A 72,089-nucleotide genomic window follows, 5' to 3' on the forward strand; every position below is an offset into this window, starting at 1 on the left:
ACATTTATTCATTTATTTGTTTTCCAAGTCAGATCTTTCATTATACTCTTATACAGTAGCATAAGCTGCAGCAGGGAATTCTGGCTGTTTAGTTTATTTTCTTTTCACAACATTAATAAGCAGTGCATTAAAGAACAGGACAGCTTCTTTTCTGCAGTCCAGATTCTTGCTACTGTTAAGTGTAAATTGGCAGAAAGGATGCCTGCATTTGCTGGAAAAAATAAACAAAGCTGATAGCATGTTCCACCTCTGCAGCTTCATATTTGCTTAGAATTTGTTCAACTATTACTTTCAATGGGTACTTGAATATCAGAGCTATTTATACAGGGATTTTCATTGAAAAGGTATGAATTCTGTAGTTCACCATTTGCTTCATTTGTAGAGCTGCTTCAGTCCAAATCATTTCATAGAGACATCTGTTCCTCCTGCCCCCCTGCCCCAATTCCTCTGTGAGATGTAACGTATGCTTGCAGAGGTATAAACATTTCACATTCTATCAGCAAAGCCCCTTATCCCATATTTGTACAGGAGACACAGAGCAGGGCCTTGTTAAGATGATTATCTGAGATCTACAGAATTTGCTTCAGGGGGTGAGATAAACTAACAAAAGGGGAATTTTAGAAAATGCACTTGCACAACTCTTCATATCTCATCTGAGAGACATACAACACAGAAATGATAATCCTTTGAACATAGATCAATTTTCTCTCTCTCTCTTCTGTGAAGGGCCCCTCAGCTGTAGAAGCAATGATGCTTTATAGCTCTGTGTTCTGTGTTAATGGTGGGGAACAGAATAATTTGGGACAGAGCAGAATAAAGCTAAAAGAGTCGCTGTTGGGGGGTTGGTTGATTTTTGGGGGACAGGGGGGCTATTTGTTGTTGCTGCTGGTTTTTGTTTGGGTTTTTTTTTACCCCTTATAGGAGCAGGGGCTGAGGTAGGAGCAATTGGAAAGGGAGAAAGGATTATTCAGTTGGTCTCATTACTGTTTTGTCTGTCACCACCAGGCAAAACACCAGTTTGCACTTTGTCCTCAACACTGTATTCAAACATTTTACCATCTGTTCATTCTACATGTACCTGAATAACTGCTTGCTTTCAGATTCCCATTGGTTTGTGCCTTGTACAATATATGGGGCTCCCAGTAACTAGATGGGTCCTTGAGTATATAGAACATTTGCAAAAATGCCAATATTACCAACCTCTCTCTTTATGTAGTCCTGATGTTAGCAGAATATCCATTATTTGTTTAAGGCTGTTTTCAAAAGTATCTGTGAAAAGTCTGAAAGCGAACTTCTCTAGATACTACTTTCCACAGTTAACTTATTTGAGAACACTTCTTCTGGAGATTTTCAACTGTGTGACTGTTCAAACAAACTCATGCATTAGGATGTTTTGCCTGGGTATTGAACCTGCAGAAACACAATTCTTGAATTGCTCCAATCTCCCTGTTTTTCACTCCTGGGAGGTTGCTTTCATTGTGCCTTCATTCTCCATCAGTAAACTGTGGGCAGTAGTGTTTCTCCACTTTCTACAAGCAAGATAAAGGAAAAACATTCAGTAACAAATTAATAATAAAAAGACTAATTATAGTAAAGCAGATTTTTTTCCCATAGACAACATATTTTCACTAACTGCTCTGTATCAAACATACCTGCACAGAAAAGTTGTCAGTCTACCTCAGTAATTTAGGAAATCAGAATAATTTTGTATCCTATTTCTCTCGTGAAATGTAGAATCTACATTCACATACATGAATGCCACATGTGGTGCTGGGCTGCAGATTTGCAACTGGCCATGCAAACAAGAAGACACTGTAGGATGAAAAGTATAGAATCACAAAAGTAAGTTTTGCTTCAAGCACATGAGGGGTCCTATTCATACTGGGGTGCCCCAAATGTGACTTTACACAGGGTTCTTAATTCAAATGTTCAGATACAATGTGATTTGACTAAGCCCTAGCACCCATATTGCTCATTACTCACCATAGTAGAAGTTTGCAAAGCAATGGTACTTTTGCACTGTTCTTGCAGCTTGTCTATTTATCCAGATGTCCCTGGGATCAGTCTTGAAGTAGTGATGTATCTATGATGCCAGATCCTTCTGGTAGGATATTAGACAGGCAAGAATGCTGGTGTTACCTCAGTTGTACAGGGGTATCCTTTGTCCTTCATGGACAGCTCTAAGCTCCAAGAAGCAAAGTCCTTATTTCTAGGGCGAGGCTGCCTTTTACTTTGTTTTGCTTAAGCATGAACAATATAAATCGAATTTTACAGTCCTGTAAAATTTGACTAACTCATTACATTACTGCATCTAATGTGAACTAATATATGTATTAACAAAGTTAGTAAGTTTTTATAATATAAAGAGTGTTTGGGGGTATTAGGGAAGGGAAATTTAATAATGCTCTACAAAATACTTCTCTAATGCAAAAGCGGGAATTTACCTGGGTAATTGACATCTTTTTGCTTGAGATTGTCCTTCACTTGTCACAGCTACTGCTACTGTTTTTTTACCTGAAGAATATTTTTGCACCTTCCCCAAAAAACCCTGAAAAAGTCTGCATTCCTCATTTCTTCTTGGCTTTGTATAAAAGTAGAGTCATTTATACTAATATTTAATTCAAAACTCAAGTACGAATGTGATGGATAGAGCTTATACAAAACATATCATGAGATGATTTACACAAGCAGAAAATCTGTTAGAACACAGGGTAAAGTTTGCATCTTTTGACACCAAAGTCTTGTTTGTGCCAGAATAAGCATTACAGGAAATCAGCATCCAGCCCTTTCTGGATGAAGAACTTCAGCAATGGAATTGCTGCATAGCCACAAGGTGAGGGAAAGTAATACAAAGTGCCTGAGCTAGGACTAAATAGAATTACAGAGTTGGTTAAATTAGACTCAAAAACCTAGCTAGTGTCTGAAGTCTGGAAACACATGGAAACCATGGATAACTATCCTTTTGAGCCTCCTGAATACTACATAAACGATACTTCCTAAATGAGGTAATATATTGAAAAGCATCCCTATGAGATCTGTCCCGCATGGCTATCTGTAGCACAAGGTCCATGTAAGTGCGTTGTTAAATATTTAAGTGTAGGGTGCCTTTTAATGGCCTCTTTAAAGAGAGCAAAAGAGACATTATGGAGAGCAGTTGTACATTGAAAGCCATAGGATCTTTCTTCCTGAAAATACTTGAGATGATGAAAACACTTTAACAATACACAAGCAAGGGTTAGAAAAACTTTCAGTCCTAAAGTCACATTCCCACCCTTGTCATGCAGTGAGTTCACGGAATGTAGAACTTAAGGCAGTGCATAAAGACATCACAGTAAAGTGCACTTGGTTCAGTCCCAGGATTATTCTGCAGGCTCTCACCAAGTGTTTTCTTCTGGAAAATGTATTTAGATGTCTTTTCTGAATGTCATTAATTATAACCAGGCATATGCATAGGAGGCATATTCTGACATGACAGCTAAGGATTGAAAAGTAAACGACTTGTGATGGTGATCTCAAAATGATTGGGTAGTTGGTTTTATGCTGAAACCATGTGACACAGACAGCTCTAGATAACCAGATTCAGGTGGGAGAGTGTTTCTTGGGGTTATTTAATTTATACAGCTTTTTGTATAGTGGACTAGATTTTGCAGCTTGATGGATGTAAAAGATGCCTTCATTCATGTAGTTAGGATAAAGACCATAAAATTGCTACTTGGCTAGACCTGAGGACGTGAAAAAAATGCTTAAACTGCTGTGCTCTTTACAACAGAAAGTATGGAATCCATGTGATGTAAACCTTTTCTAGACTTGATGGCTATATTTTTCACAGTGACCCTATTCATTTAGACATCTTGCCAGTAATTTGAAAGGACAGACAACAATATTATGTATAAATATACATTATACATATATATACACACAAACCCACACGTATACGTATGTATATATGAAACTATTGAAAGCAGCTGCCTACCAAAAAGCTTGCAAAAGGCAACCATTTTAAATTCACAGTTTAAGAAATAATTGAATGCAGTGGGAAGATTTCTTTTTATGGAAATAAAAGAAAGGCTCAAGGCAGTTACAATTTTAAAGAATAAGGAAATAATCTAAGTTGAAAAGCAGCAGTACATTGCATACATATCAGGTCTAGATAGAGGTAATCTCAAAAGTAACACGTAATTTGTAACAAACAAATGTTCAAGCTGAAAAGATTCTTTAAAATTTATTTTTACATTTTTAAAAAATTTATTTTATTTAATTTATTATTATTAAATTTTATACATTGTTGAATACTTCGCAGCATTTGCAGAACATTGATTTTCTGCATCTATGGGTAATCTGTCTCAAGAGAAACTTTAAAATAGGATATTTGCTTGGTCAGAGCTCTTTATTAATTCTATTGTTTCACCAAAATCTCATAGGTGGTTAGAGCTATTTTAAGTATTTTAACTTCTGGTACAACCAACACAGGTAACAAAACTGACAATTTCACCAAAGAGTTTGCCCTTCAGATCGTATCAGTGTCATTACCTGTATAGTATTTTGTGTGTTTAAAGGAAGGACAGATGGTTAAGTGCAGGGTTCCCTAGCCTTCCTTTGGCTGCACTCATGATGCATGGGAATTTATGATGTACCACAGCAATGTCAGACAGAAGCATAGAAAAAAAAGTATTTCTGTACCACAAAATATAGAGCTCTAGATTTTACTAATAGCTTTTCACCTATGTGAAAACTTTTGCAACTTTTTGCAACACAGTTATGTGTGTGTGTGTGTCTGTGTGTGGAATGGACCAGTCTGAATTGCCTCGGTTTCTGCTATTTAAAATAGGGATTGCCCTTTAAAATGCATTGAGAGTTTAGATCTGTTAGTGACTGGGAAGTTATGAAAGTATGGAAAAGAAAGACTGAACTGTTTTTTTATCTTTTTAAAAGAAAGTTGCAAATGCAAATTCAGTTCCACAGTTAGTTGGTGTTGCCAGCCAGGCGCTGTGGCTTTGCAGTGCCGGAGAGTGGGGTGCCGCAACCTTCCTAAAAGCGTCTTCAAAGCAAAGCCACTCGGCAGGACCACCACACACTCACACACGTGCACAGGCGCACACACATGCATAGCTCCTTAAAATGGGTCAACGGCCAAGAGACAGGAAGGGTCTCTGTATAGAGTTCCACGGGAGCGATTTATTGCAGCCACACTCCTGGAGGGCTCCAAGGACAAAGATCAAGAACAAGGGAAGGTCCAGGTTTAAGTATGGGAGTGGATCGAGCATCAGGGACCAATGATCTGAGGGTACAGGGGCGGTTCACAGGTGGGACTAGGGAATGGGAACCAATGGGGAAGCTCTGGGGGAGTGGTGAGGGGCAAGGCCCAATGGGGGAACCTGGAGTGGAGCTTTCTAGGACATGGGACATATGGGGTGGGAAGGCCAACGGCCAACCAGGGAAGCAGAACTGGGATACATTAACAAAGCAAAAGCAAAGCATCCCAGGGGAAGCCTCTTCTGTTCACCATAACCTGGGGATGACACTCTGGTCTTAGGGACTGTCCCACCAGCAGACTCTCTTTGTCCTTTGTACCACTGGCTCACTGGCCACCACAAGTTGGAATCACATAGGTAGGGCTGAAAACAGCCATAAGAGATCATTTTGGATACACTCGTATGCATAATATTTTGCATTACTTTATTGATTTGATACTGAATGAGTTTGCAGAAGATAAAGCTTTTTGACACTCTAGGGTCTCTGGGTGCTCTTTTACAACTTGGTCAGGGCCAGCAGACTGTGTTTTGATTGCATAAATACACTGTCCAGAATGTACACCACACTTTCCACTGGAATTTTCCAAAGAGAAATGTAGGAGCCCCTAATGGGCAAAAGATTGGCAAATGCTGGCAATGTTTGATGTGTAGAAATTCACTATGATCAAGACCATTGTTGGCATGATGAAGAGAACCTGAAATCATTCAGAGCTAATTCAGAGAGAAAGTCACTACTGAATGCTCCCAAGCTGATATACCCAGTAGCCTATACTAGTGACAAATAAAAGAAGTGAGTTCAGAAAGAGAGCCAGTATAAAATACCACTTTTAATTTTCAAATTACTTCCTCCCAAAGAAGGGAAGATTAAAAGGGACGTAAAAAAGAAGAGCACTGAAAATCTGATCAGTGAGAAGTGCAAGGTTTTGCTGCTCCCTTATTTTTTTTTTAGTGTATGGTTGGAGTACTGCAATTAACAATGGCTTGGGCTCAGAAACAGAGGCAGATATATCAACATGAGCCTGGGGCAGACAGAGATGAAGTAAGCTTTAAGCGCAGGTCTTCAAAGGTGAAAAGCTAATGAACTAAAAACTGCTGCTCTTTCTGTCTTCCTGCTCTGACTTGTTAATTACAGAGTTATGCATGACCTATAATTCAAGTGAAGCATGCAGAAGGAAAGTGAGTTGGTAAAGTAGGTGACAACAGTTAAAAATGACACTAAAAATAACCCAGTCCTTTTACAATATATTATTTTCAAGTTCCTTGGGACATCATGATATATGAAAATTGCTGTGCTAAATGAAATTGCTATCTCTTCTCATAATAATTGACTTTATGAATCCCTTTTCTCCCAACTGGTAGAAAATGAAAGAGAGAAGGCAGCAGCCTCCCACTTTTTGCAGAAAAAAAACCTGTGAAAGATTTTGAGAGAATTCTCTGCCAATATTGTAGGAGAACATGAAATTTTGAAGAATTTATAAGCTGCATACACCCACATGATGTAGATTATTAAGATTATTTTTGATGCATAAGAATTCAAATAGGAAGAGTGGCTAAGTACAGCTCTAATGATAGAAGGGCATAATATCTGTTAGGGCATCTTCTGGGACATGGTAAGATCCTATTATTGAGAGATGCCTCTTCCCAAATTAAGGTGCAAACAAGATTATATGCCGAAGCCAGAAATAAATTATTTAATAGTAAATGTGAGGTAGAGAGATAGAAAGAAAAAGATAAAAGCGAAGGGTGAAGAGTGGAAGAGGGGAGAGAGTCAGATTAAGCAGAAGAGAGTCATCGCCCATAGATAGATACAGCAGCATCCTGTTGGTCCCTCTCCAGCCTAGGCTTCTCAACAGTGGGGATCCTCAAGTCACTGAAAATTGTTCATTATTTATCTATTTCAGCAAACAAAGAAATTAATGCTTGTTTTTACACTGTTCTCTTATTCTCTTGGTTAAATGATTCCCTCACCTCTAATGCTACTTCGTCCCATATTCAGTCTTTTTCTTCTTTTGAGTTGGTGTTTTTTTGTCAGTGGTTGTAATCTCCCTTCGCCTGAATTACCTTTCACCCAGTCCAAGCTGATTTCAGCACAGTTGCTGAGTTTGCTTTCCTCATGGCACATAAATCCTGTCACTATCAGTGATAAATTCTCCCTCAGCTTTGCTTTCCTCCACCTATGCCTGAGATAATGGACAACTGACCTTTATCTCAAGTTCCTGTCTTGGTGGTTTAAATTATAGTCCAAGTTTCAGTTAACCACAGAGGCATATTCAGGGTGGGGGGTTTTGGTGATCCCAGATGCCATCTGTCCTATAACTTGAGAGGATCTTTGTCTGACCAGTAACATGGGTGTGAGCAGTTCCGTTACAGTCTACCACAGTGGTAATTTTTGCCTGGATGTGCACCCAGGATGTGCTAACCAAACCTTGTTTCCACCAGGCTTGGAGTTAGAGGCAGCCTGTCCACTCCGTGCTTATCTCATGGCAAAATCCTTCTGTGGCAAAACCAGTGTTTGATAAAGGCAGCCGTGCTCTTTAAGACTTTACAGGATAGTAATTTTCAAGGTGTTTTCTTTCTGAGGTTGAGTGTGGTTGATGTTTCTTATGAGAAAATCTTCTGTGATAGGTTCTGGGAAGGAGCAATAAAAATCAAAAAGGCCTGTGACTTAATTTGTAACCAGAGATGGAATTGGGACAGAGACATTACCCATACTTATGTTATAAATGTGTTAGTGGTTTGAGAAACAGACATGGGAGGAAGTTACATGGAAATATGCCTAGTGATGCCTCTTCCTGGTCTTAAAATCAAGAGTCAGACACGGTTAGAAGGGGAAAAGGGATTTTACCTTGGTATTTATTTTAAGGATCCTTAGGTGGACACGTCTAGGTCATATGCATTGAAATGCACCCTGCAAAAATGCACACCCCAAAAGATCGGGTGTAACGTTATAGATTTTACTAATTAGCATATCTATGAAAGATTCCCCAATGAGAGCCTCGACTGAGCTCCCCTCCCCAAGGAGCTTTCCCCTGGATGGTTCTATCTTAGTTTACAGAATGTGTTCTGGAGAGCACCTTGGGGTCTGGGGCACACTGGTCCCTAACTACGAAGCTTCTAAAATGTTTAGTTTCTCAGCTTGACAAACAAGTCCAAGAATGTAGGCAAAAAGCATTAAGAATACAGAAGTTGTAAAAAATGTATAACAGGGGTATAAAATAAAAGGCAAAAAATCTTCATGGCATCACTAGGATGGACAGTTTATTACAAAATGTTTTTGAAAGGCTGTAAGATGAGCTTGTTGACATTTATTAATTTTTTAAAACAACACCCACAACTAATTTCTTCATTTTATCTCCATCTTTTCCCCTCCCCTCCGCCCCATTTCCTTTTGTCTTCTTTCTTCTCAGCCACTAAAACTTGCCAATTCAAATATTGTGGTCAGAGCTTGTTTGCTTGAAGAAAGGATAATATGTGCAAATATTTGCATGCTTTCTTTTAGATATTTCAGTGAGAAAACTGGTAATAAAATCAACTCTCCATACCACTAAACTAATTCTATTTGAACTGAATAATGAAAGCTTCTAACTTCCTCTACAAACCTTATTTTTCTACATGTGAACATGTAAAACATCATGGCACATCCTGGCACAAGTGTAGGTATTTGTCTGTAGACAAGAAGCAGTATTTGTAAGACATAAAACGGGAAGAAAGAGTCTAATATTTGTTCTTCTGTATAAATTTAAGTTATGTTGTGCTAACATATTTTTGTGATAGGTAAAGCTTTAACAGTAGGTTAAGTGCTCATTTCACATGAAATGGCATGGACTTTTGTGATTGTCATATTAGTTTCTGCACACATGTATTTAAACTAAATTGCATGGTTTAAACTTTAATTTCTAATTTATTTTTGTGAGGGTTTTCAAGTAGCCATTACTTGATCTTTAGAAAACTAATGTACATTTGTTAGTAATTCTCTGTCCAATTCCCAGTTCTAAAAAAAATTATCTGAATATATGACAAAATATTATTTAAAAACATTTCAGAATGTCATGGGTTAGCATAGCTACGGAAGTGATTTTCTTGCGAAGAGGTGCTTACAGCTTCCTTTATGACCTAACAGAACCTATCAACTGGGTAGTTTGAATATTGGCAACTTTCTAGCCACTTAAGGAGCTTGACATGCCTCTGTGATCCACATTTAAGAATGAACAATCCCCTGGAAAGCTCTCTCTTGCTTCTGGCCTTAGGACAGGTAACTGGGGGGGAGCCCATGCGGCCCAGTGGGGCTGGGCCAGGCCCTGCTTGGCCTGGGCCGGGCCAGGACACAGCCATCCTGGAGCCCTGTGGACCTCTTCCATCTGCCCACTCCCCCTTCCCTCCCCGCCCACCCCCCTCCCCCCACCCCCCGCCAGCCCTGTTATGTGCAGATGGCGTGGCTCCACACCCTCCCCTCCAGTGCGGCTGAAGATTCAGCTGAAGCTGCCCTGCTGCCCGGCAAAGATCATGTGACCAACAGCGATAAGCGAATTCCAGCTGTAGGGCTGGGTGAGATTAACCCTTTTAGTGCTGTAAGTTTCCTCCAGAACAGATGAAGCCTGCTGACATCAATCCTCTTCTGAGTCTGAGGAAGAGGAAGGTGAAGAAAACACCAGAGAGACACCAAAGTCAGTAAAGAAGGAAGAGCTGAAACCTGAGGGAGAAGAAAGAGGAGATGCTTAGAAGCTGAAATTCTGTTGTAAAGCTATGGTGGTGATGGACTGTGATATATCAGAGTACCCATTGTAATTTCATGAAAGCATGGGGGGGTGGAGCATTCAAACTGTACTTGTGAGCAAAGGCACCTGGAATAAGCAAATGCTGAAGCAGCTGTAATTTGATGAGAATTTTGAACAGGGAGAAATGGAAGTGATGAGGACTCTTGCTCCAAATTGGAAGGAGAAGACCTCTGATCCTAGAGATGAAGATGCTCCCAGAGATAGCTGAAAAGAACCTTTGCTTCTGAACAGCTCATCCTTAAAATGGTACCCCAATAGCCCAAGACTGGACCCTCGAAAGCAGTTGTGGGGAAAGCTGAAAGTTGGGGGAAGGGATTTTCACATGCAGAGAACCAACCTGGGCAGCTGTCTAGCTCTGGTACTGAAGCCATGAGAGAACTTCTTGTGGAGATGTCTCCATAGCACGAGCAAGAGAGACTCCTCTCCCTAAGTGAACTGAAAAAGGTTATTATAGAAGTGGTAAACTGACTGAACATCTCAAGGGTTGTCAGTGGGAGAAGAGAGAAAGGTGGGGAGAGAAGAAGAGTTCTGAAGGTTTGGTCTGAATTTTTTTTCCTTTCTTTTAAGTCTGTTAATAAAGTTCTTTATATTCTTTTAAGTTTTGTGCCTGCTTTGCTTTCTCCTAATTCTTATCCCACGGAAGGTAAATAAGTAAGTAATGAGTATTTTGGACCAAAACCACTACACAGGAGTTTTTGAAACCCTAGTTCAGATTCTGGACAGCCATTCACCAGCTTTATGGTTCAGATACCTTCATTCATCAGAAAGAATGATGAGCCATTTAGTAATTCATCTGGCAATATATTAGCAATTGCCTGGGTTGGTAATTAAATAAATATAATAATAAAGCATGATAATGTATTATCAGAGAAAGAGTTCCATAGGTGTGAAGAAAATAATTTTAGATTCCAAAGCTCTGGGACAATGCACATCCATTCTGCTTCTGTTGTTTTGATTTAGAAGACAAGGGAATAAAACCATGAGCAAGTAAGGAGGCTTCACACAATTAGGGCAGCAGTATATTAGCAAAAGATCAATTTAAGTGTGAATTTATTGAGTGAATGTAGAGTAAATTTTGAACAATGCTAAACTGTTTGAAATATCCCAAAGAGTTCTATCTGGAGAATCATCCAGATAAGCATGGAGGTCCTCTGGACAATTAAATGAAATTAGATGGTTATATAAAGACATACAGGATTCATGCTTTTTTTATTAGGAAAAGAGCGAAAGTATTTTTTCACCTGTATCCAGCTCAATCATGTATTTGATGATGAACTTTCAATTACCTTTTCAGTAACCTGATACTCCAGTAGTACAGGGAAAGAGACATCGTTTTAAAAATCTTTAGAAATATGAGGTCTGGTGACTTGCCTGACCTCAGATTATGTCTAATGATAAGTTGTATGATGCCTTGGTTTGAGACAAATTATGAGGAAACCCCCAAAATGAATGGGTCCTCTAATGGAAGACCTCTCCCACCAGGTTTGGAAAGAAATTCCAGGAGGAAAGTGAAAAAAACCTCTTTATTTTAAAAGCAGCGTGTATGCAGGCATGAGAGGGAAGAAAAAAATTAATAATGTTAAATATTAAAACCTCTCACAGTGTAGAAAAACCTGATTAGATTCAGAGTCCTTTCCGTAGGTGTGGCTCTGCTCTCTCTGGAGCTGGGGTGTGGTGTCGGCCCCTACGGGCCACAGTCTGGGGCCTCCCGGTCATGTTCTGGTATTGCGTAACAGTTCCAGAAGAAAAAAGAAGCTACAGTCCCAGGAAAACTCCTTGCTTCAGCTAAAGAACAAGAAGCTAGCTAAAAAGCAAAAGAATGCACCTCTCTGCCCTGCTGCAGAGCCGAGAGCTGGGGAGAGAAACTGAGGGAGTTATCTGTGTTTTTTACACAGGCCGCCGAAAGAATTCCACTGCCTTCCCCCCCCTCCCAGAGCTACCTTTAAAGGCACAGAACTCATGTTTGGCATAGGGCAGATGATAGGGGATACAGCATCAAAAAGTCACCCCAAGACATATGATAATGGTTGCAAAGAGGTTTGCAATATGGGTTCTCAGCTCTCACTTTCTGGCGATTCCTATTTTACATCCTCTATTTTCTACAACTTGTAAGGATTGAAAATGAGGGAGGTAAGAATAGTTTTTGGAGTTCTGAAGAGTAGACTTCCTACTTGACTTAAATTTACCCAAATTAACGTAGTGTTTTTACTTAAATTTCCTTAAATAATTAAATCTACTTATATTTACTTAAATTAATATTGAAAAAATATGTGGCATAATGTGGCTATGCTGTGTCTCTGAATATTGTGATCAGACAGGGCAGGAATGATAGGAAGAATTTTCCATATATTTTGAAGCTTGGAAAATAAGGCTGCTCCACAGGGAGCAGGGTTTATGGGCAATAAAAGAAACTTTACTGAGAAAATTAGAATCACCATCAGAGGAGACCCAAGTGTTTTGAAATAAATTCACCTCTGAAATAAATTCTAGTGCAAAGGATATTTACTTTAAACCTAACATAATTTCATACCCTTTGTCTGAACTAGTATTAGAACTAGTCATCTTTAGCCTTAGGATCTTATGCCTTGAATTTTTGCAGAGATAGATTGCTGCTTCATCCTTTCCAGCTGAGGAGAAATCAGTATTCAGAAGTATAAGGTTATAATTTAGTCTATTTTTAAACATGTAACCTTGTTTCTTGGCAGCTTTTCCTTTATGAAGTGCATTAATCCTATAGACCTGTGCATTTACAGGTTTGAACATATGAAATACTGTGAAATGTCATGTCAAGGATTAAGTTATCATTGTCATCATCATCAACGTCATCATCATCATCATCTAGTTGCTAAAAACAGATTTCCACAAAACTGTTCATAACCTTTAAAATATAATTCTGCTTAAACATTAAAGTTTACCATTAAATTTCTTCACATTATTTTCTTCAAAAATTCAATAAAAAGTGATAGATGTATATAATACTTTCTTTAGGAATTACAGAGTTAAAGCTTCAGAGAAGCTAAAGAAAAAAGCCAGCAGCTCTTAACAGGCCCTTGGTACTACTGTGGGAGAGCTGTAAATTTCCACTGATTGATATTGTGAGATCATTTGGGTTTTCTGCCTTTTTTTATTGCAAATCCCTGTAGTTTTGCTACAAGTTTAAGGCTCCAAATTGATGTGTCATGTCTTCATTGATCAATGAAGATCACTCCAAAGATTTAAGAACAAACCCTGTAAAATGGTTTCCTAGTTAACTCAAGGTGGAGTTCATATTCCCTGGTGATCTCAGATTTGAAAGATCTTTCTACAGCTTTTTTGGGTGGCCCTCAAGGTGCATTACATCTTGTTTGAAAAATTAAATATGTCTGGGCTGGTATATATATCCTTTCTTATCTGAAAGCAGGAGTGATAAAATTACCTTATACTTCCAGTATAAGCTTTGCAAGATTTCAGAGATTGAATTATTTTCTTTGCTGGGCTTGGCTGTCTCAAAATCTTGGAGAGAGGTGCTATCTAAAAGGCAAGTAAGTTCTCAGTCATTTCTGTTCTCTATCAAAAAATAAAAATAAGTGGCAGCTGATTCTAGCATCCTGTCTTTGACCCTCATGTTAGAATGGAGGGCTGCATCTCTTTAGATAAAATACAAGCACACTTATTTTTAAGCTACACCAAATGCATTTCAGAGATATTTGAGAGAGAGATTGAGAGCGAGAGAGAGAGGAAGAGGGAGTGAGCCAAATACCTCAGAAAGTTTTATTTTACTTAGAAAAATAGGAACTGCCTTGGAACACCACTACATTTGTGGAAAAATAATTTTTTTTTTCAGGTTAATTCCTGAGGTGGCAGATAGTTCTCATTTACTTCATGCGGACTCAGGGACTTTTATGTTTGGGGAAAAATTACACACATCTGCACCAACATTAGGAAAGTTTTGTTCTATTTCTAAGCAAGGAAAAAGCTGATAACTTACATCCTGTGTTAGCCCTTTGGTACCATTTGAACCTGGAAGATTGTACTGCAAATCCTATGCTTGTACTGTGTGAACAGCACTGTTAATTGTGCTAGGATTTCTGCAAACATTATAAACTATCATGAATAATTCTGTTTACATTTTTTTCTTTGAGAGTCACATGAAAGGGAGACCACAATGGCTGTTAAAACTATTCCAGTGATGAAGAATCTGAATTTACTTTTCAAAACTTACTGAGCAACAACTATAGAAAAAGAAATAGCATGACTAAATCTTAATTATTTTAAATCACACAGGGCTCTTTACCAACAACCTGTGACATACATGCCTAAAGAGTATACTATTCACGTGATAAATAAGTGTGATATACTCTAGGCATCAGTGAGAATGTACAAATGCCATTTGAAAATTAAAGTGAATTGAAGAACCTTATTTAAAAAAAAAAGCTCTTGTTGCACAGGAGATCTGAGGATTTTTTTTTTGTGTATTGTAGATCGGGTATGTAATACAACACCAAATCTGTTTGCATATAATGAGCTATGGACTGCATTTTCTTATTAAGAGACTGCATCGGATAGAAGGAGAGCCATTCCTGCAGATCACTATAGTCCACATCTAGCTGTTTGCTCAGCAGCCAAGATTTTATGGAGCCCTTGGTGAAAGCAACACTTGGGATTTCATACATATAGCCTTAAATAATTCCTCTAGGAATTGGCTTTGCAAAGGAAGTATAACCTGTTTTGTAGACACTATGTGTTTAAGCAGAGAAGTGTATTGTTTTGCATGACAAGTTCTTGTGAATGTTCAGTTATTTTTTGTTCTTCAGAAGTTAATTGCTGTCATCTACATATATTTGGCAAGAGTTTGCTCCAGATTATTTTCAGCCTATTGCCTATCACACTGACTATTACTTTCTTACTAAATTACATTTTCTAGACCTGTTTGTTGCCATCTCTTGACTATGAACTTGTTGTAGATTATTTAGTACTGCAGGGTTCCACCTCAGGATTAGGATGTTGGCATGATGTGGTATTAAAAGTACTTCAACAGTAAAAACAACAGTAAATTAATGGGAAAAAAAAACAGTAAAACAATGGCAAAAAAAATCATATTATGGATTAAACAAAAAAAGTTTATTAATATCAGAAGGTCACGGGATCCTAGAAATCAAGCTGGAGGAGGCCTGAGAATCTTATCTGTTCCAGCCTCCTGTTCTAAACAGTTGAGACATATTGAGCCTGACTTTTCAATATATCACCATTTTTACAAAAAACATCTTGTAGCTTCTGAATTTGGGAAATTTTCAGAAATTTCTAATCCCAAAATAGGTTACCATTTTAATAGACCAAAATGCCTTGAATATCTGAGGGAAAATTTCCAGTCTTTTTAATAAAATGGCTGTAATTATTAAAAACAGAAGTAGTATTCAAATGTTGGGGTTTCTGTTCAAGACAATAATTCTCCATGTGGTAGAAAAACAAATAGTTGTGTGGTATATGTTATTCTTAAATTTAGAGGTGTGCAAAAAGTACCACTTTTTCTGACGTAATTGCTGTATGTTCAAAGGTAATTAAAGAAAACCTAAAGATGCTGTATTCACCAAAGGATTAAGAGCTTCATAGGTTCCAGGTATCTCAAACTGAAAATAAACATGTTACTTTTTGAGAGTGTTTTTGCAAAATGCATTGTCTCACATGCACATACATATGTGTGTGTGCACACTCTCCCCTCTCACTCACATATGTCTCAGCATTGTAGCTGATTTGTGCTTTTGGTCCTATGTGTGACCTTTACCGTTGTGACAGTGATTAAAGTTTATCAAATGCCTCTGGTGACTTGAACTGTCAGAAAGCAACAAGAGTGACTGATGCTTTCCTTGGCCTCACCTTCTGGGAGGAAAAATCCACCTCCTGAAACCATTTCCAAACCTGAGGCTTGCTATGGTGTCAAAAGCTTACTTGGAAAGCAAATCAAAAAGAGAAGATGAATAGTAAAAAAACAGTGTATTGAATACTTTTTTTTCAAAGAAGAGAATGCAGCTTTGTAGGCGTTTATAAGCTGCCTGTTACATGAGAAACCCCCATGTGATTTGTCATTACACTGCATTTAGACTATTAAAGACAGTTATTTCAATCTACTGTTTGGCAAACGTTCTGTAAAACAAACTTACAGGTTTAAGGATAAATATCACCTAATAAGCACACTAGCAAATACTGAGTCTTATAATTGTGACTGACCTGTAGAACAGTTAAACTGCAGGGGAAAATATATATTTCCCCAAACCGAAACATTTCAGATCAGAATTTAAAATCATCTCACTCCTTAAGCCACAGTCAAATCTCCAATCACTCTGGTAGCTGGAGATTTGAACATGATTCCAAATGTTGCATCTAGGTTGCTTTTGATCTTTTTGGGTTTTGCACAGAGAACTAGCTTTTTATTCCCTCAATTAAGAAGCTGAAACTGCAGAAACTTTTGCTACCCAGCACTTCAAAGCTAGCATCTGGTGGTCTCTCCCTCAGAGTGCCTCCTATGCTGTATCAGTATTTGCTTTGACCCTGGTATTTGTTCCCCTTCACTTTCTGACCCATTATACTCCACGCCTACAGAAAGGGTTTGTCTTCAGCCTGATTTCAGCAATAGAGATTCTTAGGGAAACCAGATAAAAGAATGTTTGAAACCAATTTTAAAGCCCTGGGACTTTAAAAAGAGGATTTTAATAAAAAATACTGTAATTTTAAGTCTGCTTATGCCTTGTGTAAAGTAGTAATTCATACCCTAGAAGAATGTGGACATTTTTCTTTAATGGCCAGGAAAACGATCTGTGAAAGATGAGAAAACCTAAGTCATAGCGGTAGATGTTTAAAAGCATGTCCTTATGAGAATATTAAAAACAAACACACAAAAGCTTCATTACAAGAAACACTTGTAGTTCTGAGGCAGGTTGCAGTGAATATCTATGTGTGTATGCATGAACAAACACACTTTAAGTCATTGTGGAACAGACGAGACTCATTTTAGTGCAAAGACCTGGAAATTAGGAAACGAAACCCTTTCATAATCCAAAGCATGTCTCTTAGGCTAGATACTAGGTCAGTGAGAAACAGATAGAAAGCATCATTGAAAGGCAGAGGTTACATTTCCAGGAATGTAGAGACTTAGGAATTACTACAGCAAATCAGGTGAGTTCCTAAACTAGTGTAGTTTCTATAACTCAGAGCAACTAATGCCAAGTGCTTTAGCAGAGGTATATCTACTAAGAAAAGCTGTGCCTGAAGCATGAAGGCTGATCTTTTCACATTTTTATTCTTACAAGGAAGGAGAAATTCTTTCTTACCATTAATTTCATGTCCAGATTTCTCCATGCCTCAGCTGATTAGAGGGTGAAGGAATGTTAAACAGAGTTTCTCTAGCTGCAGTTTCTGATTACTGAAGAATGACCTCTGTGTTTGTGTTCTGTCCTTGCTCCTTACCTGGCATACAGAAACTGCTTTAAAAAAGGGCACTTATACTCCCTGAAAAAGGATGTTTAGCATAGGATATTAGCTGGAGTTCTAGAAGTGGTCTCAATACATTATCTGAGACAGAGTACCCTGGAAACCTTGGATCACTTGTTTAGCTTGTCTGGGTCTCTGTATGTCATTTCTAAACTGATGGTAGTGTCATTGACACAGAATACTTGGAAAAATATTATGAGACTCAGTTAACTAAATATTAAAGAATTTGCACAGTCATTTTTCACAAGACCTAACTGACAATAAATGAATGCATATTTGAACATGATACTGAGCACTCTACCTCTGCCCTTGTGAGACCCTACCCTGGAGTGCTTTGTCCTGCTGTGAAGGCCCCAACAAAAGGAGGATGTGGACATGCCTGAGCAAGAGGAAGCCACAAAAATGATTAGAAGCTGGTGCACCTCACCTATTAAGACGGGCTGTGAGAGTGGAGGATGTTCAGCCTGGAGAAGAGAAAGCTCTGGGGAGACCTCATTGTGGTCTTCTGGTACTTACAGGGAACTTTTAAAAAAGAGGGAGAATGACTTTTTACACAGGATAAGGGGGAACACTTTTAAATAGAACCAGGAGATGTATAGATTAGATTTAGAGAAAAGTTTCTTTACCCATAGGTTAGTGAGGAGCTGGAAGAGGTTACCCAGAGAAATTGTTAATGCTCCATCCCTGGAAGTCTTCAAAGCCAGATTGGATGGGGCTCTGAGCAACCTGGTCTAATGAGTGGCATCTGTGTCCATGGCAGGGGGTTTTGAACCAGATGATGATCTTTCTGGTTCCTTTCAACCCAAGTTGTTCCATGGTTCTATGATTTGTTATGCTAGGTGAAATTGCCACAGCAACAGAAAATTTTAGGGGCAAGATTTTGGTCAAAAAGGGCATGAGTTGCATGACTACATGTTCCTCTAAGATCTGCTTTGCATATAGAAAGGCATATCATCTTTTTGCCCAAACTCCTTTTCAGACCCATAGTGATAAATTTTCTCATTTTTCAGCCATTCATATACCAAGTTCCTGACGACCCATTAGACTTCAGCCCAACTAACAACTACAAATATCATTCTGTATGAGGAATTAGGGTGAATGTTTTATCCTCCCTGTCAACAGGACAAAAAAGAAATGTTAATACTGAGTAAAAAAAAAGGAAACTCAAATTACTTTTTCACTCTTAAATTAATATATAGTTATTTCATATATATGGAACATATATGGCCATATAAAAATGATATATATTAAAAAATATATAAAAACCACATATAATTCATATGTATTGCTATTTCAGAGAATACAATGTGAGGGTATTGGAGAGTGAAAGAAGAGATAAAATCAGTAACATTAAGAACTGGATTTCTGGAAAAGCAGGGTATATCTGCATGAAAAATGGAATAAATTTCAATTCACACCACTGTGTATTATTCTATTCTGCTGAACAGATTCCTGGGACTGACAGGACAGAAGACAGCAAGGAATAATATGGCTACTCCACTCATTACATTTTAAATCCCTTCCCAGGCATTGCAGAGATCACTGTTTATGTTTCATTCTCCTTGCCTTAATTGTGCCTTTCATATTTTGTGGCAGGATGTCTTGATGTTTAAGCCAGATAAACTTGCAGCCATTACTTCCCAGCCCTATTTTTAATCTTTCTAACAATGGCATTAAGTTTCCCAGACCAAACTTTCAACTTCTTATGCATAAGTACTGTGCTCAGTTTAAGATTAAAAATACTTGTCTTTCCATTTGCTCTCCAGGACATAGTGAAACTAACTTAATGTTAGTCTTCTGTCTCTGTGAGGGAAGTTTATATGACTTTTCAGGGCTTTTGCCTCCCTTCCCAGGACTATTGATCAATGTAAAATTTCCTTCACCTTTTTTCCTTTTTTTTTCTTTTGGTGACCTTCCCCATCATTTTTGTGATCATTTTTATGTCACTGTGCATTGTACACATCCTGTTTGTTACCAGACATATCAATACTTGTCTTAATATCAGATAACATAGAAACAAATCTAAATCTAAGAGATTGCCAAGGAAGAAACAACTAAATGAGAGGTATTTGAATGTCAGGTAATCAATAAACACTAGAGAGTGCTTTGCAGAATATTCAAAAAGATTTCCTGTCCGTGTCAGACAACTGATATCTTTTCTTTGTGTAAAATGACTAATGTATTTCTAAGGAAGGCTGTTCTGCATCAAGGCAGAATCAAGAGTTAAGAAATAGTATAATATTATAAAAGTTGACCTAAAATGAATTAAAACTAGATAGTAGCCTTGCTGTGCATAGTCATAATTGCTTTATGTGAATATTTATTTATTGTGTGATTGAACTAGTATAATGATACATCATACAGTGTTTTTTTAAACACTTTGGGTGCAAAATATAGTGATATATTGGACTTAATGCTTAACTAATTATTTTTTCAGAGCAATATCTGTTCCCTTACATTTTTTATTCCTTCATCTGAATTGTTTTAAAATAAGGTACATTAAAAGATATACTTGTGTCTAGAAAATGGTTAATCTGATATCATGAATTAATTTGCTATTTAGTACAGAATTCCTATATCTATTTAATTTTACTAAATCAGGATTTCCTAGGGTTTTTTTCATTTTTTTCCTGAAAAACAAAATTCAGTAGAAAAGCAATGAGTTTAATTCACTCTAGCTTGTCACTTTATGGATTTTTTTTCTTTTAGAGATCCTGGACAATTACTGAATATTTGCAAAAGGAGTTTCTTATTCCTAGACATTTATGAATTGTAGTAAAAACCTTTATTCTTTTTAGATTTTATATTTGGCATCAGCTATTTATTTTGTAGTGTTTTTCTTAAAAACCTTGTGCTTTCCTTGTCAGAAGCTGACTACAGCATCAAAACCAGCTATCTTAATATAGCACAAATAATTTATTCACAGTTTTTCTATCCATTTCTGTTGCATGAACTATATGTTTCATAATTAGTAAATATATATAGAAATCACAATGATTTGTAAATGAAAAAGAGAAAATGCAAAACCAAACCTCTTTCCTGATTAATTCAGTCCTTTCTGCTTTTATTACACATGTTCTAAAAGACTACTTAATTTGAATTTAGATGCCTCGATGAGCAAGTTAAGATACAATTTAAGAAACTTTAGAGGAAAAGTAAAGACACGCTAGATTTAGGGAGAGTGTCAGCTGTAAGGAAAACATATATAGAACAAACAACACATAAAGAGAGGTTTCATGCAAATGTCTTCCACAAGAGATTAAAAAGAATAGATTTGGAAATATGTTTTAAAGAATATGACACATTTTTTTAAAATGTAAAAAAAATCTGATATTAGAATTTACTTCTTCAAAGCTAGATTTTTCTAAATATATGATACGTCTAAGAATTTGATTTCATAGTTTAGACTTCCACAACAGAATTATTATGAACTTATGGGAATGAAATCCCCATAAATATGTAACAGCCAGGCCATACTGTACCTGAGAAACACATAATTTGCTAAAGTTACATTTAATCCATCTATATATATTTAAACAAAGTACTTCAAGTCTTCTGATTTAGATTGCACTTCCACTTTTCTTCAGTAAATTGTCTCCACAGGAAACAAAGTGGAAAGCTTGAGATATATAGAAATATTGAATCATCTGTTGTTTGAGACAATAGGTGACATAATATAAGCTAGATCTTAATAAATTTCAAGCATGATAGTGGGAATCAGAGATTTGTTATTTAATTAAAACTAAAATTTCTTGAAATATGAGTTATGTTGTATTTTAAAATACTATGTAAGCGTACTGCAAAGAATGTTCTTGTAAGAGCTGCGTGATTTTCATTTTTTAACGTTCCATTACAAGTCACGCAAAATAACAAATGTATTTTAAAAGAATTATTCATTAGGAAAAACAAAAGAACCTATGACTTCTATAACAATCTGAGGTGGAAGACATGATAATGATGACAAGAAAGAAGTATTATGAACTGCTTATGCCTCCAAGATTCAGGCTGCCTTTTTTGTTGTTGCCATTGATGTTTTTTGGTTTGTTTCTTTTTCCACTCACAACTAAGGTTTTAACTTAAAACACAAATCTGATTTGTGTTTTGCTCTCCTAAATTGAAAATATATTCTCAATTTCTCTTGAGAGGAAAACAAAGTATCCCTGACAAAGAAAGAGCCATCAAAACTGGCAATAAACACTAATGGTTAATTTTAATACACTGTAAACCATAAGAATTACAATTCATAGTGGAAGGATAGGTAGTAAACTACTCCACTGAAATGCAGTTTTGAGTTGAAAGTAGTAAATGCAAATGTAAAATAAAGAGCTGCTAAAAGCGCATGTCTGAAAACATTCCCATGACCCAAATCTCCTTAGCTGGTGAAGTTAATTTAGTTAGTATAAGACAGGGAGATAAGACCCAGCTTCAAAATGTGTCTTAGACACGATGGCATAAATGACTTCCCTGTTTAACTTTTTAAATGCTTCCTCTGTTTATAGTGGAATCCACATCCCAGAGTAAAACACCCAAGTGCCTTTCTTAGCCAGTGCATGTTTAAGAGCTTTAGCATGCTGTTCTAAAACAATTTAGCACTCAGAGCAGGGAGCTGTCTCAACATTGCAAATAAAAAATATTGAGTATATGTTAATGATTGCCACTATCTGCATCCATTCAAAGTAATCCACCCTTGAAGATGTGTGCCAATTCTGCTTCCTTGAAGTGTGAAGCAGACAAATCAGCCCAGGAGAAGAGCCTCAACAGGAGGGAACTATCTTGCCCCGACAGAGGCACTTCTGAGTATGTGAAGAGGTGATACTGTAGGCATTTGGAAAAGATAAGTTAAAAAATGCAGCTGCTTATGGTGTTTACAAGGCCTTTATAGTTAGCCAAGAGGATCATTGATTTGCAGGTATTTCAATTCCCACTGTAAGCATCTGAATCTTTATAATCTGGCCACAGGTTATTTTCAGTGCTATTAGAGAAATAATAGCAGAATGAAACTTGTTTTCTCTGAAGGGTATTGTATTAGTCCATCTACTTTAGCAGAAAAAGACTGACATCTATCAAGTAATTATGCTATACAAAAGATGCCATTCTCTCTGTCTCTCTTCTTCCCTCTCTGCGTAGTTCTGTATGTGTGCAAGAAACAGAGACTGAAAAGGAGAGAAAATTGTTCCAAAATAGCAACAGAACTCGTTTGAAATGCAAATGGAGATTATGGAGAGGTCTTATTAGTGATATATTCTTTTTCTTCAAACTTACACATTTTGGAGGTCTCTGTTTTCAGACAATATTTTCAGCTATTAAAGGACAAAAAGACCTTGAACAAAAGATTTGGTTGGTTACAAGCCTTTCAATTCCCTTTTTGCATACTCTATTTAATTCTATAAGAAGGTGTAATAAATACTATTCTGAATGTGACTTTCAGATTGTAAGACTGATAACAGGAATGGCAAGTCGTCCTGAGACTGTATCCCCAAAAGGCCACTTGCTTCCTTATTTCAGTTCCAATGTCCTTTTGTGCCTGATTAGGGCATCCGTTTTTGCTGATCAGTGTAAACTAGCTATGTACATTACTGCCCTGAGGCAACATCTGAAATACATATAGAACTGTAATCTTTGTCTGTTAGGTGTTTTTGTTTCTATCACAATGCATGGACAAGGCAAAATGGGAGGATTTGTGTTGTTTGATTATATCTTAATTCATCTTTCGTCTGTGAGCAGAAACCCCCTGTAAAACCTAGAGCAAAGAATATAAACACAAAGGCAAGATGAAAAAAAGAGGTGTTACCAAAAAGCACCTACTCTTGAAATAATTTACCAGCACTTCAAAAAATGTTAGGGATGGAGCTGAACTTACTCTTAAAATACTTCCTTTGTTTCATTATTTAATTCTTATGCTTCCCTTCAAAAAATCCAGTTGCACAGCCAGTACCACAGGCTCCCCCTCTCCTTCTAACTTCACTCAAAGGTAAAATTAATGAAATTCCAAAATTCACCATAAAATTCTGTCCAAGCTGTTAATTTCCAGCAAGGGATATGAGATGTGAGATCATAAATGCATACTAAAGGCAGTATTCACAAAAATTAAAACTCATTGGCAACCACTGTTGCTTGTATCAGAAGTCTCTTTATGGAGGATACAAGGGATAAGAGACCTGCAGCTTTATCTAATTCAAAGTAAATATTCAAAGCATATGTATGTTACTTGATATAGTGCTCTAATGAACTGATCAGTAGGTATTTAAACTGAAACAAAGTAGCATTTAATGGAAAACTAAGAATGTAAAGTGTGCATTTAATGTAGGACCTTTCCCTCACTGGGCAACAAATATTCAAAGCTTGGAGTGGCATAAAAAAACCTGTACATCTGCCTTGAACTGCAGGACACCTGCACTCCCACTGGGGTCCCCTCATCAGCTCACTCAGTCTGACTTAAACCAGAACCCAGAACCCTTCAGGGCAGGTGAAGAGTTCAAGGAGCTCCAGGGTAGTAGTGACAGCCCTGAACACTGGGCAGCAGGGGCATTTCAGCACAATCTCAGTCACTTGCTGAAGGCTCTTACTTCTTGAAAAAAAGGGGGATCCTCAAAGAAAGTCACTGGGAACTGGATCTGGGAGCAGGCAGCTGTAAGGGCAGGAGCATGACGGTATTTGGGGCCTTAAACATGTGAATGGGAGGTAATAAAGACCCCTGCAGATCACAGCAGAAAGCAGAGGCCACTACCAGGCATCTGCTCCAACCCTAGCTCTGCAGCTCTGCTTTTGCTCCACCTATCCACACCTGGTACATGATGCTCAGCAAGCAACTGAAGGAGACTGAGGCCCACCTGCCTGGGTAGCTGGTGGGAGAAGGCAGCTACGTAACCACTGACCTTGTGCAGGTTGACCACCTACAAAGTTGCAGTCTTCCCACCCTGCAACATCCCACAGGGAAAAGTGACCCCAGCCAGGCAAAAGGCTACCCCTCTCCCCTGCACTCTGCTGAGCTCCCCAGCTCTGTGCCAGCTGGCAGAGATACCAAGATCATCCAAATAAAGACAGCTCTGCCAGTATTGTTCAGGATGTGTTTAATCACATTAATCTCTTTAAAGGACAGTGCAAGTAAAAGGCAACAACAGAGCTGTAAGAGAAATAAATCCAGTCTGGCCTGACTCTATTTGTTCCATAAATAAGCAAGAGGAGAACTGTGATCCTTGTGCAGAAGAAAGGCAGGGCATCTTTTGGGGGGACTCAATACTGCCAGTCTTACTGACTGGCTCTGCTATGGAATTAGGAGCAAAATTTCAACCTGGGCATGGATTTGCTTTTACCTATGGATGTCCTCTTTAAGTAGTCTCTGGAACACAGCTGCCAGCACTGTGAGCACCTGTTGCCATTGGCTACACAATTCCCAGCACTGCCAGCACAGAGGAACCAGGAGCTGAGAAGTTGAGATTTTGCCACTCTCTACAAAGAAGCAGAGAGCTCCCAATTGCGTATCTGTGGGTGTGCAGGAACGCCAGGAACTGGCATGACAGTGTACACCAGAGTGACTGAAGAGGAGGCCAGCTCCCTAGTAAATGCTGTAGGTGTGCTCCTCTATGTTGCTGTTCAAGTACACTGGAGATCAGTGGTGCAGAAACTTGAACTGTGGAGGATGGTAAATGAGCAGCCTCACAAATTCCAACACAAGTTCTCTTGTATGTCTTGTACCACCTTTCTCTTGTGTGAAGGGGTGATGCAGAATGCTGTCACAATGGCTTAGGTCAGAGCATCCACCCACATGCACATGGGATCAGGACTGCTCAAGCATGCCCTGGCAAAAACTCCTCTTATTTTTTTTATATTATTTTAATTATTTTAGTTATTATGAATTATTTTAAAATACTCCCAAAAGGTCTTTCAGAAATTGTTTCCTCAGGGTGCTGTTAGCTGGGTGGAAGATGGCTCAGTAAGTACCCAGTCTGTACTGTAACAGATCCCAGACAAATGCCAGGACCAAGAGCCTGCAGCCACATCTCACTCACTGACCCTGTGTGTTGGCTGTAGAACTATGTCCCAGACCCCTTTATGCTGCATTTCTTGCTGAGGACCTAATGGAAGGCTGAAGCAAAAGAACTGTCCCACTGATGCTGGAAAAGCTCCAGCACTACCAGGGTCATGGCATCCTCATGCTTTCTGTAGAAATAGGCAACTACTGCCCCACATCACCCCAGAGTCTATAAAGAAGAGGTGGAAGAGGAAGTCACCAAAAGAAAATCTCCCAGCTTCTTCAGCTCTGTGCACATTGCTGTCCCAGGCAGGGAAAACCACAGTCTTAATAGTCTGTTTTGTATCAACAGGACTCCACAGTGCTTGCAGTGCTGGGATTTTTACTTCAGGTGATACACAAACTCAAACTAACCCTGAACAACCCTGAAGATTGAAGGAAACTGCTCTCCTGCAACAGTAATAAGCACATGACTGTAACAAGCAGTAAGAGCCAAGCCAAGTGACTGTGCAGCTGAATTATGGCACCAGTTGAATATTCTCGCTGAAGTATATAGGGCAATCTGGCTTGAAGAGAACCAGGATGAAAAAATGACAGACAGAAAAGGGGGGCAAGTAAAGAAAGACATCTTTACTTGATTTATTTTCCTGGGATGTTGGTTCTGAATACAAAGAAGCTTACTTTGCTAAGTAAACATTCATTTCCCTCTAGTCGGACCAGCACATTCCCCCAGGACTGAAAGTGCCTCTGCGCTATGTTTTGACATAACTTATGCTCTGTTTGATAAGTAACAGATAGCAGAGGCTACTTTCACTGGAAGCAAAAACACACCCCGTGATATGAATGCAAACAACAACACCACCTGGAACTACTACGTCTTTGGCAGGACACATAACACAGGGGTAAAGGAACTAATGGCAGGAACATGAGGGAAAACCACGGTACTGCCTCCATCTCCTTGGCCTCACAACCCACAGGGATGGATTTCATGTGAGGAGCATTCCGACAATGTTTGGAAAGAGAAGTAGCTGACAATTGGGAGTATTTATTGTTCTCTTTCCTCCCCTTGTTGGAGGGCACATTGTCCCTTTGTAGGGCATGGGAATGTCATCATGGACAGTGGGAAGCTTTCTTCAGGAAATCCAGGAAGATGGGCTCACCTTCCAAGAAATCATGGTCCTGAGAAGAGAGGGATGGAAGGGATGGGTATGAGAGAATGGCACAGAAACAGGGGCGCTGTCCAGGATGATCCTCATGTCTGAGGGAAGTGTCCCAAACCATCCCTCATGCAGGGAGCAGTGGGCTGGCACTCATCCACGGTACCCTTTGGGGTGCACAGGGGCCCCTCTGAAGCCCATAACCTCATACTCTGAGTGGGACCTACAGACAAAGGCTCCAAGAGCATCTCTGCCTGAGCAAGGACACAACAGGGAAGCAGGGGCTGACAGAAGAGGATGGGGACATCATGAAGACCGAATTGGGCAGAGCCAGTTCTCCCACCCAGGAATGGGATGGGACAGGGACAACCCCAGCCAGCTGAGGTTATTCATGAATGTAAGACAAGCTGTGAGGAGTCACCCATCCTTGCTTCTGCTGCCACTCCTCTAATTGCCCATGGAACTGCAGCCCTGGCCCAGAGGCTCCAGAGGAGAAAGTTCTTTGTGAAATAATAGCACCTGTATGCCACAGAGAAAAGCGGTTATACATAAAAGACATTTACATGATTCTCCAGGGAGACTGCACAGTTATTTGGAAGAGAAATGTGGATGGGAAATGAAATACAGAAGTACTGGAAAATCCAAGAGTAAGAATGGCTGCTCAAAGCAGATAGGGTACTTGTGAGTGGAATTTTATACACGTGCACTGTTTCCTCCTGAAGCAGACACTATTATCAGTGCTGGAAGTCAGAAATCGGGCTAGTTAGACCCTTTTCTGATTCAGTTTTATGTTCTTACAAGGGAGGAAGGAAGGAAAAAGAAGGGTCCCAACAAATGAAGGAACTTATGCTAAGTATTGTCATCTCCTTAAGTGTGTAGGAGGACAGGAACAAAAATGCAGGCGGGAACAAGCACTGTAGTGACAAGCCTTAACAGGGAGGACAAAAAGTTCAAACTTTCCTCCTAAAAGAAACCAGGAACTGACTGTAAAAGAAGAACTAACTCACTGCAAGTGGTAAGGAAATAATATGCTTTTGACAGCAGCATGTTTGATGCATTAAAAAAGAATAGATTCGGATGCAGAGGAGGATTGCAGCAAGTGTGCTCTATCACACATGAGGGAATAATTTTTTGTAAGAGAATATGTAGACCTTGAGATGAGCTCCTACTAGTCATCTTCCTGTTAAGGGTTCTAGACTGTGAAATCCAAGAGGCAGTTCTTGTGTTACCTGGGAACACAATGTTTTTTATTACTCTGGCTTTATAATCAAATTAGGTACCACTATATTTGCATGTAATACTAGAATTATGACCCATAATCCAGATGAAATCACACCTGCAGGCTTCTTTCTGATTAAGAGAATAGGAAGTACATAGAGAAATCTTTTATTGAAAGATTAAAAAATGTAAAATGACTACAATATACTTCGGCTTTGACCTTTCACATCCTTTGATTTGAAACATTTGTTCATCAAGACTTCTACTACACAAGAGGAACTAGAAATCATGGGGAGTACCACTAAGAAAGAGTTGGAGAAAAAATGTAAACAGCCTCTTATTCCATCACTAGACATCACTGAAGAGAGCCTGACTCTTTCCTCTTTGCACCTTCCTTTCAGGTTCATTGTTGAAGTTGCCCCTGAGCCTGCTGTTTAGCCCCTGAGCTAAACAGTCCTAGCTTTCTCAGCCTTCCCTCACAGGAGGTGTGCTCCAGTCCCCTCATCATCTTGGTGGTCGTTTGTTGGAAGCTTTTCAGTATGCCTACACCTCTTATGCTGGGGAGCCCAGCACTGAACACTGTGCTCCAGGTCTGGCCTCACCAGTGCTGAGTAAAATGGAATGATTCCCTCTCTTGACCTGCTGGCAACTTGTCTCCTAGTGCAGTTGAGGATACTGTTTGCCTACTTTGCAGCAAGGGCATGTGGCCGACTTGTGTTAATTTTGGTGCCCACAAGAGCTCCCAGGTTCTCTGCTGCCAAGCTGCTTCCCAGCTTGTGCTGGTGCCTGGGACTGTACCTCCCTGGCTACAGGACTTTGGAATTCGATTTACTGAACTTCGTCAGATTCCTGTCAGCCCTTTCTGCAGCCTGTCGAGGTCCCTCTGGATGGCAGCACGACCCTCTGGTGCATCAGTCACTTCTCCCAGTGACTCCAATTGGACACCTCAACTCTTTTGCCTCTCTTTACCTGAAAACTTACCCTGTTTTTACACAAGAAAATACACTTATTGCTAAAGAAATAATACAATGTGTAATCTGTTCAGTAAGACTAGCAATTCCTTCAGTGGCAGCTAGAACTGGAAACTGAGAAGTAAACTGGAATACTGTTGTCTGAATTAACCATAAATTGAAAAATTCTTCCAGATTAATGTTCTAACCTTTGATATTTTCTTTAATGCAGGAGCAATTTTCCTCTGGATTGACAGCTTCAAGATCTCATTACATTTGGAGAGCATTTGCAGTATCCTTAATATCCAGCAAATTAGTGGTGCTTGCCAGTCATTTATCAGACTCTACAATAGTCAAGTGCTGTTGTGTCAGAATAAGATAAAGCTGAAGATAGGTACTGTCAGCCAGCTCTGAAGTATATAGTGGGAATAAGCTCAAGAGTGTTGGCAAAAAAGGCTGTGACATGAAGGTCTTCAGGGAAAACATGAATAAGTATTCAGCTTATCTCCCCAACCCAAAAATTTGTTAAATGCGCATAAGAGCAGTAAAACACTTAAGTCTCATTTAGTCAAGTGTATGTAGTCCAGCCCTTTTTATTTATGTTCTTAGTCCTGTTCAAGGTTACTTATATGGTTCCATTTATAGTTCTAAGAATTGTGGAGGAATTCCTTCTGGAACGGGGGCATAGGATACCCCAGGAGAGCTTGGGCAACCCAGGGCTGTTGCAGAAGTACCCCTGATGGGGCCTCAGGCTGAAGATAGGCTTGCAAGGCACCTGCTAGCCAGCAGCCTTGAACAGCCTTGGCAAAGGGTATACACTGGTCAGCTCCCCTGCTGCTTAGAGGCTTTCTCACGGGAAAGGGGTGTGAACGTTGCAAAGTATAACTTGGTGTAAGTAAATAATAAAACTGAAGCACGATGCTAAATTCGTACCAGTGTTCATGTGGTGACTCTGGCTGGATTCCCCTGCAGCCGGGACCCTCCTCCCCCCCCTACTAAAAAGAATAGAGTCATAAATGGTAAAAATAGGAAGTGGATATTACTTCATTAGATATATACTATTATTTCATTTGATCTTAAGATTAATTCATTCTCCTTTGTAGACAGCTAATATTATACAGTACTTGCCCTTCATGTCTGCAATCCTTAATCAAGCTAAGGTAGTAGAGAGGTTGCATATCAGATCACCTTTTATCCTATTCACAGTCTTGCAGACCATTCTCTTTGTGATTAATCCCTCTGCAAGGTTTTCAGCAATTGGTCACATTAAAAAAATACCACAAATTCAATTTTACAAGTCTTTTAAAGGTGGAAGCAAAGAGAAGGCCCAATGATATTTCATCAGCCAGTCTCCCACTGGTTTGATTGCTTGAGAATGGCCACCTTGGTTCTTCATTAACTCAGTATGGAAGAATATGAAAGAACTGAAAGGCATACACTGTTCCATTGGGAACTCAGTAGCAGAAAAAAAGAGAAGCTTTTAATTTTTTTTAACTATCTCTGCAAGTTTTCTCTGTCGTTTGTACACAGCTGGTTTTGCCAAACCATGCACAAAAGCTCAAATTATTAATTAAATGACACACAATTCTTTTGAGGAAAATGTACTTAAAAGGAGTCTTGTATTGCTATTTTCCATAGTTCTTTTCAGGCCTTGACAGAGGACTATAAAAGGATAAACAGGGCTGGTAAACAGATGATAATTCCTTAGCCAAAAATTGGTAACAGAAAGTGACTTCTTGTCACTTCCCACGGCATCAGATAATTCTTGGTTTACTGGCCTATGGTTCAGCAAATGATTCCTGTGGCTGCAGGATGCACAAGTCTACGTCTACACATATGTGAGACCAGTTGATATAATGCCCAAATGTGAAAACATTTGTATTGAATGCCTTGCTTACTCATTTAGTCCTGGGGCATGTAATCCGTTCCTGTGATAGGTGCCAAATGAACGTAGAATGCTGTGTGGTACTACAGAGAATTTTTTCCTAGCTCTAATGAAGTGAGTTTATGTAAAACTTTTAAGATTTTTGCCAATGTTTGTCTTTTTTATTGGATAATAAAAATAATAGGACTCTAGTTTGAGGATTTAATTAATAGAGGAGATATTTGACTGTGGTTGCTGGTGAACATACACTACAAGGGACAGAGAGTTTTCAGTAAGACAAGACCCTAGTACCACAGGAACCACTTTATGCTGGGGTGACCAGAAAGGATTCTCCCAGGATGCTTGTTCTGTTGTGTTGATCTGTCCTGGCTTGGATTCCCTGGTTGGCTGCTAGCCTCTACCCCTTGTCACTCCCCCAGAGCTTCCCCATTGATCCCCATTCCTTAGTCCTGCCTTTTCCCCGCCCCTGGACAAACTGTGAACCTTGGGATCACGTTCGTATTTGCCTCTGCAACCTTCGACAGTGTAGCAGCAATAAATGCTCCTGGCGTAATGCACGCAAATGCCCTTCTTGACTCTTTGCTACCAATTATATTATTGAACCCACCTGTGCTTCTGTGGGGGCACGCGGGACCCCATGGAGCTGGGGAGGGGACGGTATTATGTGGTGCCCAATGTGGATGGCCTTGGACCATCCTTGACACTGTCTCCAGTACTTCCTGGAATTAAATCACATTTTGAGCAGCCATAGCCCCAAAGAAACCTCTGAGTCCTATCATGGACTCGGCAGGGGAGACCAACGACCTTCTAGGGAAAGAGAAGACTGGTCTAAAGTTGGTGGAGCACCCTTGAGACTTTTATTTGACTCTCTAAGGTAATATGGGTCACTTTTGTATCCTTTTTTGTCAATTTCCTTTTTTCTCGAGGGTTGGGAAGAGGGGGAGATGGGGGCAGAGTTTTCTCATCTCCTGCAAGAAGCCTTTCCCCAGTTCTGAGTCCTTGTGCATGAGAATTTTCGTTGTACAAAGAAAGGTTTAAAACATTTTGTTCAGTGGTTGTTTAAGTGGTGGTTAGTTGAGTATTTAAAACGCTTTGTGCAATGGTTGTTTGTCTGGAAAAGGTTATTTGCTTTACAGGGTAGCAAAAGTTGTTGATTGTCTTGTAAAATGGTTGGGAAATGTTAACCCCAGTTTAAAGAACCCTTTACCGCTTTCCTCTCCCTGCATCCCTGTTCCCTCTGCCCTGCTTCAAGGGAAACTGGGAGATAGATTCTGCCAGAGTGCACAAGTCTGCTACCGTCTGCTTGCTCTCTCCTGATCTCCTTTGTTCCCTGCCCACGGTGGTGCTGGCCAAGCCACGCCGGGGTCCTACCCCAAACCTCCTCCCTGTACCCCTTTCCCTGTTTTTTTCCACTTTAAATTTGCTCCAAGACAACGGCAGCATGGCCAGTCCCAGAAACGCAGCTGCTACCTTTATTTTTAATTCTCCCGCCTCCATTCCCCTCAAACAAAATGGTGAACACCACGTGGAAGCCATGGTAGGCTTTTCGCCCACACACGGTGCCCCAAGCCCACCTGCTCCCGCTTGTGTTACCACGCACAGTCCCTCTTCCATCCCTGGCCCCTCCCACACATCGATACATGTTGCTTCAGGCCCTTCCCCCTCCACCAAGAATCCCTTCCCAGCTGCAGACCCTGCCTCTCCCTCCTGTGTCCCTGTGCCCTCCATTGGTGGTCCTGCCCGTGAAAACCAACCCACCTCATGTTCCCATGCGGCCGAGACTGAGAGGTGGTAGCAGCCGCGGAGACTCGGAGATGCTTGGAGACAGCAGCACCTCTGCATGCGCTGCCCTGGTATCCTTCCCTTCGCTGCCCAGCCATAGTGAGGCTGCAGCTATGCGCGCTAGAGCGCAAGGTGCTGCGAAAGCTGCTGCACAAATACAGCACCCGTACCTGCTTCATGAGAAGAGGTTGCGAAGCGTTTGTGCCCACCTGCTCCGAGCCCTGTGCCAGACCAGCCGCTCCTGCCAGGCTCGGCTTGCCCCTAGGCATCGGCTGTGTGCCCCAGCCTAACGGTGACAACTGAGTGCTAGTTCAAAGAGAGCCCAGAGATCTAGCACAGTTCCGTCCATTTCTATGGCAGTCACACTGAAACACTCACACAAAGCAGGCAGACGGAATTGAGCTCCTCACCCAAGGAAGCTTCTCCCTAAGCTGGTTGAGAAAGTATGCTAGCAGAGGTGAAGAAGTAAAGAGAGAGAACTGTCCATTTGTGCTCCACGCAGAGGTTTATTCAGTTGGACTGACAGGGACGAAGAGCCCAGGATCTGAGGGTTTCCAGGGATTTTATAGTGGGGATGGGAAAGGTGGGGAAAGGGATCTCAGCCAATTAGATTGGGGCAAGTAGGCGGGGTTGACAGTAAGGGAACCAATGGGAGTAACACATAGTAGGGACTTAGGGAAGGATCCAATGGGGCATCGACGAACAAAGAACTTTCTGGAAACTGATACATATTAAACAAGAGAAATGAATATACATAACTTCATACATAAAACTGGGAGGGGAAAACATTAACCTATCAGGGGAAAACAATGCAACTATCAGAACAAAGGAATTACGGGTTCTCACCATAACAGCAAAGTTATACACTAAACTTGGGTTGCTGACCACCACAGCTGATTGTCTCTGTTCTCCTCAGGAGACAGAGTGGCTGGAGCCACCTGCACTGCCACACCAGCTGAGCCAGCTTCGGACCCCAGTAGCCCCAGCAGAAGCCGCGAACAAAGTGACTCTCCCACAGAGCCTGCAGTGCCCCCCCAGCACCATGATCCCACAATGGGCTCCTACTGTGGCTTGAGAAGCCCTGAGCCGAAAAAGTGGTAATCGGGGACTCCCTGGAAGGCCTGAGGTAGCCCGATGATACTAGAAATAGAGCGGATCTAGTGCTCTCTGGACAAAGACTGAAAAAGCGGCGGCAGCTGTAGCAAATGCTAGAGATGCCTGACCCCGCTGCTCTCAGTTTCCCCGGTGGCACTACAGCAGAGGGGCGGCAGTCACCAGCCCCCCCCGGGAAGCTCTGGAGCAGCATGCTCAGCCCAGACAAAAGGCTGCTGACCGACCCCTTCGGTCTTCTGACCAACGCCAGACTTCCCATGCAGCAGCTTAGACGGGGCGCGGGCCCAGCCACTTTTCTCCCCCATCGCCGCTGCCGCAAAGCCCGGGCCCGCCCGCGACCCCCTGCCGGTTCATGCCCAGCTGCCTCCCCCAGCCGAGTGGGGGGCACGCCCAAGCCAGGCATGCTGCTAGCCCAGGACTGAGCCCCACACAGCCGCTTCCTGCAGCTTGCCCTGGTCGCCCACGTGGCGTGAGAGTTGAAGGGACAGTTTGTTGTCGTTTCCCCCGCTGTGGCAGCGGGCTAGAGGCAGCTCCTGTGAGCACGCTCTGCCTCGGCTGCCTCCGCTCACCCTGGCCATCCCTTCACTGCCGGGGAACTGCAGAGCCGCACCTTCTCCCCTCTGCAGCTGCTCTGCGAATGCCCTGTGGTTGCCAAGTTGCCACAGCCGCGGCTCTGCTCCCCCAGCTGTGAGAACCCCGCCTGCATGGTGTCTTTCACCTCAGCCCCAGCCCTGCCGGGAAATTCCACCCCCATGCTGCGTGAGAAGCAGAACAAGAGGGGGGTAGCAGGAGCCAGGCTGTAAAACTCAAACTGTTCCCAAAGAGCTGCGAGAACATTGCAGGAGAAGCAGTGAATCTGACCAGCTCGCAAGTGCAGCTAGAACATGCAGAACAGCAGCCAAAGAAACAAAACAGTGACTTCTCAGATTCTGATTCTAGTGTGAAGAAGCCAAAAACCACAGATGATACCTGGAAACTGCCAGAGAAAAACAAGCCCTGCACCAGCCCAGCAAACACCATTCCTGTGGACAAAACGCCAACCAAGATGAACAGGGTGCAGTCAAAAGACCAGACAACCGCTGCTTAGAAATGGAGACAACGCAAAACCGCACCAATGTCCACCATAGAAACAGACACACCGTCCCATCACCAGAACTGCAAACAAGACTTTGAATAGATAAGTCAAGACACCTGTGGTGTCTCCCCAGATCTTACCCCTTCTGTTGCTTTCCCAACAGTTAATATGCCCTACTACTACCACCCCTCTGCCTTGCCTTTCCCACAACTACACTCCCCAATACTCCTATTAAAATGTTTTCTGTTAACTTGCAGCGTCTCTTTATTCCCTAACCACAGGTTCCCATACCCCTGTTACCTATATACCGTTCCACTTTCTCCAGACCTTTAATAAAGTAAAAGGGGAAGAGAATGCCCCCCCCCATTTGAAATTGCAAAATTTTTACTTTGTTTGAAACCCCAACAGCAGCAACTGCCAGAGCCTGTGCCCACATTCACCACCATGATGCCCAGCACCCAACATGTATCACCCTGCCATCCTCTGGATGCTCCTGGTACCACCAGCAGTGAATGCTTAGACTGTACCACAGCCCAAAGAGAACTGTGCTGCTTCAACCTCACCTCTGCCCATGAGAGCATCCATTCCAGCATCCAGAGAGAAAATCCTCTAAAAGATTTAAGGACTTGTTGGGACATTGAGTTATGGGTGCTTCTGATCATTGTCATAGTTTTGTTTATGTTTGGTTGTTTGGGACATTGGGTGTTGGGATCCCTGGGGGAGGCCTTTTTGTTTGATACAGAAAGGAGGAGTTGTGGTGGCTGGTGAACGTACTGTCTTGGGGTGACTTTATGATGTGTATCCCATATCGCTGCCCTATGCCCAGAAATTAATTCTCGTGCCTGTCTATGCCTCTAAACTGAGCCTGAGAGGGGTAAGGAAAAACTGAGCAAAACTTTTTCAAAGCAGTTTGCAGCTTGTTCAAGGTCACACAGAGATAGCAACTTTTTTTTCCCAGCTGCGGCAGGGAAGTGAGGAGGCACCCAGCTTGCTGCTTTCCAGTCAGCTTTTGGCCAGTTGTTCAGTTTCTTTTTCTCCGGAGAGAGATTGAGAATTGAACTTTGTTTTTCCTTCCCTGGAATTTTGGATTTTCTCCCTTTTCTACTGGACTGCTTCAACCTCAGAGCACATCAGGAGGACTTTCTGCTGGGCACAGAGGGCCTGGCCCTGGGCCAAGCCCCAGCTCTGAGGAGACCAAAGGGAGGACTCTAACACTTTCCCAGGTTTTTCCTCCACAGTGAAAGATTTTATTATTTAACATTATTTTCCTTTTCCCGTGTGTTTGTTAAATAAATAGTTTTTATCTCCTTAAAACAAAAAACAACAAAAAAAAAGGAGAATGTCATGGGTTAGCAAGCATAGTCCCGGAAGTGATGTTCTTGCAAAGGGGTGCTTACAGCTTCCTCTGTGACTTGACAGAACCTATCGGCTGACCAGTTTGAATATGGACAATTCTTTGAGCTACTTAAAATTGTGACCGCCTCTGTGACCCACACTTAAGAATAGACAAACCTTGGGGCAGGGCTCTGTCTTGTTTCCGGTGCTGGGACAGGTGGCTGCAGGCCCCATGTGGGGGCCAGCAGTCCTGGCCCAGGCCCTGCTCGGGCCAGGCTGGGCTGGGCCACAGCCATCCTGGAGCTGATGGGCCCTATTCCACCTGTGGAACACCCCCCTCCCCCCCAGCCCTGCTGTGGGCAGCCGGAGTGGCCCGGCTCCCCCTGTCTCCAATGTGGCTAAGATTCAGCTGAAGCTGCACTGCTGTCTGGCAAAAGATCATGTGACCAACAGGGATAAGCAAAATTCCAGCTGCAAGACCTAGGTGAGATTAACCCTTTTAGAGCTGTGAAGAGCTGAAAACCTGAGGGAGAAGAAAGAGGAGATATTAAAGCTGAAATTCTGTTGTAAAGCTATGATATATCAGAGTACCCGTTGTAATTTCATGAGGGCATGGGGGTGGAGCGTTCAGCTTGTGAGCAAAAGCACCTGTGCTGAGATAAGCAGATGTTGAAGCTGTAATTTAATGAGAAGTTTGAACAGGGAGAAATGGAAGTGATGAGGACTTTTGCTCCAAATGGAAAAGGAGAAAACCTCAGTTTCTAGAGATGCTCCCAGAGATAGCCTAGAGATGAAGATGAGGAGGACCCTTTGCTCCCACGGAAGGAGAAGGGCCTCTGTTCTTAGAGATGAAATGCTGCCAGAGATGGGTGAAGAGAACTTTTATTTCTGAATGGCTCAACCTTAAAATTGTACCCCAGTAATTCAAGAGTGGACCCTCAAAAGCAGTTGTGGGAAAAGCTGCAAGTTGGAGGAAGGGACTCACATGCGAGCAGAGAACCACCCTGGGCAGCTGTCTTATTGTGATAATGTTTTCATAGCACGGGCAAGAGAGACTTCTCTTCCTAAATGGACTGAATAAAGTTATTATGGAAGTGGTAAACAGACTGAACATCTCAAGGGTTGTATTTTTACATTGTCACTGGGAGAAGGGAGAAAGGTGGGGGGGGGGGAAGGAGAAGTGTTCTAAAGGTGTGGTCTGATTTTTTTTTCTTCTTCTTTTAGGTCTGTTAATAAACTTCTTTATATTCTTTCAAGTTTGGTGCCTGCTTTGCTTTCCTCCTAATTCTTATCTCACAGAAGATAAACAGTAATGAGTATTTTGGACCAAACCACTACACTAAATTGGTGTTTCTGCCCGGTTACAAACCAAACCCGCTACACATACATTACAAGGGACAGAGAGTTTTCAGTAAGACAAGACCCTAGTACCACAGGAACCACTTTATGCTGGGGTGACCAGAAAGGATTCTCCCAGGATGCTTGTTCTGTTGTGTTGATCTGTCCTGGCTTGGATTCCCTGGTTGGCTGCTAGCCTCTACCCCTTGTCACTCCCCCAGAGCTTCCCCATTGATTCCCATTCCTTAGTCCTGCCTTTTCCCCGCCCCTGGACAAACTGTGAATCTTGGGATCACGTTCGTATTTGCCTCTGCAACCTTCGACAGTGTAGCAGCAGTAAATGCTCCTGGCGTAATGCACGCAAATGCCCTTCTTGACTCTTTGCTACCAATTATATTATTGAACCCACCTGTGCTTCTGTGGGGGCACGCGGGACCCCATGGAGCTGGGCGGGGACGGTATTATTTGACTGTGAGTGGGTTAAATTATAACACTGTAGGCTGCACAGACTATATAGGTGATAGACTTAAGTAGTGATTAGGAATCTCATGGAGAGAATTTATTTGGAGGCCAGAGATACAGAAAAAGGATTGAGGAAGAACATTGTTCATGTGACAGAAAATTGATTGGGCAGTCTGGATGAAGAGAAAGGATGAATTGTTGGCAAATTAACTAAAGAAAGGAGAGAGGGGTATTGACAGGGAAGGAGATGGTACAGCAAAAGAGAGGAGGACTCTTCAGTTGTTGGATCCCAGAGAAACTGGCAATGACTTAGTCAAACAACAGTGTTATGATCTAAAGAGTTATCTGGTCTGTGTGTGGGTAGAAGTCATGATTGTAGCTCCATAGAATTCCGTAATACACAAAGACACAGAGACTTTGTATACTTCTGAACTTTATTACAGATTACCACAAATACTACAAAAAATAACTCTAGCATGTAAACTACTATAAAAATCACCAGTAGCAAGTACATCTATGATTATTAAAGTGTAGATATTTATATATGCTAAATAAATTTATAGAATAAAATTCATATAAATTTAAAATTTATATAAATTTATATAAATGTATTTGTATATGCTATTATAAATTACTATCAACAATCAAATACAGCACCAATTAGTAGTAGAGCAGCAGTAAATACAGCAACATCTCATATAACAGCAGCAGCCGGCTAGGAATATACTACTAGAAGTAGTAGCATACAGGCAGTGTACAACTAGATGCAGCAGTATACAACTAGTTATATACTAGGCATATACTATTGCAGATATACAAGCATATCATAAGATTTTCAACAGTATGACACCAGATATACTTAAGATAAATTACTTCTATGGATATACACACACACATATAGATAAATAGATAAATATAAAAATATCAAGTGAATTATACAGATTTCAGAAGAGGGCAAATCATAACAAAAGGTGCTATCTGTTCCTAGAGGGAAGATCTAACTATGCCAGTGGTGGAAAAACAAATGTACAAAGAAGAGGGGGACCAATAAGATAACAGGCAGAATCTCACCTCAAAAAGGTTTCTGTCAAGGAGTCTAGAGTCAGCCAGGCATCCATGGGGGGAATCCATGATCTCATAGAAAGTTTGTGTGGGATTCAATCTGCTTAAAAAGAGCACATGCAACATGAGAAGATCTCAGAGACACAGGCTCCATTTTTGATAAAAATTAGGTCCCTTTTATATCTTAGACATAACAGGTCATAGGGTACATCTTTAAACCACCAATAGGTGCCTGTTAATTTCGGTTTTTCATCTGTAACAGCCAATAATGATGACATTTTGTGTTCTTTCAAATCCATTTTATTTTTCCAGACATTATCACTTTTTCATATGACAAGTTGCTGTTAATGTTTCTTGGTTTTGCACTTAGTCTTGGTGGCTCAGGATATCTCTGCTTTCTAGGTATGGCAGCTGTACTTTGAAGAGTCCAGCTGCACTTTTCAAGGACATTTTTGATTCCAAACCCTAATTTCTAGGTTCACAGCTCCCAGGCTGGGGCAAAATACTCTGTCAGTACTTTTCAGTAGACATTTTCTTCTGCTCAGTAATTTTCCTCTTTTAAGAAGGAACACATCAGATGGCAGTAGGGCTGGGAGATTTCACTGGCCTTTGGCAGAATTTGTTGTGCTCACAAGCAGTGCCTCCTTGGCCTTGCTAATGCCCTGTCACTCCTCCTTGTTCCTGGTTCTTTACATGGCATGGAAACAGAAATTGTGTGTCTGTTCCAGCTGCAAGCTTCTTGAGCCATTTGGAAATAAATGGAGCAGCATGGGGAAAAGGCACTAGAGAAAAGAAGGATCTTTTTTAAGCTCACTGACCCTTTACCATTCTGATCTCTTGTTCACTGCCTGTGATGCAATGTCAAGAGAGATACTAGAAAAGCCAGGAGGAGAAGTCAACAGTGAGTGAAATTACAGGCTTTGTCTCTCCCACCTTTGGGGAAAAAATAAGACAGGAAAGAAGTAAAAAGAATCCAGACTCCCAGATTTTGTCAGCCTTGCCCCAAGCCAGTAAAATTTAATGTGATTTAGTTAGAAGCTCATTAACATGTGAAAACAATTTGGTTAGAATGAAAATCTGAAAAGGAAAGAATATGAAGACAAGACAGGCCAGACAGGCATAACAAATACTAAGTTACACATACAGTTTAGCTCAAAAAACATTTGTAAGGTAAATTATAAAAAAAGCAGGCTTTCCACAAGTATACACTTCCAGGGAGAAAAGAAAATCCTGTTTGATTCAGGCATGACTGTACTTTTCAGTATTCTTTTTTTATGACCAGCACTGGCCAGAATTTTTAAAGTAGAGATGTTTGCCCTGTTAGCACAATATAAGTGTCAATTATATCTGCATGAGGTAACAAAAATTCAGATTTCACACTGAATTTGTGTTATGTGGCAGACATCACCCTGTTAAGGACTTGCAAAATGGCCCATAAAACTTAAAAAGTGGAATTCTGGAGCCACTGAAATCATTGGTGCAGACCAAATATCAAGTTAAATTTAAACCATCTTTTTCTATCCTGGTATTTGTACCATGTTTCTTATGCTTTCCATGTAGAAGGAAAAAGAAATTAAGAAATGCATGAAGAGCTTCGAATATCAAATATAATTGAGACATTTTATCTTCGTTCACATATAGAAAAAGTGAAATTTGATTAATGAATAATTTATTTTTAATCATTCATCAAGTTGGAATTCGGAGCCAGCTGAATTTTTCCATACCAATGAAGAGAGACTAGTCAACAGTTATTTGTAGTTTAAAGATTTTTTAGAAGTTTGATACCATTTCTTACTGTCTCTTTATTTTGTCCTCTGTCTCCTCACAATTATTTTCATTAGCAGACACCATGCAATCTTGCCTCTGGCCATGAGCACAGAAATTAGTGCCAATGCATTATTTAGAGAGGTTGATCAAGTCTTCCCAGTGTGGGTAGAAAAAAGGTACAGAGTACCATCTTTTGTCTTCAGAAAGACAGTCAAGAATGCTGAGCATGAATCAAATGAACTTTAAATAAGATGAAACTTTATCAATTCTGATTGCCTAGTCACAATTAAAAAACCCAAAACAACAAAACCCTACTCCTCTCCTAGAAAGATGAAAAGTGTTTTATTTAAAAAGCAGACTGTATGCTGAAGTGGAGATGAGACTGTCTTACCTTTTAAGCATATTAGTAAGTTTTCGAATGTTCACATTTCCTCTGACGTCTGAATAAACAAAATGAACAATCTGGCCAGCTGCTCTGCACTACATTTCAGAGTGTTACTACAAAGGAACTAAGGTGCACTTGATACGTAAAAATTATGAATAACAATAGAATACATCTGGCAAATGTGATACAAAGGTTAAAGTCAAGTTCACCACAGAAGTAGTTTTGATGGAGTCAAATAATTAGATCTTTCTCTTTTTCTGTGGTGTGTACATAACATCCAAAATAGATTACATAAAAAATATTAAGATTTTAAGGTCAAATACTCAACAGCAGGGTAACTTCCTGAGAGAGAATCCCCATAAACTTTAAGAATGCCCTTTGAGCAAATGTTTTAAGACATAGTTTGTAATTAGAAATTACCTTTTTAATAGGAAGCTTCTGGCATTGGGGCATGAATCAGCCAGTATCAGGAGAGAGCTGTCCATTGTGCTACAAGAGCATGCAGAGACATGTAAGCCACCAGCTCCATTCCAGCTTTCAGAGAGAGGGACCATTTCACAGTGTCCAGACCTGTTGGCATTTGGTTAGAGGATCAGGGGCATGGATCATTGATAGAATTATGGGATCAATAAAAGAACTACACAAGCAATAGGCCTGTAAGCAAAAGGCCTGTGTGTGAGAAAAACTCTCCATGAGAAAATCCCTGTGTGAAAAAAAAACAGGGCTGGGAACAAAGAGGGAGATTGAAGATTTGCAGCTGTTCAGATAAGACCCAGAGAAGGGGAGGTAAACTCTGAATTCTTTTAATCATAACATAACTGTAGAAGCTTACCAATGTAAGTCCAATTATGTAGAAGTAGAAATGCGCTTTCATAAGTTTTAAGCCACTTGAGAGTTAACAAGCTGGTATACTATATAAGTGCCTCTGGATTGCTAATAAACGGAGCTTGCTCTTATCAACCACATTGGTTTTGGACTGCAATTTCTCCCCCTACTGGAGCCGCCGGGCCTTTTTACTTTCCAACTTTCCAACAGACCCTTCTGCTCTTTCTGCCATTTCACCTTTCCTTTTCCCTCTGCTTCTCTTTTGAGAAGAAAAAGTGTGTTTCTTCTGGTTACCTCTATCTTGGCTGTGTTTTCAATCACTTCTTCTCCTGCTTTTTTTTTTTTCTCCAGGTTTTCCTGTCAGTTTTCTCTCCCTGCTTTTCTATTTGTATTTACATTCACACTGCTTTGAACCCAACTTCCCTTTTTGGTGCTGTCAGCCTCTGTCCCACCCACATTATAATTTTTCTCTCTGTCTTTACCTTCATTGCTGTATGATGTTTTGCCCAGTTTATGTGGCTGCCTTGGGGGTAAAGTTGTCACTGTATTGTACAGTTCCTGCATGGCTGAAAGCCAAAAAAAATTCCTACACGTGTATCTACAGTTTATGTCCATGAAGGTGGTAACAGTGTGAAGAAATGTCACTGTGCAGCAGTGTCACTTAGTCAACACAGGGAAAAAAGCTCTCTTTGCATTAAGATACATCAAGTTGCCCAATGCATCAAGAGCCCTATAAGGGTTGCATCAAATGTGCTGCAGTGTGGGAAGGGAAGTCAGGTAGGGAGTGTGGTCTCTCTTATTTTTCCCCAATGCCTCCATTCTTGGTGAAGCAATTTCTTGTAACATCACTGCTGTCTGCAGTGAAACTTTCCTGTCAGGTGGACAGATAATTTTTAAGAAACACTAGTAGCTCCTGAGATATCCCATGGTGATTTCTGATTTGCTTTTGCACTTCATTATGTATCTTCATTTGTAATGAGTATCTGGTTTAATTATTAGCTATTTTGTGTTACAGTGCAGATACTGCAAGACGCATATCAATCAACGAGGCCCGTGGAAAGAAATATATATAGATCGATTCTTGATAGATGTTTCAGAGAGATACTTATTTCTCCAGCCGCATGGCTGGAGGTCTGCCAAGGAACTGCTGCAATCACGGGACCTGAGGGTCCTTCCCTGCACAGGGGAACACAAAACAACCAATGGGGAACGAGGCTGACCAGGGGCTAGGGAAACCCCATGTCTCCCCCGCAGGGCCCCTCTCCCAGGACTACATGGCGGGGGGGTTGGGGGGGGGGGGCAACACTTTTGCTTACAGTTCTCTGAAAAAGTTGTTTGCCAGGTGAATTCAGCAGCTTCCTAATACTAGCCTGTAATTTGTTGCTGCAAAATCTTGACAAGACCCCAGTGTCAAACCTTTTTTTTCAAAAGACAACTCGTAGGAGTCACTGTAGTGAATATTTCCCGTGAGATTTTTAAATTTCTACTGCAGTGAAAACTGCTGAAAATACAGGCTAGTTCTCCATTGTAAGGTTGCCATATCAAGTTTGCCCTTACTGGCAGTGATAAAACCCCATACTTTCATTTTAGTGTTTGCTTCCCAGATACAAACTTCAAAACTGTGTGCAAAACTTTAGGGAAGGCCAGAGTGTTATCTTCTGTTTGCACGTAATGGAGTCACACTGCTGTTGCTTTGCTTCAAAAGCTCCATAACCTGTACGCATCTGTTTGCTATGCTTTTGCACCCGTGCAGTTTTCGAAGAGTCTTCAGTGACACTGTAGAAACCTAATTTTCTCCTAACTGACTCTTCCTATGTTATTGCAGGCTCCTCTACAAAGGCAAATCTCTTTATGCTACCAGTTCAATTTTGTAACTGACTATTGTACAACATATTCATTAGACATCTCCGCATTATATCATTCTTAGATGACTGCTCTGGACATGAAGTTTATCTTCCCAACAAGCTCTTTTAAGTCTCCCTTGCCTGTGCTAGAAAGGTCGGTGTTTTGCTGGATCCCCCTCTACTCTTTTGCTGTATTTGCTTTGTTAATACCTTATAAAATAACACCTGTGGTTTAGTTTAGTTCAAGAACTTCAGCTTTTTTCTTTCTTTCTAATTTTCTGTGTTTATGTTTCTTTATTTATTCATGTCTGCTTAGAGACATCTATTGTTTTTTCCTTCACAATTAAATTTCAGTGGACTTTACTGCATTCAATACAATTAAATAATGGTTATATTTTCCTTGGACATTACCTGAAGAAATTATTCCTCAAAAGAAATGTTGAAAGTCTGAAAATGCAACCTTTGTTTTTCTGTTTCATCTTCCAGAACTCTGCTGATTCATGAAATCTAGAAAAGCACTTGGCATGGAATATGTGTTCCAGAATTTTCTACTCACTGGTGGTAGAAACACTTTAGTCTTTTCACACCTTTATTTAGTTTAGCATACCAGGAGCCAAAACTTCATTCTTTTTTCTTAGTTGCTTTCTTTTTTGCTTTCACTAGTGACCAACTAGCTTAAAAGACTTTTCTTCTTTTTCTGCTTGCTCTGTAATTCCCAGAGAAGAAAACCTATCCAAGTTCTCTTTTATCCCCCTTCCTTAGGTCAAAAGAATATTCATGGGGGCAGAAATTGGGCCCCTTTATCTCTGTTCTATACTTTATTGACAGCTTTGCTTCTTCTGAGAGCAATTACTCTTTGAACTTTTCCACAGCTGAAGAATCCATTCTACCAGTGAGAACAACTGCTTGCAAAAACATGTGGATATGACATATTTTGAATCCAGTAATTGCTACTTTTTTTCTCAGTGCTGTTATAAATTGAATACATGGTCTTTCTCAAGCATTTGACATAGAATCCCTTCAGAAAGACAAGCCTTTGAGCCTTGAGTGTCATCTATTTCTTTCCTACAGCCCATTTTGGTTTTTTGTTTTGTTTGGTTGGTTTTTTTTAGTACTAGTTCACCACCACGAACATACTGTATTCACCTGTGCCAAACTTGCTAGAATCCTTGTTATGATTCACCACTGCTTGCAGCTTTTTTGAAGAATTTTTTGGAACATTAGCTCTGCATGCTCCGCTGGGGTTTGCAAAATGATACATTTCACTGTAGTCCTTTAATTTTCTCCAAATACTGTATTGTAGTAGTGTTTTGTAGTGTATTGTACTGCTGGCGGTTGATGTGCAGATCCATGTACGGCCCTTTTGTGAATTCTGTTTCTGAGCACTGCATGATTTTTGCCTCTCATATATTTTCTTGTACTATTTGAATTCTCTAGAGTTGTGCTTACTGAGTGATAGCCTGAAAGAGGTAAGGTCTTTGAATGGCTTGTTCTGGGCAGTTTGCCAAATTTAATTCTGTATCTTCTAGCAGCCACACTTGGGCTATTTTGTCTTAGATCCAAACCAGGTTCATGTTTTTTTATCTGGCTCTGCAAAATTGCCACTGATTCTTTGGCGTCAGATGATGCATAGTCTTCTCTGTTCTGTGGAGTGTTTTCTTCTTCATCAGACTGCAGTGTTTCCTAAGTGTTGTTCAAACTTTCTCCATTTGTCCCTATATTTCTGGGACCCAACTCAAAGGGATTAGCAATTCCCCCATGACTCCAGTCATGGTCTGTTTTCTTTCCCCTGTTTATTGTCTCTTTAGTCCAAGAAACATTCAGTGAACAGGAAGCCTGGAAAGCAAGAAAGAACTCCTCCCACTGGAAGTCTGTTCTATCTTTGTGTTGTGTGAAACACCACACTGGATCTGTTTGTCTCCTGACTTTATTAAAGGTAAATATTCTTCATTGTACTCTTTCTGCTTTTCAGCGTAATGTCTAGGGACAGGTTGGTTGTGGTAGATGAATCCATGCCAATTTCCTGGAAAGCTGGAAGAAAATAGTTACAGTAATTTCTGGAGATCCTTGCAGTATCATGGAATATGAAAGTATGGAGCAGACCAAACAACAGTTTTTATACTTACAGCAGTGACCTCCTTGTCTATAATGGTTAGAAAATAATTTATGGACAGTATATGTAAATGCATTTTTCAGAAATTGCTCAGATGTTGACATTTTTACCACATATGACTTTCAAATAATGTTGACTTGGCCAAATATTGTTGTAATTCATGTAAACAACAAAATGCACTTTCCTGGACTTGTTTTGTCTATACTACTGCCAATCTTACTAAATTTCAACCTATTACATAAAGGACAATAAGCAGGACAATAAGAAGTAAAACACATCTTAAAAACACCTTCCACCCTCCCCCTGCCTCCTTCCCAGGCTCTACCTCCCCCTTGCCAGAGGCACAGGGAAATGGGAATGGGGCTTATGGTAAGTTCATTGTACATTATTTCTGCTGTTGCTAAGGGAGAGGAGTTCTTTCACTGTTCCAATGTGAGGTCCCTCCCACAGGAGACAGTTATCCATGAGCTTCTCCACTGTGAGTCCTTACATGGGCTATAGTTCTTCATATGCTGCTCCAGCCTGGCTCCCTTTCCACAGGGTGCAGTCCTTCAGGAACAGGCTGCTCCAGCATAGGACCCCACAGGGTCACAACTCCTACCATGAGGCCTGCTCCAGTGTGGGCTCCTCTCTCCATGGGTTGGCAGGTCCCTGCCAGGAACCTGTTCCAGCATGGACTTTTCATGGGTTCAGACCCTTCTTTTCAGGCATTCACCTGCTCTGGTGTGGGGCTCCTCCATGGGCTGCAGGTGGATCTCTGCATTCCCATGGGCCTCCATGGGCTGCAGGGGCACAGCTGCCTCACCATGGTTTGCACCCGGGCTGCAGAGGAATCTCCACTCTGGTGCCCGTAGCACCCTTTCCTCTCCTGTTCCACTGACCTTGGTATCTGCAGAGTTGCTCTTCTCATGTATTCTCACTCCTCTAAGCACTATTATATCTGTGCTGTAACTTTTCTTCCTTTATTTCAGAGGCTCTGCTACCTTGTCTGATGAGTAGGCTCAGCCTTGGCCATTAGCAGGTCCACTTTGTACGTGGCTGTCACTGTCTCTGCTAAACATGGGAGAAGATTCTACCAGCTTCTCATAAAAGCTACCCCTGGAACCCACCCCCTGCTACCAAATCCTGGTCATATAAACCCAATACAACAGAATAAACTACTGAAAGTGCCAACTATAATTACTAGAGTTCATGTTGGCACAAATTAAATTCCCCCATTATTATACAGTCAGAAATTATATGATGACTTTCATGTAAATCCTACTAAAATTCGCCTTCAAGAGAACAGAAAATAGGGGGAAATTAATTCAAAAAGTTCAAGTTTTGTAATAATAAGCCTGATGAAATATCAGGTTAAGAACTATCACGGAAACCTGAAGAATAACAGATCCATAGAAGTCTGATGAAATAAGTAGTATGAATTTTCTCTCTTTCTGACTGACCTAATAGTGGGCTATTAGGAAATAAGATTTGTAATTAGAAGAGTAAGAGAAGAAGAAAAGAGAGAAAAAATACAGAGTTAATAGATTGAGTACAGTAGAAAACTGGCTTTCTCCTTTTGCCTTTCAATCCTTTGAGTAATGGTGGAAATGAAAAAACATATTTTTTATGAACTAGAATTTCTGTTGGAAAGTGTTCCATATCTTTAAACTATTCTGGTTACTTGTATTATAGTAATTTTAGTGATTAGAATGGTTGGGTTTTTTTCCCCATCAAACTTGCTTATCTCTGCTAATGGATCTTAAAACCATGATGCACATGATTTTTCCTTATTATACATGACTCATTATTTTTAATAAGAAACACCAAACCAATGCGGACATGGGTGCTACATTTAGTATTCTTGAAGCAGAAAATCCATTGTATATGGACCTGCCACTCCTGATTATAGCAAATGATACTACTTGGTCGTCTCTAATAATACATTAATTGACACTTTTTATCATGCACATATTCCTCAAAGTTCAGGAACTTTTATGTTAGGACAACACCTGTTAAGGACAGAACAAAAATACTGAAAATTTTAAATAATGTAATTATGTAAGCAAATTCCTTGCCATTATCTGGAGTCTGGTCTATAGCACTATATTTGACAACAGATATTCTAGATGTCATGAAATTAAGGACAGATAAAATCGTGGAGGTAGTGGAGAAATATTAATTTAAAAAAATGAAGAAGGGGATTCTTTTCCTCTTGAGAATCAAATCCCAATCCCTAAAGGACAGAAAACCAGCCAAAAATAATGTCTGTAAAAGAGCTGGGAAATTATATCCCTCTTTCTGTCTTATTATGTAATAGTATGATAATCATTAATGTAACTGAAAGGAAGCAGTTTCAAAAAGAAAGAATGAATACAGTTTTTTAGCAATGCCATTACTTAATTAATACTATTTAATTCTGAAAGGAATGATTTAAATTGACCTAAAAATGGGGATTTTACATGTAATAAATTCCCACAGTTAGGGAAGCAAGTAAATTTTCTCTTCTTCATGTAGGGGGTGGAACTTTCTTTAGATGGATATTCTAGCAAATTAACTTTGTACAGAGTTTTCATACCTTCAGCAAAGGGACCCAAGATAATCATCTGGCAGAGGATATGGCACTAGGTGAGCTATATGTGTAATTCAGAATGGAACCGTTTGTATTCTAACATCAGCACCACAGGGAATGGAAAATCAGTGGGGTTTTATCCTCAGTTTTGAAATTCTTGTCACAATTGCAAAGCTGTCTTGAGGAATATTTTCACACAGCTGTATCTTCAAAACCCTATGTCCTAGAAAGGTAGGGGGGAAAAAAATAAATCACATAATACATTCCTTCTTCTTTTTCTTCCTGTTAAACTTTGCACTCTCCACTGAGAAAACTTTGTTAGCATTTCAGCTGTCTGAAATTTTTGTACCTGGTTGTTAAGAGAAGAGTAAGTCTTTCCTGACAACAAATGTCCCTTTTCTGCATAGAACAAGGAAAGTAGATTATTCCCCATGATTGCCTTCAGAATTACTGGCATAAACACAGCACTGTAACCTTTGTACTTTGACTTCAAAGTTTCAGCTTTTCCATGTCATCTTCCTTTTAACACGTGGGCCTTTCTACACTCTGCTGAGTTTCTTTCCTTCCCCGCTTTGTGTTGCAAACGAATCAATGACTTAGGTGAGGACAGACATTGCAGGCAACCGATACGTTTGATATAAGCAAGCTCTGTTTATTAGCAATACAAAGGTACTTTATATAGAGTATTGGAATACAAGCTTATTAGTTTTTTAATTAGTTGAAACTTATAAAAACACATTTTGACCTCTACATAATTGGGTTAGATAAAAGACTACATTTGGCAAACTTATTATTTATGTTTTGTCTTGAGAGATCAAAGATCTTCCTCCCTTCTTAGGGATGGTCCATCTTATCAGCACAGCTGCACCTTCTCAAAAACTCTTTTCTGGTTTCTAGGTTGGTTTCTTACACAGGGATTTGTTTCATGTAGAATTTTTTTCACACAGGCCTTTTTACTTGTACAGTTGGATTATTGATCCAATAATTCTATCAATGAGCCATGTTTTTGCTCCTCTAACCATTCTCCGACAGCTTTGCTCCTCCCCTTCTGTTTCCCCTCCCTGTTTACCCACAGCCCACTATGTTTGGTAAAGCTTAACATACTCTCTAGCTCTTCAAGGTATTCTGTCTATGAATCTGTCTATAGTTCTTGTTTTTATTTGGGAATATTAGTTTTACGGGTGAGGTGCTATTTACCCAATGATATATTTTTCAAATTATCATTATTAAAAGTAAGTTTCTGTGTCTTTAACAGAGAAGACATTAACAGATCAGTGAAATACTTCTTTTTTTCCTAAAATTATCTTTTAACACATCACAGACCACTGTTAGTGAATTTTGAAGAGTAGCAGTATGAAAAAAACTGTTTATTATCAGTATTATATTTGAAAGCATTCACTTAAAAAAAAAGTTAATCATTAACTGACGCAATCCTAGGTCGCTGAGTCAAGCTTTGGCGTGCCCTCGGTCAGAGGGAGTGCAGCTTCACTTGCACGACGTCCTCAGGGAACGTCTTTGGTGGGCAAGAAGGGTGCAAGCTAGACGCATGTGCTGGTTCCTCCTCAGAGGAGGCACAACAGGCAGCTGATATCTGGGCTTGCGTCAACCCAGAGGCAAAAGAATAGAGAGGGACCTCTGGTGTGGGTTACAACAGGTTTATTGCAGAAGGGTCCAGGGACCAGAAGGGCCCTGAGGAGGGTTGTGCACAGCATTTTATAGGAGAGTGGTACAAGGCAGAGAAAAGAGAAGCAACCAATGGGGTACAACCAAGGGGGAGGATACAATCTAACAAGAACCAAGAGGGGAGGCAAGGAGGTGGGAGTCACAATAGGGAACCAATGAACAATTGGATAAGGGAGGACTTTCTATACCAGGGGGAGGTAACTTGAGCCTGGGAGCCACCCAGGGGGAGGCAGCCTAGGCTTCAGAGCCACCCATTGACCCACCTTCTGACTCAGTATCTTGGGTGGGGAAATCCACCCAATTGATCTGCACCAGCCCATTAGTGGGCTGGTCCACTGCAACAATTAACATCAGTAAGTCTTGCTATTTTCATACAACAGGAAACTTAGTTCGGATATTCTGTGACTTTGTTTATACACCTATTTTGGTGCTGTAATGTAATTTGCAGCTGTATAAACAATGTTGTTCATAAATACAAGTCAGTTCATTTTTCATTTAGCCTGCTTTTTCTGTTTGCATGAGCATCATGGTTGTATGAGAACATAGAGCACTCTCTTATGTTCATACAGTTGTTAAAACAAGAAAAGATACCTTTCCTGGTTCCCCCTGTAATCATATAAATATCCTACCACAAATAATTTCATTCAGTCACTTGAAAAATCTGCAGTCAACTATTAGTTGTGTCATATGTTATCAAGCATAGGAAAAAACCTTCCCACGAGCTTGCAAGTTGTCTTAAGCTGACAATGCTTCTACAGTAAGAGGAAAAAATCCATTACTGTATTTTAAAGCTTTGATTTCTTTCCTCCCTTCAGAAGAATTCTTTTAAGCAGTATGGAAAATAATTACAATTGCAATTTTTATCATCAGAAGTGTTCTGAAGTGAATTGGAGGTGAAGTGGCCTAAATATAACACTTTGTATTATGAGAATGGCTGTTCTAGAGACCTGACAGTTGTGTAACACATGAATGATTTGACAGTTTCATGTCTAGTGACTCCAGATGGTATGTTTGTACTTTTGCTGGGTGTAAATCAGTACAATCAGTATCAATATACATCCAAGAACATTCTACTTTTTTTTTCCAGATCATAGTTACTTCACCTAGTTATTAGACCCTTTTCACAGCTTTTGGGGTTTTAGGAGCTCTCCTTTTTTTTTTTTCTGTTACAGGAATTTTCCCAATACATGTTGCTAGGGGACAAATGGCTGGGTACTTAAGAAAAACAAAAGAGGTGGCTATAGAATGGGGCGCATCTGGCTACTCTTTTGTTTCACCTGGGCGTGTAGGCAGTCCGTCCCTGAACACGGGAGAGGGAGGCTGTTTTTAGGCGGCTGCTTTTCCTTCTGCCAGAGAAAAACCCCAGGATACCCAGCCCGCCTTCCCTGCCCTGCTGGGAGCCGGACCGTGGCTGCCGGACCGTGGCTGCCCTGCCCTGCCATTGATTTGAGCCTTCGCTAGGCTGTAGCCCTGCTCACCCTGCCTGCCCAGACCCCCGGGGGGTTGGTTCCCCATTTGGATACATCTTGCCTGCCACCCAGGATTTGTGCTCGTCCCTGCCATTCCAGCCTGCTGTTCCAGCCTGCTGTTTGCTAGGGTCCGGCTGGACACCGTGATTGGCTGCCCAGTGGTTTGTGAAGCATTTGTTCCATTCCTCTCTGGGATCCCAGCCACCAGTGCCACGTGCTCCTTGAGCTCGCTCTGGAGCGGCCCCTGCTCCGGAGGTTCCCCCCTTCCGTGGGGGAACCATCACACCCACCCTGCTCACCGGGAGCTGCCAGTGCCCCTGCCGGCTGTGAGCGGAACTGCACCCGAGGGGAAAGGGCCGGACAGCCGAGAAGGCTGGGACTGGGTTTGTGATTGTTTGCTGTTACTGCCAAAGTTTGTCTTGTTTGTTTGACTGGTTATACACATATAGATATATAATAGTAAAGAACAGTTATTCCTGTTTTCCACATCTTTGCCTAAAAGCCCCTTGATTTCAAAATTGTAGTAACTCGGAGGGAATGGGAGTTGCATCTGCCATTCCAAGGAGGGCTCCTGCCTTCCTTAGCAGACACCTGTCTTTCAAACCAAGGCAACAGCATAACTCTGAATAGGCATGATGAGAATTTGCCAGTATTTTTTTCTTCCACTATCCTGAAGCTAGCAACAAACTCTATCCTTATTTTCTGGCTCCTGTCAGCTTGCTTCCACATAGGTGGTATTCTTAGCTCTTGGATTTCAGCATATTCCTTCAGAAACACACATGTACTTGCACATGAGTGTCAAAGAGTAGCAGCTGGAACTCTACAAAGGAATACAATGGAATCCTACAAAGGAATATGACCTACATTAAAATTACTCAATATCAGTTCCATAATGCTTCATCAATATGAATAAGCAAATCAAGCAAAAAAAATTCTGTTCACTGATAGTGGAGGTTCTAATCTGGACTCAGATTTCTAAGTGAACCTATTTCCTTTATGCCTCTGAATGTGCTTATACAACTATCAACCACTAAAATTGTTTCCCTAATGTAGGAAAATATGGATCCTTGGTTGACACAAAACTTATTTGACTGGACCATATATATTACCTTACCAATGAATTAAAATTAAAATTTTCAAATCAAAAAGTGCCCTTTTTATGATTTATCGTGAGACAGTGTTCAGTACAGATATCATTGCATTTCTTTGATGATTTTTTTACAGCCGAGTAGTTTTCCAGTCATGGTTTTTTCTTTCTTTACTATCTTGTAGTGAAGGTCACTTTGATTTTGACAGTAGTGCTCCAGACTCAAAAGAAACCTTGCAGTGTATGTGGTTTTTGCTGAGGAGCAAGCTCTAGAACAACCTGTTATTATTAAACTTGCTTCTAAGGAGAGTTACTGTCATTGAAAGAGGTTTAATATTCAAATGCAAATTTCCTTCATAAAGAAGTTCCTAGGCTGACTTGAAGACTGGAAAATCATGGCCAGCTTTATTTTGGTTGACGTGTTTCTGTGCACTGATTTTAAGGCATATGAGAAATGCAGTGAGGTAGACAGGTAAGTTAGAAAATTTTGAACTGTGTGGGCTGGTGAGATGATTCATTCTGTGGTAATATCACTTCTTGACTTCCTAAAAAATTTCCACTGTTCTGTTCAGAGGCAATATGTATCTGGCTGGTCTAAAGACCTGCAAGAGATTTACACAACTTTGACTGTCTTTCTTGAAACAAGCCATAAAATAGATGCTTTGTCAAGCTCTGAAAACAGATAAAGCTACAGGTGTAACCCATTACAGTCATTGCTCTTTTATCTAACCATAATATAGGAGTCCAGGAAATACTGTGACTTACTGTGGTGCAACTGCAATGCTACAATCCTATTTTCTGGACTCACCGGTAGTCCTAGGTACAGCTGCTCTGGTCTGGAAAAACACAACGGCTTAAGACTCTCATTGCCGTATAAGCATGAGAGCAGGTTCCAGCACATACAGCAAGTAGCTGTTTTTTAAAGATTAATGTTAATTCAAGAGCTATTTTATTGAACTTCAATTTCTGAGCATGTATTTGCTTGCAACCTAGGCAGTGGCTTTTACTACTGATTTTCTTAATCAGTTAAACAACAGGTCAGTTAATCAAGACTGTGTTAAGGAATCTCAGATATAATGTCACTGAAAAAACAGTGACCTAAGTTCTCAACCTCTCATTTCTTCTGACATGAAATAGCTCCCTAGATGCTGACTGTTGCTTTGATTTGCCATGCCAGCATCTTCCTCTTTGGAACAGAGAAGCTAGTGAAGAGAGAAAGGCAATTTTATCTATAAGGAATAAAAAGCAAATGTGTTAGTTTAATCTCTGAAGGCTAAAAAATTCCATACAGAAATGGAAAAGTTCTGTCTTGAAAGGTGCCACAAGCAACTACTATAACAAAATTCAAATAATGATGTCAAATCACATTACAACACACAACATTACACAATATTTACCATATAGATTTTGAGAAATGCAACTCACAATTGAAAAATTTAAAAAGGTTTATTATTAGCGATCAAGATTATAATGACAATACGAGACCTCGACTGGCGGTCTGCCAGACACAAAACAAAGGGCACAGCACTGGGTGTGTGATCAGGGATAGGTGTGGCCAGAGGCACACCCACCAGCTAGGGAGGTTATGTTTGATACCATATGTCTCCTCCCTATCTCCGCCTCTCAGGGCTGTGGTGATTGGTTCGTCCGTGTCTAAGGTCTTTCTATTGGCTTGTGGGCTTCCAGTGATGTCTTTCAGTTCGTCCCCTTATGTTAATCAGATCCTCGTTCCACCCCCTCAGAGCAATGTTACATCATGCCTTTAAGAATTACAGTCTCCCCATTATACCCAACTGCAACTGCAAGCAATAACAACCAATTAACAGTTGTTGTACAATACCAAGGCCAAATGATCTATCTTGCAACTCCACATATAACCATGAACAATTTTACATACAACAGTGAATGTCCTTAATCAATAATCCTAACAATAGCAGTGAACTCATTGACAACTTTTTCTCAAATATGAAAAAGCCAATATTCGGATTTCCTGCCTACAACACAGATATTTGAAACAAGGAGGAAAAGCATACACTAATACTCTTATTTTGAAGTAAAAATATTTATCAGCTCTAAGTTTTCATGTTACAGTGTTACAGTGGGGATACTGCAACGTGTATCAGACAACGAGGCCCGTAGAAAAGAAATATATAGACTGATTCTTGGTAGATATTTTCAGAGATGTGTATTTTCCCAGCCACATAGCTGAGGATGCCGAGGAAACTGCCTCAATCACGGGACCAGAGGGTCCTTGCCAGCGCAGGGAAACACAAAATAACCAGTGGGGAACGAGGTTGACCAGGGGCTAGGAAAACCCCATGCCTGCCCCCCCAGGGCCTTTCTCCCAGGGCCACATGGCAGGGGGGAGGGACCCCAACATTACAGCCTTATTTTCACCATGGCAACTGCTTGGGATCAGCACTGCAAAGTGCAGACCAGCAGGGATTCACTGACCCAGGTCTGGCTGGACCCAAGAGTGCTTCCCAGTTCGGGTCCCTCTGCTCTACTGATCTGATACTCTGAGTGCTTACTGCAGCCAGAGGAGGGTGTGCTCCACAGTGGTCTCCGGGCTTGCAAATTTTCCTGGTCTGGACACATAATGCATAGGGATACTGGATAAATGTAAATAAATCCACCAGGAAAGACAATCTTCCTAGCCCTTAATGTTAATATGACTAAATCCGCTTTAATGAATTACTGTTTATTCTGTATTCCTGGTTTTTGTTTTCCCAGAGGAAACCTTCCTGGTAACATAGTGTCTGGTAAGGAACTTAGCAGTCATAAATATCTTTTTATGGACAACCAGTGCCAATTAGCAGATTAAATTAAACTTAGTGTATTTGTCCTCGAATTTCTCAGGTAGAAGTTATCTCAGTTTAGTTTAAAGAGTAGTTTACAATACTCAATACAAGGCAAATCTGTTTGTCTGAGTCCATGTCTATGTCTGTGTCTATCTCATTATGTGTGTATTCCATGGACCAGAAAGTACTTAAGCAAAGTCAAAAACCACCACCACCAAAAGGTTAAATTTCTATTTCCACTATTGGCTCATTCAGGAAGTGGTTCTGTTACTCTGATTATTACTTTAAATTAAATTTACTATTTTGACTGCAGAGACAAGTATGTTTAGTCTGAAAAACTAGTGAACTATGACCATGTATTTGTGTGGCACAGCTTTCTGTGAACTTTTGTATATGAGATTGTTTCTGGATGTTATTCTGTTGGCATAATACAAGAAATGAGAAAAACACCAATTGTAAAGAAGCCAAAAGTTTTCTTTTGATTTGTAAAAGGAAAAAAAAAGTGTTTAAATTGATTTTAAATGTTTTGGATTTAAACAACGTATTTTAATAACTCAGGTAGTCTACATGAAATGTGTAGTTATCTGTTTTCTGATTGAGCTTGGAGTACTTAGAACCTGCTTGAAGTTAAAATATTGTATAATCAAGAACACCTGGATTTTATTAACTTTGGGTTTTCAGCAGAACCGGTGAAGTAATGTAACCAAGATAGCACAACAAAATTCAGTCTTGCTAGAATTCATGGTGATTTGATTCCTGAAAGAACAGCCCCTATTTCTACTTGTATGATCCAGGAAGTTTTGTCACCCAAATATTAAATTTTCTTACTGGTATTACTGACTTGTCATCTGTTCACACAGTAGAGGTTTAAGAGTTGAGGGACTGTGGTGACCTGACTTGGCTGACTTCCAGGCCCCACCCAGCCACTCTCTTGTTGCCCTACCTCAATAGGAAATGGGACAAAAAAAAGAGAAGAAAATGCTTGTGTGTCAAAATAAAGACAAAGAGATCACTTACCAGTTACTGTCCTGGGAAAACTGGACATGACTTGGAGAAAATTAATTCTTGTGGTGACTAAAAGAGAGTTGTATGGGCAGAAGCAAAGAGAAAAATCTAATACACCTCCCTCTTCTCCTGCCTGAGTTCTTTGTTGCTCCTTCATTCGCTACTTTGCCCTCTCCTCCCCGGTGCAGAGGGATGGGGTTTGGTGTCAGTCCAGAACAGCTCCTCTTTGCTTGTCCTTTCCTCCTCATGCTTTGCCCTGCTCCAGTTTGGGTCCTCCCCATGAGCTGTGGCTCTTCAGAATAATGCTTCTAAGTGGGTTCTCCAGTGTCTGCAATGATGGATCTCTGCTCTTGCATGACTCTCTCCACAGTCCATGAGGAAATATCTTTATTAGCACCTGCAGCACCTCTTCCCCCTCCTTCTGACTTAGTGTCCTCATGGTAGTTTCTTTCACTTTCCTCCACCTCTCCCTTCTCTCTCTGATGTGCAATGTTTTTGTTATTTCATAAATACACTTTTCCAGAGGTGCCACCATCCTGACTGAAGGGCTCAGCTTTGCCCTGTGATGGGTCCATTGGAGTGGTCAGGAGTCAGCTGTGTCAGGCACAGGGGCAGTCCTGGTCTCCTTACAGGAGCCACCACTGAAGGCCCCTGCTTCCAGAGGCTGGGCATGGACACCCAATACAAGGACTGAGCATGTTTTATGAATACTGAGAACCCAAACTCCCAAAGAGTCTCTGCTCTTCTTCCCTGTATTCTTCCTCTTTAAAAGGGATAACTCAAATCAGATTTTTACATAGCCAACCTGTACTGCACAGTACCAGAACTAACAGGAGTAGGGAACAAGTGCTGACAGAAAATGGTAACCATGTGAGGCAGAATGAGAGTTCAGAAGATCAAAGCCCACTGAGATAACTCAGGCACAGTACATCATGTGGAAGAGTTTAGGTGCCATGTGTGGCAGAGCCATTGCTACTTCTAGGTGAGTCATTGAGTTACCTTGTGTCTCTTAATTGCATTAATAACATGATACTGGTACTGTGTTTACTGCCCCCATTGGTTATTGTTTAGTCCTTGACAATCTTTGTTCTGTCCTGTTAAGCTACTGGATGTGGAACCATGTGTAGTTTTATTCATACACAGCAAAGGGCATCATAAGTGTCTCAGATTTTGGAGACAAAATTTTAGGAGGAAATACTCCAGAATGAGCGCATCCTCCAAAGGGAAAGGGCCTCCCCCTTTCCTCCGCCTATGAGACAAATTGATAACAGCAGGGGAAAGTGGGAAGAAACCAAACTGTTTATTAACACAGAACAAAACAGGGCAGAAAGAAAAAAACTGTCAAAATACAATGAATGCCCAGAGAAGGAAAAAGCACGTGGGCTGGCAAATGGTCCCCCCAGTCTCCAGGATGGGGGAGTCCACACAGCAGCCTGGAGCAGGGCAGATAGGAAAAAATAAGCCTGTTGACTCTCTGATGCTGGTCCTCCTCCCTACAGCAGATGAAACTGGAGAACAGATGGAAAAAAAACCTGCTGCCTCTCCAGTGCTGGTCATCCTCCTCGCAGTAGGCAAAGCTGGCAGACCTCTAGGTCCTGTCGCTCAATGGCTTGGCCGTCCCTGGGGTTCAGACCAGCTGGGGCTATCCCATGGAACTGCCAGGGCCACCCGGCAGGCTCCCCGGACCGGAGAGAAGGGAAGGAAGACAGAGAGGGCAGGGGGAGGGAAGGAAAAAAACCCCACAAAGCCAAACCAACCAACCAACCAACCAACCAACCAACCAACCAACCAACCAAAAAAAGATCCCAAACCTTTTTCCAGCTAGTGGGAACAAAAAAAACCACCAAGAAGCAGTGCAGCACCCCCAATGCCCTCCCGCTAGAGCACGGCAGAGAGCTGTTCTACCCAGAGGGGTTGGGCCGAGCCACTGAACCAACCCGCACCTGGGTCTCGCGGCTCCAGCCCCGCCCCCTGGGTGCATCTTAAAGATACAGTGTCCTTCAGCATTAAGCACATGGTTAAGGAATAAAGCACCCTCATAACATCACCTCAGGACAATAAGGAATCTGAGAGTCATCAGAAAAGAGAATTCACTGTCTGGATCCTAGGATGTTACTGCACACCAGCCCTAGAGATAACAGTTACCTGCATAAATGCAGAACTCTCATCTATATGTGTGTTATAAACATATATTATACTGGCTTCTCGCAAAGTATAAAGGTAGATATTATATAATGTTAGAAATGCTTTTTGCTGTGTGGATGTAGTTTTCTCTCTTTTAAGCAAGAATGTTAGCAAGTGTGAGCAAGTAAGATAACCTCCAAGGGAACAGGGGATGAGGCCCAAGGAGCTGCTAATCAACATTTTGTCCAGGGAACAAAAGGGCCCAAAGGCTACTCCGCCCGGAGAACGGGCGGCCAGGAGAGTCCGAGAGCCGCTATCACCGCTCTGCCCGGGGGGCAAAGAGGCCCAAAGCTGCAATCAGCCCTGACTGTCTGGAGAATTAAGAGATCCACCCTACCATCGACTCTTACCTAGCGGGCCCAACCCCAAGAATCAAGAGAAATAAAACCACAAGGCAGAAGACTACGCATGCTCTAAAAAGGCGGAACCAAGGAGTGGCCATGCAGAACAGCTCCAGGAAAAGTTTTAATATGAATGAAGAACAGACAGTAAAAATGGTATACAAAGGACTCACCTCTAGCATCAGGTGTGCTCTTGGCAGAGCGCCAAGGCACCCGGCCGTTACCCCTTTGCTTTATTTTATGTGTCTCTTATTGTCTTTATATTAAACCCTTTAAATTCTCACAGGAGAGTGAACCTCGTTTTTCACATGTGTTTTGTTATGCCCTGTACCTAAGTTCTCTGACTCCCATGCACATCAGCTTCCTTCACTCATTCTCTGCTGAGAATTCTGAAGCATTACCAGCCATCTTGAAAAATATATTGTGCGGTTTTAGAACGCTAGGCTGGAATTTTGTATTTTGTATGAGGTTATTGTCTCCTCCTCAAGGAAAACAGATTTTATTTTCACATCACATTAGCTTAGTCATTCATGTAATGTTCCATGTTACACTGTATATTACAAACAGGCATTTACCAGCAAACTTTTCACAGCCTGCACAAAACAGTCACACAGACTTTCTGTACTCTAAATCCTGAGCTGATAAAGAAGGTATCTCTATTTTGACTTCTAAATTAAATTTAACAAGAAGATTATGAAACATTGCTAAATTCTTACTCTTTTTTATAGGAGGTTCTCTCTTTCAAAGAGGGACTAACCTTTAACATACTCTATTCTGCTTACCCTCTGTATACTCTGGAGAAGAGATGCCTCATTTACCATGGTTGAGAACAGAATAATTCTCTTTTGTCAAGGTTCCCTTGCAACTGAAGCTGTACATCTGGGAAATATTAATCTCTTCTCTGCCAACTTCTGCATGCCAGGAAACTGCACAAAGGGACATCTCACCAACATTGATTTTTAGAGTCTGCTCATAGACTCTAAAAGACAGCCTTGAAATAGGTCACACATAGGCTAAATCCTTTGATTGTTACCCTCATAGAAAGAAAAAATTAGTTTCATAATAAAGTCCAGTTTACTTTAGTCTGGGAACACAAATACCATTATGCATTAATGAGAATTGTGTCATTACTTTATGACTTTGCTTTAAACAGAATTAAGGTTTGTGTTTATTTAAGGATTTCCGTAGCTTCATGTCTTTGGGTTTATATTACTCTTACAGACTACATCTGTATTCCCTGGCTTGTAAAATTTTCAGAAAGAATTACTGTTTGAGCATTTCGCTCCAAAATTCTGAGTATTGTTTTTACAGAGGCACAGATTTGAGGTGTTAAATACCAGGCATCCAGGTGAATAAACCAAGGAGATAGGAATAAAATCAGTTGTCATAATTCCTCTTAAAGCCTACATTCTATCCAGAGGGTGGTGGTCAGTGGCTCAGTCCTGATGCACATCAGTGCCAAGTAGTATCCCTCAGGGGTCTGTACTAGGACCAGTGTTATTTAGTATCTTCATCAATGACACAGATGAAGGGGTTGAGTGCACCCTCAACAAGTTCTCAGATGACACCAAGACGAGTGGGGCAGCTGACATTCCTGAGGATGCCACCCAGAGGGACCTGGACAAGCTCGAGAAGTGGCCCATGGCAAACTCATGAGGTTTAACAAGGCCAGGTGCTGGTGCTACATCTCAGTCAGGACAACCCCTGGTGCCAACCCAGGCTGGGCATGAACAGATCGAGAGCAGCCCTGCCCAGAAGGACTTGAGGATGCTGGGGTGAGAGCTGGATGTGAGCCGGCCATGGGCACTGCCAGCCCAGAAAGCCAAGTGTGTCCTGGGCTGCATCCAAAGCCCCGTGGGCAGCAGGGGAGGGAGGGGATTCTGCCCCTCTGCCCCTCTCTGGTGAGACCCCGCCTGCAGAGATGCCTCCAGCACAGGAAGGACACGGAGCTGTTGGAGTGAGTCCAGAGAAGGCACCAAGGTGATCAGAGGAATGGAGCATCTCTGCTATGAGGAAAGGCTGAGACTGTTCTGCCTGGAACACAGAAGGCTTCTGAGGGATGTAATCATGGCCTTCCAGAATCTGAAGACAGCCTCCCAGAAAGATGGAGAAAGACTTTTTACAGGTGTGTGCAGTGATGGGACAAGGAGAAATGGCTTCAAACTGACAGAGAGTAGGTTTAGATTTGATTTTAGGAAGAAATTCTTTACTGTGAGAGTGATGAGGCCCATCAACAGGCTTCCTAGAGACACTGTGGTATCTGTGGGGTTGTTCAAGGCCAGGTTGGATGGAACTCTGAGAAACTTGGGTCTAGTGGAAGGTGTCCCTGCCCAACACAGTGAGATTGGAATGAGATGATCTTTTAGGTTCCTTCCAACCCAGGCCTTTCTCTGATTCTGTGTTATCTGGCATGACAAAAGCCAGGAAAATATGTGAATGTTTAGGCACCGTGCTCCCAGATTTTCCATCTCTTAGCAACCACAGCTGCTGGAAAATGGGATGTCAGAGAATTCACTGGCATTACTGGAAGGAATTTCACAAAGGGCTTTGACTTGGGTTGTTCCGTGTGCCTATGGAGGGAAAAAGATGGCTCTGTAGATTGATCCACATCCCAGAAGAGTTTCTGGACTGAAGACACTCATGCTGAACTGCTTGTCTGGCTGAGAGGAAAAGGTGATTTCTGAGTGGTACTTGAAGCCCTTTCTCTCAGTTATTATTGTTACACGTAGCATGTATTAACTAAATCTCCATCGTTGCAGTCAAAATTAGCATGCTTGCTCATGCTTCTGAAATTCTCCATGCTCTCCCTCAGAGGAAGGAGACAGAATTATGTGGTATGTGTAAACAGGGATTAATTTAATCTTTGGCCAAATTCACACACTGCTGTGTAGCTGAAGTTTGCATACGATTATGAAAGCAATTTAGATACAGTCAGACATCTTGCTTTTGAAGATACATATTTTACATACTATTTTTTTAAAAGATTAAATCATCATATCTCCTGATTCAACATTAAAATATTAAGAAAAAATCAAGTTTGCATTGCAGTGCATATACATTGGGAAGAAAAGTTGCTTGGAATCTAGGAATGGGAGTAGATTTGATGCCATTCTTAAAGCCTCAGCCCTCCCTGCAAAATGGCCATATTGCTCAGGGATGTATGTTGAAACAATATTTATAATTTGGGACACCTTGCACATTTTGATTCTCAGCACTGTTCATCACTTGATTGAGTCACATTTATCCTGCAATGTATGAATGGAGGAACAAAAGACATCCCTCACATGCCCTGCCAAAACAAAGCACACAGAAAAAGCAAACATATGCTTCATGTGCTGAAAGGAGCTGAAAAAAATATTAGGTACCAAATGTGATACTCTTTTATAATTTTGACTATCGTAGCTAAGAAATTTTCATCTTAATTTTAAGCCATGTTTGGTTTTTTTTCTTAATCAAGAAAATAGGAGAGTACATATCTGTTGATAAAGTTTTGATTTACTATTTTCGTAAACTGTAAACCAAAGACAGTCATTCCTCTTACTTCCAAATACCTAAAGTCCTTCTCAAGTCAGACATAAGTATAATGTCTCTATGACATCTAAATGGCTGAAAAAGACAGACATAAAAAGGAAAAGAAGCTCCAACTGCATTCCAGTCTCATATTTAGAGAAAAAAAAACAGTTCTTTTTTTAATCGTAATTATTTTTTCTTCTCAAACAATACATATGTTATCAGCAAAGGAAACAAAGACAAATTTTCTTGAAACTTCTGTGAAAATGTTGTGTTTTGACTCTTTATGTGTTTGCACAGTACCTACAATATTAATACTGTCTTCTGAAATTTGTGAGCCAAAAACCAGATGTTTAGAAAAAAGAGTTTGTCACGAGAGAACACCACGGTAATAATTATGTAACAAGGAAATACTCATCTACCTGATATCCAGACTAGAATTCTAGGATTAGTATTAAAACTACCATGTTATTGATAAAAATAGCACTGAGTAAGAATGAGACTGATACATGTGAAAATGAAATTTGACAGAATTCAAAAAGAAAGAGGGAACTTAGGACTCAGGACTGACTCTCCTCAAATCAATGAAAAAAACTGTCTCTGAATTTTATTGAAAGTACATAAAAGCTTGCATTATTTTATTGTTCGTCTGGTAACTACAATCTCATTACTTTGAAGTGAATACAAATAAGGAAACAATTTCTAATTAAGTAAGTATAGATAAATTAAAAATGTGGTAATGTACAGTCTGTATTTTTCATAGGTAGATTGTGAAATATAGTGATAACCTATCTTTTAGGTTAAAATATGACATTAGTCTGTTAGTTAGGCAAGTGTTTACTATGACATCACTTAGTCACATTATTAGTAAATGCAGTGTAAGTAATGAAGAACTGTAGAGTAGGTAAAAACCTAGTAAGAAGCAGGTTTGGGCTAGAGTTATTTATGTTTATAAAGAAGATGATCATGACAGTGGTTTCATTTACATTTTCACAAGTAGCAAGTGTCCCAGTGAATCTTTATGAAGGAGGAAAGAGATTGAATTTTTTGGAGGACTGGAATGATACAAAAAGACCTTAAGCAGCCTGTGGATAACTGAGGTAGAAAGGAGATGAAATTAAGCAGTACAAAATCCAAAGTTCCATTCTTCGTGAATAATAAAAAATTATTCCAGAAGCTGGCAGCTCATCAGTTAAAAATGTCAGGCAAGAAATCATAGCTACATTAATTAAAAGCAGAATGACCGAAGTGCTGATAAGACAAGTGCAAATGCAGTCCCAAGCTGTCTCAGATAATATATTTCTTGCAAAGACGTAGAAATATTAAAGCCGTTTGTCCCATCCCACTGCAAAAGGGGGAGTCGGGGAGGATTCTTTTTGATAGGTTTCTCTTGAAATTTTTTCTTGAAAATAAAGCGCAAATGCAGCAATATTATATCTGAGAACTGTTTATTGATAAAAGAAGATCAAGTGTTCCGACCGAAGTGGGACAGAAAATGGAGCAAAGAGGGGAAAAGAGAGATGGAGGGAGAAACGGAAGACAGGGACAGCATTGCTGCAAGAACACCGGGACGCTCTGTCGGTGTCTGCTCCGCAGACGGAGTGTGTGTGCTGCGACCTGTGATGAGTCTGCGAGCTGTGATGAGTCTGCGTAGCTGCGATTTCCAAACAGCAGCAGGCTGCCTGTCTGTTCCGTCGCCGAAGTACAGAGTGCTGTAGCTACAGGTGCGCTCCTGTAGCTGCGGCTGCGGCTGCTCCGTCGGGGAAACACCGGAGTACCGGGCTGTCGCAGCCCCCGGGGAAGCGGAGAAGCAGGGCAGGGGAGGTGCGGACAGGGAAGCAGGACCGCAGAGAAAAAAAGGCAAAGGGGGGAGGGAGGCCAAGCTGACCTGCCAGGCGAGCCCCCGCTCCCTCCATGAAACCCAAGGAAAAATGGCCCGCGGTTGTGCCGCAGTTCGCTGCGTTTATGTGCCAAGGCTCCTTCCGTAGCCCGACTTCCCGGGCATTTTTTTCGGGCATCCAGGCATCTGCAAGTGGGGGGTTGCTTGCAGCCCAGTCGTGTAAGATTTCTGTCCCCTGTTCGGCTTTCAGGCAAAGTCTCCCGAGGACAGGGCTCCCAGCACACGTACAGCCCCGAGAGTAATTTTTCACCTCATGTGTGACACATTGAGGCATATATAAAAGTTAAATTGGTCCATCTCACCATTCTACAAAGTACTGGGTGGACATAATTGTAAATACTATATACATGAAAAATGAATTCAGTCTCACTTGATGAGGGGAAAAGAAGTCTACTGGAAAGTAAAGGGGCACAGCTTGTTTAGACTAGCCAAACAACGGCTAAGAAGGGATTTAACGGGTGTTTATGAATGCAGTGGGAGGGATAAATAAGCTATGAATAAATTGAGACTGGGACTTCTGTAGTCCTCAGGGGAATGAAATTCTGAACTGATCTTTTGGTAAAAGCAGCGTGAATGTGTTGTGGTGACCCAGCCCACTGCGTGGCTGGGGCAGCATGATGCCAATCAATCCCAGCCCATCCCCTGGATCGAGTTTCCTTAACAGGCAGACTCAGAGGGTGGGTCGATGGGCTGCTGAGAAGCCTGCACCCCACCGGGCGGTGCCCGGGTACAAGCCGCCTCCCCCGGTTCGGGAAAATTCTGTTACTCGGTTGTTCACTGGTTCTCTGTTATAAACTCCCACCTCTCGGTTTCCCCCAGTGGTTCTTGTGAAATTGTTTCCTCCCCCTGGCTTGTAACTCATTGGTTGTTTTCCCCTTTCACCGCGGTTTTCAAATTGCCTATAAAACCTAGGACGAACCCCAGGGGAGGATCCCATTGCATTCCATCCCTTCCAAGCTTGTTCGGGTTGCGAAACTTCTAACAAAAAACCTCTTAGAAGCCAGGCCAGAACAGCCTCTCTCTTCGTTTGTCTCCGAGCTAATGTGAGCTGATACCATCGGCTCCTGCCGTGTTCCCTCTGCAAAGAAGCCAGCGGGCTAGCTCAGCCAGCAGCTCTTTTCCTGATGCCGAAGTCGCTTCAGGAACACGCAGAAGTAACGCAGCTGGACTCTGGCCTGGGGCACGCCAGAGCTCGTGCCTCGAGCACTAACAAGTGTGTTATGAATGAAACACAAAACTTCTTTAACAGGTAATAATTATACTGCAATGTAGATTGTGATTGCTTGCAACGTCAAAAGACTTAATCTTACAACTTAGGAAGTGTCCTCCTGATCTGTGTTTTTTGCACTGAGCAATCATGTCAGAGAAAATAGGTAACTCCTCTCAGAGTTTAGCATGAAAGTCAAGGAACACGTGCCAATTTTCAATAGCATATTCACAGTCTATGTGTTACTAAATCAAGCACAACACAGTTTAGAGACAAGAACTTCAAAAGAAATAGCTATAACCTAAACCAAATTGCTTTAAATTTTATTTGAATAGTATATCTGATATATTAAAATTTGTAAAAATAAATAGATTCAAAATAAATAAAAGAAAAAAGAAAGAATACACCTTACTTTCCTCCTGATCCCAAAGTCTCCATGCCAAAATAAATAAAGTGAAAGACTACTCTGACATCTAAATGTTTTTCATTACAATGAAGATGACAGTTTTGCTCTCTATAAGCATTCACAGCTCACATGGTAAACAAAACAGATTCCAGCACACAGAAGGGACAGGATTACTGTCCTGGTGCCTCATCTTCATGCTAGTCTGGATAATGCTTTTGAGATCTTTTGATTTTGTGTTTTGTCCTGTATATGCCCCATGTATGCTTGTATGTGCTGAATATACCTCTCAAATTCAGAAGAATCTACTGGGAATATCTCCTGGATGTCTTTAGGGTATAGAGAGAGAAGATGTATCTGTCAGTGGAGGCTTTTTCAGCTTTGAGGATTGCTTATTGCATACAAGAAAATGTCCCTCTGCCTGGAAGAGCTTTTCTCCCTGGCTGACAGTTGCCATCCAAGAGAAATCGACTTTTAACATGGGTTTATCTCACTCAGTCGTTCAGCAAATCAAGGTTTTATACACACAAAACACAGGCCTAAGATAAGATACATTGAAATAAATAAGATTCTTCCAGACAGCAATTAGCTCTGAAAAATGCTTAAGCCATTGAAATTTAAGGCAATCTAGATTTCAGTCTCGTGTTTTTAAAGTACCTGCATTGAGTATTTAAATGACATAAAGCCTCCAGATGTATAAATTTTGCAGTCTCAGGTGACATAAAGCCCAAATACTACCTGATCTCTTTGTTTGAAAGTGTTTTCTCCTAATGAATGAAGATCGTTTTTCATTATATTCATCTTTAGGTGGATGCAATCTCCCTCTTTTGCAATTCTATGCTATCCTGTGTTTTTTCAATTGCAGTGCTTAGTTTAGTACCCTGGGCATATGAACATGGCATCTTATCTCCCACGCCAACGTGAACTGATGTTATACTCCTCTAGTTTGTTATGGACTATTCTCGCCTCCCCCATTTCTTTTGTTGTCTTATCTCTTCAGTAGTATTAGTAAATTAGTAAATTATGTTTTGAGTTAATAGCAAGGGTGATTATTCTATGTTTATCTTCCACTGGTTCTGTGTCTCCTTTTTTTCTTCCTGGACCTCCTTTGGGGAGAATTACTCTCTGGAAGTGACAAGTCAGACAGTCAAAATGTCAGCACAGCATCTTATAAAGAAAATAATTAAGTACAGAATACATACCCTGACTGTAGAATTTTTTTAACTGGCTGTTGTCTACTTATAGTGTGCAGGAAAAAAATGGCAGAGGAGCTCTGCTTTATGCCACTGCTTTACTTAAAATCTTATCTTTGGTGCAATATAAACATAGACTTACAATATTATGGGAATGAGAAGCTATCACTTAAACATATGTTGAATATTTTTTTTCCAAAATTATTATATTTTTACTCTGGTTTTAAGTACCAGAGTATGCACAGGACTTTAATCTCAGATCAGCCTTCCCTTCAAACTTGCCCTAGTTTTTATCTGTGGTTTTCGTTGGTTGGTTGGTTTTGTTTGTTTGTTTTAATCTGAAGAAGTTGCTACAGCAATATTGAGAAAGTTAGGACCAAATTATATGAAAATAAGAAGAAAACCATAAATTTTCTTTATTTCTTTCAGCACAAGTGTGACATTATGCATAAAAAATGAAGCATTTATTCTCTTCCACAGGAAAAAAAAATTGCTACTGGTCTAAAATTATTGTAATTATCTCATGTTAAATGCAGTTTTACAAGATCAGCCACTAGTGTGGTCCAGGTGGAAGCCTGCAGTTCTATAACTAGATATATTTCTCTCTTGGAAGTGGGAGTGTGTCTATTATATTGTCATCTTGGGTATGTGTTTAGTGTAATAGCTAGTGTAATATTACACTGAGATTGTCTTTCCAGTTGCAGTGTGGGTAGGCAACAAAGGAGGGAATAAAGAAGTTTGTCAAAATGAAAAGGTATTTAAGAAATTTACCTCTTACTCGATATGTTACTCAGATTTCTTCAGCTATAGTAATGATAGAGGATATTGATATATGAAAAGGAATAGCTTGGTCCAAATGATACCCAGTCGTCATTTTTCTAAATTTAATTATTTTGCCCTAATTAATTGTGCAAAATATGGAAAATGTATCTTATTTTCTTTTTTTTTCCCCCACAGGCTTAGATGGTACACTAAAAATGTCAGCAGACCTCCTGGAGGCAGCAGGTGAAACTCGTTTCAGTTTTAAAACGATATTAATTCTGAGTGAAATCAAGCTTATTCTCACATATATTAAGGCAAGCAAGTCCTTGTGAAAAACTGCAGATTTTTAATAAGTGCATTTCCAGTGGTTCCATTCCACTCCAATAAACTCATAAGTCTGTTGCTGTCTTTTATCCATTATAGATTTATCAGTTCATGTGAGTAGATGTGATAGCTGAATACTGCTGAAATCCATACAGCAATATCTCTGTTACCATGTTAAATGCAACTTGGGCTCAAAGATGAGCTGCTTGGTTTGTTGCAGCTTTTGGACTGTGGTTTTGTTTTGCTTTGTTTAAAGCATAACTTAGACTATAGGAGACAAGGGAGATAAACCCCGGGTTTCAAAGAATGATTTGTACTCTATCTCCTATCTCTGAGACTACAGTCAATGAAAACCACAATTTCATCTTCACAATATCCCCACATTTTCCTTCAGTTAGCACTTAAGAGAGATTTGATAATATAACTTTTTTTAAAACATTATTTGCCTTAGATATAGGAAGGAAGATAAATATTATTCACTTCTAATATTTAGATTAAAGTCCTATCCATGTTCAATAGCATCTATAGAATTTACCATATCTGTAACACATGGGCTTTCCTTTCTTGTAGTGATAACCACATGACTATCATTTTATGTGTACTGTAAAGCTACCATATTAAATAATGGAATGCCCTAAGTGATTTTTGGAATAAATACATCATTCAGTACTCACAGTCTCTATGGGATAATTAAAAATAAAAAAAATTGTGGAAGGTGCCTTGCTGTTTATTAGTTTGGGCTGTAAATTGTGAGAATGCTTTTGACAAATTACACATGCACACAGCAAGGAAAAAAGTGCCGAAAAATGCTAATGGGGGTGTAATCAGACTAATAAGGAGAATGTTTGATGTCCACAATTTTGCACTGAGAAAATTCTTTGGAAGTGAAATTTTGAGCAAATAGCAAAAAAATGATGAATTTATTTGAATGTTTCCTATTTTATGACAATATACAAACACAAATCACTTTTCAAGGCTGGTGAATAGATATTTAGGAACTTTCAATAGTACTAATTTGTGTCTGTCTTTTTTACTGCCACTCGTAGCTCAGTAATTTAAATGCTGAGTAACAGTTTTCCTCCTCAATTCTAATGATGCCCTTTATAATCCTCTTTTTAATGCAGTGCCTGAACTTTAGAAAGGTTGTTTGCTGCCAAATGTCAGTCCATTTGAAGATGTAGCAATGGAAACCCTCTTGTTTTAACAATTTTGCTGAATAAAATGCTTGTGAACCATTAAGACTGCCAAGTCTCTGGCTTCTGTTTCCTGATTATTATTTTAAAAAATGGAATAAAGTAAATCTAATAAATAAAGCTTTTCTGACCCACTCTCCCACTAATATCAGGGCAACCCAAAGACTTGTTAACAAATTTAGGGGGAGAAGAATCCAATTAGGTATCTTCTACTTCAGTAGAAAAGTCAACCTAAAACCAGTTTTATAGAGAACATATCCACTTAGCAAAGAGACAGGAATTCATAATTGTAATCTGATGCAGACTTGACAACATTCAACACTGCAGGATTTACCTAGATTGACAATTTATGTCCACTCCCAGTTTAAACTATTTTTTTTTTCTTCTTAGCAGAGAGAGTTCAACAAACCACAGAGATTTATCCTGGTACAAAATCACATTGGCAAACCCTGTTCTGCATTGATATTTTCATTGTAGCATTTATGCAATAAGTACTTTAAAATGGACAAGAGCTCTAATACAAAAGTGAATGGAAGAGATTGTTTTATTTTTAAATAAAGTTTACTTTGGTGCTGCAGGGCTACATAATTGTGGCTAGTTTTTCTGTCCACTCTGTGCAGTTCACATTAAGGTAGTCTTCCAACCTTGGTCTAACATTGGTCTTCCCTGTATTTCATAGAAGGCACTAGATTTTCTCCTATGTATAAACTCCTTCAGGCACCACTGAAGGCTTATTCCTATCACAGAAAAACTGTGCTTTGTTTTTCTTTTATCAGTTTGGAGGGTGTGGAGAAAACTTATGTCTCTTCTCCAAGACTCATCTCTGGCTTAAACAAGCTCTCACCTCTCATTTTATTTGAATATTCTCTCCGTAAGCACCTAAAAGATCACAAGGGTTTTTTCCTCTCTGCTGCTTGTCAGGTGGATAAGAGGAAGGCTCTGATGGGATGACAGGGATCAGTCTCCTCGAAAATGAGAACTGACTATTTTGAGGAGTACAGAAAAAAAACAGAAGTCACGCAATCAAGAACTGAGCAAAAATCACTGGCTAGAATAAAAATAAAAATAAAAATGCTCATGAAAAATAAAAACACACAGCTCAATTCCTTCTATTATTCAAGCATAATGCTTGAATGATACAGTAAGTGCTCATAGGTTTAGTTGTGCCCTTGATGCAGAGCTAAGGGAGAAAACCTTGGCAGTGTGGGAGCTCTTGACTGAGCACGGCTTTTAACAATGTCCTAGCTCTGTCTTGGTGTGCTCAGACAGCAGAGCATTCATGAAACTTTACTATTTTTAACAAGTTCTAAATCCCCTCAAATGCTAAAATATTCGGTGTGTGACACAGGAAATGTCTACTACAGCTTAAGAAACTTCAAAATGAGTATTTGTTGTTGTCAAGCTCCTGTGAACAGCCATATAACAGAGAGCTGTGAGCATGTCCTCATTCTCCCATTACTCTCCAAGTGAGTAAACTGGAAAGGGTGGTGATGGAAATAAATGGCTATAGACAATGGCTATATGACTTTTGCCTGTCACCCTGATTACAATCGTCCTTTCTCAGGTTTTACATGACATGCCAGCCCAATGGGTAGCTGTGAACTAATTTGTTTTGCAACTGAGGTCCAAATAAGATTCTCTACTGAAGGATTCATGAGCCTCATTGGACATGAAAGGGATATGAAAGGGAGAGGATGTTTGTCCTGACCACTCATCTGTAAGAGAGTTTTGCAGCTATTCTGGTTAAATTGTATGTTGGTTGCAGATATCCCAGGAGTCTTAGTGCAAATCCAGATCTCAGCTGCCACCTGTTCCCCACTGCACAGCACTATATAAAGTGTACCTATGCCCAAGATTGAACCATATTCCTGTACTGTCTCTTTGAAAAGTAAGTCACCTGCCATTTGGCAGCTCAGTTTTTAGACACTGCTTTGTTTTGATGTTCTTTTCTGATTCCAGCCTTATGCAAGTCACCGAGCATAGATGTCCTTGCTTGTGACAGAACGATATGGTGTGAAAAAGATGAAACAGCAAGCTTGAAGGAAGTATTGGCTAATGATACAAAAGTAACTTCATAAACCTTAAACCATCTCTTTAATTTCCATAATCATCTCATAAGTTCTTACAGAAATATTAAAAATCAGGATTTAGATTTCCATAGCACCTTGTGCCATCTGATTAAAAAAGAGATGAAGAATGTTTCAGTGTAAGCTGAAAGCATTGACAGTGCTTCATGTATTACACTCACTTTGCACTCGCTTTGCTTAGGTTCACATACGCAGTCTTACACCTGCGTAAGCTGTCAAGTAACAGGCAGAGAGTTCTCTATTACTTTAAATGTGTTTCTTTTATGTTCTTCTGCTAACCTTAATGCGATATGTGATTAGACAGTTCAGTAAAAATCTCAGAGTGCATTAGTTATCTACAGTAACAATAATTCTGTGTATGAAAACTAATGCAAGGGAAAATAATTGTCAGGAAAACAAAATTCTCCTATGAAAACAAGTATCTTGGTTTCATCTAAAGACAATGTCTGGTTTAAGTACGGACCTCAGCTATGCCTCACACCCCTTAAATGGGGGAGAGATGCGAAAAAGTGAGAAAATTTATCCATTGAGATAAGGAGAGTTTAACAAGGGAAGCAAAAGCCATGCACACACAATCAAACCAAAACAAGGAATTCACTCACCTCTTACCCATGG

General features: G+C 40.5%; 1 long non-coding RNA gene across 1 annotated transcript; it reads right to left on the reverse strand.

Moving 5' to 3' along the window:
- Positions 1-570: 570 nt before the first annotated feature.
- LOC138103778 (uncharacterized) lies at positions 571-17,411 on the reverse strand. The gene is made up of 3 exons (XR_011147848.1): positions 17,332-17,411; positions 1,984-2,101; positions 571-1,529 (listed from the first exon to the last, which is right to left on the reverse strand). It is a non-coding gene; the product is annotated as an uncharacterized lncRNA (long non-coding RNA).
- Positions 17,412-72,089: the final 54,678 nt, after the last annotated feature.

This window comes from Aphelocoma coerulescens (assembly GCF_041296385.1).
Source record: "Aphelocoma coerulescens isolate FSJ_1873_10779 chromosome Z unlocalized genomic scaffold, UR_Acoe_1.0 ChrZ, whole genome shotgun sequence".
Classification (NCBI taxonomy): domain Eukaryota; kingdom Metazoa; phylum Chordata; class Aves; order Passeriformes; family Corvidae; genus Aphelocoma; species Aphelocoma coerulescens.